The sequence below is a fragment of the Prunus persica genome, chromosome G8, assembly GCF_000346465.2.
Source record: "Prunus persica cultivar Lovell chromosome G8, Prunus_persica_NCBIv2, whole genome shotgun sequence".
Classification (NCBI taxonomy): Eukaryota; Viridiplantae; Streptophyta; class Magnoliopsida; order Rosales; family Rosaceae; genus Prunus; species Prunus persica.
Window position 1 is genome coordinate 8,437,480 of NC_034016.1, and position 71,425 is coordinate 8,508,904.

At 37.0% G+C, this 71,425-nt stretch overlaps 6 protein-coding genes across 8 annotated transcripts; 1 reads left to right on the forward strand and 5 right to left on the reverse strand.

The window, feature by feature from the left end:
- Positions 4,261-5,751, reverse strand: LOC18767453 (monoacylglycerol lipase ABHD6). The gene is made up of 4 exons (XM_007200335.2): positions 5,113-5,751; positions 4,934-5,026; positions 4,631-4,698; positions 4,261-4,511 (listed from the first exon to the last, which is right to left on the reverse strand). The coding sequence occupies exons 1-4, from the start codon at positions 5,749-5,751 to the stop codon at positions 4,328-4,330; spliced, it is 984 nt and encodes a 327-aa protein (XP_007200397.1). The 3' UTR covers positions 4,261-4,327.
- On the reverse strand, positions 6,514-14,270 carry LOC18766890 (outer envelope protein 64, mitochondrial). The gene is made up of 13 exons (XM_007200900.2): positions 13,404-14,270; positions 13,137-13,289; positions 12,897-13,021; positions 12,450-12,575; positions 12,182-12,364; positions 11,847-11,991; positions 11,459-11,627; positions 10,199-10,333; positions 9,906-10,106; positions 8,988-9,115; positions 8,857-8,908; positions 7,900-7,969; positions 6,514-6,897 (listed from the first exon to the last, which is right to left on the reverse strand). Exons 1-13 carry the CDS (start codon positions 13,655-13,657, stop codon positions 6,815-6,817), a joined length of 1,824 nt encoding a protein of 607 aa, XP_007200962.1. The 5' UTR covers positions 13,658-14,270; the 3' UTR covers positions 6,514-6,814.
- Positions 21,165-21,557, reverse strand: LOC18768090 (probable calcium-binding protein CML25). The gene has a single exon (XM_007200758.2). It carries the CDS (start codon positions 21,555-21,557, stop codon positions 21,165-21,167), a length of 393 nt encoding a protein of 130 aa, XP_007200820.2.
- Positions 36,665-41,931, reverse strand: LOC18766431 (probable protein phosphatase 2C 9). Of its 2 annotated transcripts, none has more exons than XM_007201813.2 (7): positions 41,801-41,931; positions 41,571-41,703; positions 41,241-41,331; positions 39,965-40,204; positions 39,303-39,579; positions 37,366-37,520; positions 36,665-37,205 (listed from the first exon to the last, which is right to left on the reverse strand). In XM_007201813.2, the coding sequence occupies exons 3-7, from the start codon at positions 41,277-41,279 to the stop codon at positions 37,065-37,067; spliced, it is 852 nt and encodes a 283-aa protein (XP_007201875.1). In that variant the 5' UTR covers positions 41,280-41,331; positions 41,571-41,703; positions 41,801-41,931; the 3' UTR covers positions 36,665-37,064. The 2 variants fall into 2 exon arrangements, with proteins under 2 accessions (XP_007201875.1, XP_007201874.1); XM_007201812.2 differs by having other exon boundaries at positions 36,665-37,170; positions 41,801-41,884.
- Positions 51,394-54,752, forward strand: LOC18767084 (tobamovirus multiplication protein 1). Of its 2 annotated transcripts, none has more exons than XM_020570590.1 (11): positions 51,394-51,751; positions 51,977-52,067; positions 52,187-52,239; positions 52,857-52,949; positions 53,051-53,122; positions 53,231-53,303; positions 53,479-53,524; positions 53,612-53,675; positions 53,955-54,008; positions 54,097-54,174; positions 54,461-54,752. In XM_020570590.1, the coding sequence occupies exons 1-11, from the start codon at positions 51,572-51,574 to the stop codon at positions 54,551-54,553; spliced, it is 897 nt and encodes a 298-aa protein (XP_020426179.1). In that variant the 5' UTR covers positions 51,394-51,571; the 3' UTR covers positions 54,554-54,752. The 2 variants fall into 2 exon arrangements, with proteins under 2 accessions (XP_020426179.1, XP_020426180.1); XM_020570591.1 differs by having other exon boundaries at positions 51,977-52,033.
- LOC18767629 (calmodulin-binding transcription activator 2) lies at positions 56,654-66,359 on the reverse strand. The gene is made up of 13 exons (XM_020569752.1): positions 66,133-66,359; positions 65,891-66,010; positions 65,499-65,614; positions 65,184-65,272; positions 64,932-64,974; positions 63,084-63,258; positions 62,773-62,883; positions 62,298-62,620; positions 61,235-61,771; positions 59,989-60,680; positions 58,896-59,472; positions 58,141-58,464; positions 56,654-57,134 (listed from the first exon to the last, which is right to left on the reverse strand). Exons 1-13 carry the CDS (start codon positions 66,170-66,172, stop codon positions 57,021-57,023), a joined length of 3,261 nt encoding a protein of 1,086 aa, XP_020425341.1. The 5' UTR covers positions 66,173-66,359; the 3' UTR covers positions 56,654-57,020.

Consider the following 71,425-nt stretch of genomic DNA (forward strand, 5'->3'; position numbering starts at 1 on the left):
TCCAAGTATCCATCAATTCTAATATCAGTATCCATTTTTTTTGGGGGGGGCGGGGGCGAGCGGGCAAGGGGCGGGGTACATGAGATGGTGTGTCATCACCAGGATCCAAAATCCACTTTCATAAACTAATATATAATAAAGATAATACTCTCAAAACCCAATTTCCAAAACAAATCGTTTCCATATAACAAAAATATATATAATAAAATAATACCCATTTTTCCTTTTTGAAAACTATATTAAAAAAAATATCGAAACTAAATAAGCCCATTTAATTTAATTAATATTCAAATTATTGTTCATATATTTAGGAAATATACAACTTTTGAAAATCCCACAAGACAAGATAATAAAATCCAAAATACCCTCTTTAAATTTCCCAAAACCATAGCCCTTTATAAATAATATTAATAGCACCACTAATAATAGTAATAATAATATGCATTCCCGAAATTCCCATAATCAGGTATTCCATCATAAAAATTCACTAGTTTGACTTAGATCATCCAATACTTCAACATCTGTTCTCAACTCAACTCAATTTTCACATACAAATGACATACAACTCAGCAAACCAAAATTCATAACCCCTATTATTCACTTTCCGAGACACCCTTTTTAAAACCCACATCGATATACAATGTGCCCACAATCCCAAACACATAGACATATATTTGAATGTAAACATATAATCGACATTTAATTAGATCCTTACCGCGCCCAAACCCCTCTATCAAGCCATGAGTGAATTATAATAACAATCATCATAATAAAGCGATATTAATAATATTAATGATAACAACAACAACAACAACAATAATAATAATACTAACAAAATCCCTAGAAATCCCATAATCATAACTTCCAAACGCGTACCCCTAAACTAAGAGCTACGTAAATAAATCCCTGATGCTTTCAAGCTAATGCATAGAAATTCTTTCTTTCTAGTTTAGTAATGAGGATTGGGGATTCGAACTTAAAATCTATTCCAAAAGATGGGACCTGTGGTCAATGATTTGGCCAAACTTTCCATTTTTGGTCAACAGGGCTTGCGGGGCCCATGACCTCTGATTTCCTATCCTAACGTTCCTACAGGTTCAACGAAGTTTACTAAATAGGTCCTTCAAGTTTGGACCACATCGAGTGGTCAAGTCACTCGCGATCGAACGATCGGACGGTTACCGTTTTACGCAAACGTTAAGTCATTGAATCGAAGCATCTAGAGCTCCCAATCACAATTCGTGAACTTACAGGGTCCTAGAGGTACCTAGATCAACATATTTAAAAATGGAGTCGATCCAACAGTCCGAACATATTGAACCCAGATAACGCATAATATGCGTAAATTTGATCGACCTCCAAACGATAACCAATTTCAAATCCGAGCATAGCGTCGTGCTCAGGATGACATGGGGATCATTTTTGGACCAAAGGGCCACCTAGAAATGGTCCACGTGCCGCCACACGCTCCAGCAAGGCGTCGGTGTCTTGAGAAATTTCAGTGATCTGAAAATTCTTGAAACACCTAACAATACCTATACCTATACCTATACCTATTCCATTGTTCAGGACACCAAATGGAGCAATTTTTGTTCTTAGACCATGGCCAAAAAGTGACGGGAACTTGCCGAAAACACGAGCCAAAAATGGGCCAAACTTTAAGCGATAAATCGAGTTCCAAAACTCAAACATCGATCCTATCAACCCAACCATGAGCTAGAACACATTGAGAGGATGAAAAGCATACCTAGATTGAAGAAATTGGCGACTGGAATCGCTGGAACCCGTGGTGAAAGTTTTGGGTCAAAATCGATCGATTTTCTCGCTATTCCGGTGACGGCGGCTGGGGCTGCAGAGGGGTGGGGTGGGAAGAGGGGAGTTGGCCGGTCGTTTTGGGACCAGTCCCGGCTCAGATGATGGCCGGACGTGGCGGCAGTGGCCTAAAATTCGGTTTGATGAACAATAACAGGGGGGCTATCACGTGCAGAGGGGAGAGGGGGAGAGAGAGAGAGCAAGAAGAAAATGTGATTTTTAAAAACCCATTTCAAAATATTTAGGATTATGCCACTAGGCTTCTGTTGATCGTAACTTCTTCATTACAACTCCGATTTGAGCCCACTACATGTCTAAGGACTCATCTCAACGCGATCTATGTCATGGTACCAATCAATTTCCCAAAACCCTACTGGATTTAAAAGTGACCAAATTAACCCTATCCCCAAGGGTAAAATTGTAATTTCATAATTTATTAAATTAATTAAATTAAACGAATACTTAAATTTGGGTCGAGATGTTACATTTGAAGTAACGCAATTATTATGCATTTAGGCTTTTCCTTTGTAACAAAATAAATGTTAGGTTTAATTTCAATTTACTACATTGGCCTTTTCACCAAATGGCATGTAACCAAAAAAAAAAAAAAATATAGAGGAAGAAAAGGGTAGAGAAACCCTAAGAAATGAGTTTGCCATGCATGAGGGTGTGAGATTCAGATCTGGTCGTAGGATCTTTTAGGAAATGTTTACTAATAAAGAATCGAGATAAGCATGAATCAGAATAAAAAATAAACAGAAACATAGTTCCAATAATGAGAACTCATGGACCATATTCTTCTCCAATTTGAGTTTTGCTTACATCCCGAATGAACCATCAGAGCCATTGTTAACTGTTGGTCGTTAAGATGTATTCTCGAACATGAATCGGGTCAGCATTCCAATTAAACTGTTTACTGACTGTCAAGAATCAAATGAAAAATAAAACTGTTTCCCATTAAAACCGTTTACTATTTTGAAGAATCGGAATCAAAACCAATTTGATTACCAAAATACCCTTCTACAAAACAAATTTTATTTTTTCAACTACTTATACAAGTTTTCAAATTACCAAAAAAAAAATAATAATAAACCAACTTTTGTTACGTAATAAGAAACCAACTTTATATATATATTGTGTTACAAATAGAATTTGATATTTGTAAAAATATAATATATTGTTATATGTTTAATTATTTTCTTCCAATATAAAAATAAGTTAAAAATCCAACTTATTTATTGCATGCAATTCTATAGCAAAAAAAAAAAAAAAAACATGAAATGTCATGTGACAAAATGGGTGCACACTAGCTGCTATTATTGTGCCTAAAAAACATAGTTGTTGTCTTTCTGTAAAGGGGTATTGGGTTTTTTCATATATATAAAAAATATGACGGCAATTGGGAAATGGAAAATCTTATTCCGATTCACCCTTGCCCAATCCCACCTCCAATCTCAAGGATCAAATTTCCTCCATATCATAAACAAAAGAGTAATCCGGAATGAGACTCATTCTTTCCATTTCCATTCCCATTCCCACTCTTTCCAATCACTAGTTGTATGTGGATTCTAAATTCAAAGATCCAAATCACCTCGTGTTGGTCGAAGAAAGCTAAGCTAAGGCTCATCGATGACTTGGGTGTGAAAACACATGTACGATGCTTCATAAATGCCTAAAGGGGGGCGGGGGGTGGTTAGTGAATGTGCAAATTTAAAATTATGCACAACATAAGAAAATAAATAGACGTGCCAAGATTGATAAAATTAATTATTTAATATGACCTGTGCATCAAAATAAAAATTAAGTGATCACACAAAATTTTAACATAGTAAAGCCCCACCTCTAGGGAAATGTTCATGGGACACCTTAGTCCAAAAATATTCCAATATAGAATGATGTGATTACAAGTACTCACACATTTATCCTAAATACATTCTAGAGAAAGGTTTACCGAAGCCAAAGCACACTGTTGGTATGAAGTTATGTTCGCATTCCCTAGACCTTAATATAGGTTTAGAAGTATCATCTATTGTTTGCGTAAAATACATATATATATAGTCCCATTTTATTGAGGGATCCCTTAAATAAATTATTTGAGGGACTCCCTCTAGGGTACCTTATAAATTTGTTTTTAACGATTCAAACCATCTATTTTTTAGGTCTCCATTCATAGATCATCTTTGCAAAAAAAAAAAAGACAAATTGAAAACCGTTAGACATCTAATTGTGTACTATAAAAAAAATCAATGAACACGGTGCTTCAAGAAAGTACTAAAATTTCAATAATTTATTTGAGTGGTCAAATGATATCGGATTTAAGTGATTTTTTGTAGAGATGATCTTTGAATGAATATCTACAAAATAGATTGTTTGGATTAGTGAAATACAATACGGTGTAGGCCCTACAAATGTGTCCCTCAAATAAACTTATTTGAGAGATCCCTCAATAGAAGCTCTTTGTATATATACATATATATTCTTGTCAAAATCACCTTATAGTAAATCAGAAGTTTACTTATGAAGAGACTTTGTTGATGTGAAACTGAAAGTGATCTTTCCATGTTGTTGGTGAGGACGGAGATGAGGGTGAGTCATAAAAGAAGGCTTTCAGGTGCTTCACAAACTCCTTGGGCTTTTCCAGGTTCACAGCATGTCCTGCGTTCTTGATAATCACCAGTTGAGCACTTTTCCCTACATGCCTAAGACAAACAAAATATATATGCACCAACGAAGAAATATTATCATTCAATATTATTTGTTTCAAGCTAATTAATATAAAGTCAAATTAACAATTTCTTTCTCATTTGCATTTACGTACCTCTTTAATCTGTACCCTAGCTCCACCGGAAATATCTGGTCCTGTTGTCCCCATATTATCAATGTGGGCTGTTTAAAATGGAACAGTACCGTAATCATTGTTAATAAGGAAAATTATGTGAGAGAGAGAGAGAGAGAGAGAGAGAGAGAGAGAGAGAGAGAGAGAGAGAACCCTTTAGCGACAAAAAAACCCTAATGAAAACGTCATAAGTCATAAGGTAGACATGCATAAGGACTTTAAAGCAATGAAATTGAACTCTGAAATAGTTTCATGTGTAGGCAAGAATGGGAGAGACCATATCACCTGTGTGATCTTGGGAAGATTAAACATTTTTCGCTCCGTGAGTATTGCCCGGATCAAGTCTCTCTTTTCTTCTACATAATCTGTACACATCACCTGTCAAAATACAGAAAATTAGTTATACTTAAGCATTTGCAGAGGGGAAATGGAGGAGGAGAGAGAGAGAGAGAGATTTGAAGTACATGAATGAAATCCGTGAGAAAAAAAGAGGGCACGGTCTTTGCAGGCTTGAAAAATGAAAAGCGCATCAATTCCTTAAGCTTCTCTGGAGTCTGAGGCAACAAAATGCTTGCAGCCTCATCCAAGTTCGACACCCTAAACAACCCTTCCTCCATATCCTTCGCCTCCAAGCACACCCCGGCACAGCACAGCGCAACCCTCTCTACCATCCCCGGGCACTGTAAGGCCACGTTGTACGCCACAAACCCACCATAGCTTATCCCCACCATGCTCATCTTTCCAACCCCGTGGGCCTCCATCAACCTTATTACACATTGCGCTTGGAACGACTCTGAGCGTTCCAAGCACGATGTGTAGGAGTGGCCGAAAAAGAGGAGGTCGGGCACGTACACGTTGAAATGGGGGGTAAAGTGTCGTAGATGCTCCCCGTATTGCCACATAGCATTGGCTCCGAAGCCGTGGAGGAGGAGGAGGGTCGGTTTGTAGGGTTTGTGGGATTTGGGCACCCAGCAATTCATGATGGTGCCATCACCTAGATTGGTTAAAACCGAGCGAAGGCCGGCGTTGGCGAAAGAATGCCGGTAAAACCAATCTATGGAAGCCGTAAGGCTGATGAATTTAGGAAGCTTAAGAGGAAACATATATATTTGACAGATTTTGAAAATTGAAGAATTAACGTAACGAAAATAAATTAATTTCAAAATTCACGAAAAACTTGCATGCATACGTACGTAGATGATGGGGATGACATTGATCATAATGAATCTCTGCATGCATACGGTTATATACATATGCATATAACTAACTAACTAACTAACTAATGCTCTAGAATGAATGCTTTTTGGTCATGAGAGAACTAAATTAAGCTGAACGCCCAGAGAGGCCAAACAGATTCTTCAAAACAAACGTGAATTTGGGCTATATAGATTATTTCGAGTATAAATGCATCCATGAAAGGAAAGGAAAAAGGAGACGTCATGACTGTAAAGTAGAAAAACTCCCGAAGTTTGTTTGGTCGAAAGATGTTGAAGCTGTAGATCCATTGGGTGTTTGTGTGTACGCAATTTTATCCGTTTGTTTTGTTCTTTCTTTGGATAATTAAAATTTAAAACTACTATTTATGTGTTTGAACCATGTAATCCAGAGCTAATTGAACACTCATGAGTAGTATTTTTGTGTTTTTTATTTGTTATTTTTTACGTATAGGCGCACGTAACGTGAATCCGGAAAATTGAGATTTTATTAACTCTACATAAGAATATATCAAGGAAGTCCAAAACGGTGAGACATTGAAAATCCAAGAATGTCATAAATAAACTTAAATGGTTAAAAAAAATTAAAAAAAGAGAATTGGTCGACAGAGAAATAGTTACAATTCTCTGCTGGGGAATAAACAAAAGAAATTTCACAAAATTAAAAGATGGAAATCTATTTCTTTTTCCTTTTATAATGTTTTGCGTGTGGGACAAATAAAGTACGGCAGCTCTCAATTTCTCAAAAAGAGATCATATAAGCAAGCATCCATCACTTATATAGAGAGGCCTCTCAACGGTAGTCCAAAGCATGATTAATTACAAGAGAAACTAAATATGCACATAAGACTGACCAAAAAACTTGTTGCAGCCGCTAAACAAAACATCAGCCTCTTTCTCTCAATTTTCTTTGATACGAGTATTACACCGTATAATTGTTGTTTGCAGGGAATCAGCTCATCAGTTCCCTTAGTCTTTTTTCAGCAAGATTGGCAACCTTATTTTGAGGTTCAAGAACAAGGGCATGCTTGAAATCTGCAAACGCCAAAGGAGACAAATTGAGAAAGAAGCTAAACCAACCATAATTGTAAGTTTCTTTCTCCTTTCTTTTTTTTTTTTTTTGGTCAGCCACCGGAGTAGTATGTTGCACATGTAAGGCTAAGACAGGCAAACCTAAAATCTTGAACCATATCAGACATGGCATGACACAGCATGGCTAGTACAATGGAATATGAATAAGAATTATATGTGCTAGAGAAGTGAGAGACAGTTCATCTTGTGCTAGGTTTATTTAATACTCTTGGGATTATTTTTCGTTTAACGTCATTAAGGTTTCAAATTTTTTATGTTTAAAGCATTGTAACTTCTCTTCCTTTTTAATAGAAAAAATATAGCATCGCTTTCACAGTTTGTTCTTCTATTGGATTTTCATCCATTCATTTCTTTCCAATATGGATTGTAAAGCAACATGAGATACTGTCTTGCTACTAAGATTAGATGAGACATTCGAAAAGACATCACTGATAATACCTTCACTTCTCAAACCTAACTCACGCTGTTCATTTCAACCACTCCTCGAATCAAGAGGGATTGGAACCCAAATGCTTCATCAACATGTAATTGTTTCTATAATCTTGATGAAGATGATAAAAGGTCAAAGGTCCAAGGTGTTCCAAGTTCTGTAGCAATATATCCGATTGCTGGCCAGACTTTCAAAATCAAAACAAAAAGTTCTAAAACAATCTTTCTATGCAAAAACTAATCTTGTTCATAACTACTTATTGAAACAAAAATCAAGAGAAGTGCAGATGACTGAAGGCAACTACCCCACAGCGTCATGAAACTCACTAGAATGGATCTAGCAATCCATGACTCAATGAAGTGGGAAGACTACATGACTGCATAAAGTAGTTCACCTTAATAATCATACAATTGAGCTCATGTGATGATAACCAGATACGTGAAACATCAGTGCGGGATTTCCAAACATTGAAGCAGCACAGCACATACAAAAGAATATGAAATCAGAGTTCTAACCTTGAGCAGCATCCTTATAACAAAGAAGTGATTCTCTGGCTGTTCCACGTCTCATATATGCCTTCACATTCTGCACAAATGTCGAACAAAGAACAAAGGATCACAAATAGTAAAAAAGAAGATGCCGTACAGGCTCAACGACACAATTTACATTCACATGTTCCAACTATATAGGCAGCACAAATTTTGTATGTATCTGTTTGAACTAAAACGCAACGCTCATGAAGTAGAGATATTCAATAAATGGTCAGATCAGATAACCCAAACTATGGCTTGTATATACCACAATGGTAGGTCAGTAACTAAATCGGTAACGTTAAGAATCAAATTTAATCACCAATAACGCTACAGGCACCAACTTGTTTACCAACTTTTGGATACCAACACATGTGGCACATGACATGGCAACCCATTAAATGGGTTTCTTTTTTTTTTTTTTTTCTTTTTTCAGTGTGAAATTCTTTTAGTTATATAACAAATTATGTAATTAAAATAGATGAGATGGCAGATGACATGGGTTGCCATGTCATGTGCCACGTGTTGGTATCCAAAAGTTGGTAAATAAGTTGGTGCCCGTAGCGTTATTGTTTAATCACCTAGCTTGAATCTGGTATTTTTCAATCATTCTATTTAACGGATGCTCCAGGCAACAGTAAGAGTTGAAGAGTAAAGAACCACAATCAAATCCCAGAAACAAATAAAACAATAATAATTGTTGCTCATCCAGTTTTGTACCTTACTCCACTATAGAAATACTGTTGAAAAAAAGAAGAGGAAGTTTCTAAATGACTTAGCCGTAAGCATCAGGAAGAGGTGTATTGAATTCCAAACTACCCTTTTACTAACTGAATTATTGATTACATTAAGCATAACATGAACATGTTTGTAGTGCTTCGACCAATAGTTATAAAAACAATGAGTGTAAAAGATCTGCGTACTACAAAATGGCTTTATTACCTTTTTGTCAAGTGATATTGCCTTACTGCAATCCTCTTCAGCTTGCTGGAAGCTGCATGATTGAAATTGATAAGTGCATAGATGGAAACGCCAACAGAAAGATAAGTTGACAGACAGGTGAGAATTCATACCACCCTAATTCCAAGTAAGCAGCTGCCCGGTTGCAATAATAAGTTGCGCTCGTCATGTTTAATTTTATAGCTTCAGTATAGTACTTGACAGCCTTATTCCATTGCTTTCCCTTAAATGCAGCATTTCCCTGGAAGAAGATTCATGAGTAAACATAGAAATTAAAAGAAAATAATAATGCTAATTGATACAATGGTTCTACAAATTTTTTTTTCTGGTAGAAAATGAAAATTCAACAGAACTGGCCAAAATATTCTACAAATATAGAAATCAATAGGAGCCAAAAGGGGAAAAAAACTGAACACCCCCTGAAGTTTGACCCATTGTATCACTTTCATTCTTAAATCTTTTTCTTTTTTTTTTGGGGTGCCAAATTGCTCCTTAAACTTCACTTTTGTGTGTGAAACATCCCTGCCTGATCAATTCAGTCATAATTTCCATCAAAGCAGTCATGTGTAAGGCACATGACCACATTTTCAAAGAAATAATCATTCCTTTACGCCCTAACATTAATTATATATATGAATATTAAAATAACCTAATTATAAGAAAATAAGAAATAAATAAATAATCTATCCTACCTCTCTCTCTCTCTCCTTCCTATCTCTTCCTTCCACTAAGAATCAGATTAAGATTCATCATTCACTAGGAAAATACAGAGTATAATAGAGCTCAAGACTAGGAAAAGGAAAGCATTAGCCAAGCTTATTTTATGTCAATTGCAAAAGTAGTGATGTGGAAAATAGAAGGTACCACTAACAGGAGAGGACAAAATTTTTAACTCAATTTATTAGCATATAAACGTGGCAAGTACCAGTTATGCGGAGAATGCAATGGAAAACTCAGGGTAAAGATGACAAAAAATATTGCAGAACACTAAGCATTGAAAGCTTTAGATAAGATCTTAAGGGTGAAGAAACCTTCTCTTTTAAGAGTTCTGAAACATCCAGGTTATCATTGGTATCTGGCAATGGCGATGAATGGGATGCAATGCTGACTTTCTCCTGAATTGAAGAGTACATATCCAAGACTGTATCGAGGAGAAATTTATCAACACTATGGAATGCGATGAATGAAATAGAGATGGGACTTTCTTTGTGCTTTCCTACTGGAATTGTAACCTGGAAATGTGCAAATATAATCATGAATAAATCAAAGCTACAGAAAGTCAAAGAGAAAGATGAAGGCTGAAACTTTTAAAGTACTTAGTTACCTGACAGCACCCAGACATGCTGGCAATGCTTGATAATGCTAATGTTCTATCGTTGAACTCAGATGACTGTCTTTTCTTTGTATTTAGCTTTAATGGAGGATCTGCAACTGTGGGAATCACTAATATTCCATCATCCTGGGCAAGAGAAGGTACAAAAATAGAGTTATATAAAAGGAGGTATTGTACATATAAACCATCAGGTAGAAAGAAATTGAACATGAATAACAACAAAGTAAAGTCAACTCAATCTTTTCATAAAATAATTTTGTTCAATTAGCCCATATGATCAGCGACACAACACAATTTGACATGCAGAAATGCAGGAGTGTGTTGGAGCTGCAGATTGTTATTCCTCTCTTCTGGTTTCAGGATGGAGGAGGATATAAGAGAGCTCAGGTTGCTGGAGCTCAACATGCCACTAAAAGCAGACAGGAAGACTACAGCTAACTAACTAAATCATTATTTAAAACCTCTATATTGTCATCCATGATAAAACAAAAGAACAACTTACTTCTATATATTATAAGGATGGAGAAATTGTCACGTTACTAAAGTGTTAAACAGGGAACCGGGTTTTAACCATAGGTATCTCCAATTCTCCAACCCAGGCAATATAGGATAGAGACTAAGAGTATCCAAGATACATTCTAAAATTACCAAAAAAAACATTTATACCTTCTCTTTATTCAGCCAGACTTAATATTTCTCATCCCTAAAACCTAGACCAATACTTTCAACAATCAACTTATCAGAGATAATTTTCCAGCTCACTCCAAATACACTACATTGAATGCCTAGGAGTTGTATTATTGACCCTTGCCCTTTGAGAAATTTTGCTTTAAATGTTCAACCCATTGCTAGGTGATGGAACATGATTTTATAAGCTCCTGCCTTTCAGTTATGACCAAAAAGAGTACCTTCCATTTTGTTATGGGCAAAAAAAGTACCTTCATTTCAGTTTAAATTTCTCATTAAACAAAAACTACTCCAACAATGATGAGCAACCCCTGTAAGTCGAACATATTTACAGAAAATGAAAACAAACAACAGCACCAAAGAATATCTCTATGCACAGAGAGACAGTACAACAAGAAAAACAAAAGCATATTGTGCAGTTTACAATTTAATGACATTTAAAACGTTTCTAAGCTTACAAAAGCTTCTTTCTTGGGCGTCGCTTCATTAGAACTTAACACCAACGAAGTGGATAAATCTATAAAATATTAAATGAATAAAACAATTTGACGGGAGTTGGGATACCTTTAAGAGACTTTGAAGAGCAGCTCTCATCTCAGTCCTTACTTTATATAGGGTTTTCATGTTTTCATGTGTAGAGTCAATTGCTGCACGAACATGATCTGATGCATCAGGTCCTAGCCTTGGTTTCGCTGATTTAACCCATTCTTCATGATTGGTTTTGAATTCACATCTGAAACGAATTTGTAGATGCCAATGAAGTTAGTACTAACAATTTCAAGTCCTCAACTAAACTGCAACTATCCTCCTGATTCAAGAACAGAAAGTGCTGAGAGAGAGAGAGAGAGAGAGAGAGCTAACAAATCAAATTCCATTTACAATAAAGAACTGGAAATTTATGAAATTTGGAGAATTTGAAAATAAATAATTGACTTGAATAATCTTACAATACCTTTGTAACAAAAGCATCACAGAAGAGAGAGCTTTCAAAGTAAATATTTCATTTTGATGTTTTACGGATTCTTCACGAAATCCTTTTAAACCGGGTACATTTGAAGCAACATACTGACTAAAATTCATATGCTTCGGAGGTTGGTCTGCAGAAACAATAAAAGAAGCAACTTCAACACCATTATGCTTGGTTTTATTTTTTATGAACAACTCTATCACGTTATGACAACAGAGATATCTCATGGTAGACTTTAACATTGATATTTAAAAAGTAAAAGAAATGGTAATGACTATAAAGCCCTATAGATACAACAAATCTCAAGTCAGGCAACTTACACCCAGATAGATGTTCAATTGCTTTGGTGACAACCTGTACTGTCTTCTCTGTAGGAACTTTAGAAAGCTGAAAGAGGTCATCAGCAAAAATAAGGCGCCTTGGCCTTTTAGTTTCCACTGACTTTAGTTGAAGCAAAACATGTCCAACATGGTGCAGAATAGATGGATCTCTGGTAAAAATTCCTAAAGGACCAGCACATAACAAAATGAGAAAATGAAAGAATAAAAAGAAAAATTATAAGCAAGCAAGAAGAAGTTCCCAGCATACCAACAGTGTCTAAACTCTGTGAATTTGGCGAGACTCCAATCATAGATACAGCCCCATGTGACGGTCGGAACCCAATGACGCCACAAAATGATGCTGGAATTCTCACACATCCAGTCGTATCAATACCTATAAAAGCATGAGAACTTCAAATGATCAGTTTGTATAGTTAACAAGCCAAAGCACAAGGGTAAGTGCTATGTGCATGATTACATATTGAGTCCAATTTGAGTCCCTGAGCATGTCCTTGATGTCTAAAACCTTTTCTTTGATTGTGACTTGAGACAGATCACTGAAAGAGTGTGAATTTAAATATGCAAGATACGCCATGTAATCGAACCAACAGTAAAACGAAGTAGAAATTTAGCAAAAACAGCAAATGGGTGGTACAAACAGCAAACTAAATTGGGCAAGTAACATATTCTCCAAAATTAACAAAAAGGAACTTACCAAGAGCAAAGTCAACGAGACCAGCCGCAACAGCCACAGCAGAACCACTGGAAGAACCTCCCGGGATATGCGACTGTAATTGCGGATTCACAGGCGTTCCATAATGCACATTCTCACCAGTAATCCTGTTACAAATCAAAATTTCATTGCTCTTAGTTCCATTTCTTTCTTTCTAAATTTATTTTCTTCATTTAATTTTTAGGTTTTTATCAATATGAACATAAATTCGTCTAACATTACCCAAAGTTGAGTTCGTCCATGACTGTTTTTCCAACGCAAGTAGCCCCATTCTTCAAGAGGGCCGTCACCACCAACGCCGTCTTCGTAGCCGCTTCATGCGTTCCCGCCCAATCCGGGCTCCCAAACCCCGTCACATACCCTTTCACATCAAATCTAGATACAACAAATAATCAACCAAATCAAAATCAGCACAAAATACAAAGTAAATAAACCGATATTGAAAACAAACAAAAACAGAGAGAGAGAGAGAGAGAGAGCGGGAACGACATGTCGCTGATGGCGAAGGTGAGGGAAGCAAGGGGTTGTCTGGCGGCGGGAGGAGGGGGCTGAGGAAAGGGAAGAAGGTCGAAGCGAGGCTCCAGAAATGGTTCTCTGAGCATGATTTGGGCTCTGCTTCGTCGTCTTCGCCGTTGAGTCTCGGCCACGATCACGATCCCGGCGACGCTAAGACCGATGACGATCCAGGTCCTTGGGTTGGAGGACACATTGGCCTTAACAACGTCCAAGGGCTGCTTCCACATGGTGCCAATGGAATTGTGGAGGACCGAAGCTTCAGAATTCTTCTGAGCGAAAACAAGGGTTTTGGCAGGGTTTTAGATTTATTTGCCTCTTTATTTTGTTTGTTTTGTTTTATATTTTTTTTATATTTTTATTTATTTGTTGTTTGATCAATAAGTTAATGGCCGCGCGAATATTCTTTCCGAGAAAATGTCAGCTCAAATAAGGGAGTAATTTTTGTATGTTTTGGATAGGGACTATTCACTAGGAAATATTTATGCTGATAAATTTTATTTTATTTTTCTATGAACATTTCTGTTAGCAGTTTAGAAGAATTTAAGGTTCGTTTGGTACGTTGGACTGTACTGATTAATTTCTGTCGGATAATATTAAGAGTGTTTCTATTTAAATCCCGCACTTCTCTTTGTTCACTCCATATTTTTAGTGCACCACAACTTCTAATTCAAATTTTCTCAATTTCTAAGAAAACCCCACTATCTTCTCAAATTATCCCTAAATACACACTGAGCATGAAAAATAAAAAACTCATAACCTCACACCTCACACCCCACACCCCGCTATCTTGTCCTTCACCACTCTAAGTTCACCTCACACCTCACACCCCGCATCCCTCTGTCATGTACCAGTATTATAAAAGAAAGGAAACACACACAATTTGAATAAAGCATCCTCTCCTTTGGTATGAGAGAAACTTTGCACTACACCAAACACATTGCCATAAGAAGATTACAAAGACACAGGCCCTCAACTTCTCCACCTTTGCGTGCCCAGTTCTTCAATCACAACAAGGCCCATGTCTTCCAACCCAAAACCTCCAAACCAAAAGGCTGGCAAATGCCAACCTCTTACAACTACGCGATTTAATGGCTGATCATAATGTGGTCTCTTACAATGCAATGATTGAAGGTTACTGAAGACAAGATAAGATGTCTGAAGGGCTGGATCTTTTCAATGAGATGAGGCTTAGATTGCTCCATGCGAGTCTCTTGACAATCGTCAACCTTCTTGGTGTCTCAGCTGATTTATTTACATTGGAATTAAGCAAGCAAATTCATGCCCTGGTCACCAAATATGGGTACTGTTTGGACGTAATTGCTAACAATGCTCTCATAGATGTTTTATTCTAAGTGTGTGGGGTGTGTGTATAGATGTACTAGGGTTAAGTATTAAGTTTGACCTTTTTTTATCTTTTTATACAATAATAAAACTTAAGAGCTTAATGATTTAATTGTGTTGGCGAGTCCTTACTTAGTTAGGATTTTGGTTTCTTATTTCATTAGAATTTTGGTTACTTACCAATTATTATTTAGTCCTATTGTAATAGAGATTTACTTCCTATTGTAATTTAGATATATTTCCTATTTTATTTAGGGTTAACACATCTTTATACTTGTATAAATACCTCTATATTGGAGAAGAATAATAATATGAGAAAATATGAGCGTATATGAGCATAATTGAATATTTGCCCTACTTTGTTTGACATGGTATCAGAGCCAGGTTTTTCTTGTGACCTGTGCTTGCATTCTCCTTATAATTTGAGTGCTCTCCTCCCCTCCTCTTCAAGTGGGGGAGGGGGAGTGAAAAAGATTTATTTCAAGATATTGCCTGTTTCTTGACTCCGACGACCCCTTCTCTTTAGGGGGAGAAGGGGAGTGAAGAGAAGTTGTGTCTGCGTGAATTAGGTAAAGTATATATGGAGGAATTCTCCTTCACTTTGGTTGCTGTTATCATTGCCATTGTTGTGGTCGATGTTGCCGCCGTTGATGTTGCCTTTGCTTGCTTCGCTTTCCATTGATGTGGTCATTGTCGTTGTTGTTGTTGTGGCCTTGCCCTTTGCCTTTGCTTCCGCCTTACTTACTACCATGCTCACAAAGGTTTCTGTGTTCTACCTTATCTACTGTCGTGCTCATAGTGTTCTGCCTTACCTATTGTCATGCTCACAGGGTTTCTGTGTTCTGCCTTATCTACTGCCGTGCTCATAGGTTTCTATATTCTGCCTTATCTACTGCCATGCTCAAAGGGTTTCTGTGTTTTGTCTTATCTACTGTCGTGCTTACAGGATTTCTGTATTCTGTTATGTGCCCTACTTTTTCGGATTTGCTCTTGTGTTTTCTGACAGGACCCGACCCAATTTCCGCTCTGAAATTCGAGCCAAGTCCTGTGCGTGTCCGACACCTGGAGAATGTCGGGCACAAAAGACCTTCTTACCCTTCTCGTACAAAATTCTTTTAAAATTTCCCTTAGACTTCTACCGAAAATTCGGCAGAGTCTCCCCTGTAATTTGACCAAACCCAGATTTTTCCACCTGTTCAACAAACAAATAAATCTACACCAACTGCCAGAAGAGAATAACTAAGTATTCACCAGCTCCAGTTTTCCACTAAAACTAGATATCAGAGCATTTTCTACAAAACTCTACCTTACTTGGTGGCGCGGATGCTATGAATGGCCCGGTGGTGGATCCTGCTTACTTCTACGGCCTGGGGGCGAAAAACAAGTTTGAAAATGTGAGTGGACAAAAATAATGTTCTTGAAATCAGTTTACAATCATAATAACCCCCATAGTAAAAATAATTTGATAAGTAAAGCTAAAGTTCACCTGTGTTTAATCTAAAGTATTCTTCTAAATATAAATATGTAACAGTATGTATATAGATTCGTAAAGCTGAACAATTATATGAAGAGATAAAACATGCACGTTTATTGAGAAAACTGATATAAGATGATTGAAAAACAATAGCTGCATAAAAGTGCTCAAATTGCTTTAAAACTACTACCTGAGTGTACCCCTGAAAATCCGTCAATTCCCCTGGCAGGTCTCGGGCGTCACGCAGGCTACCCGAGCCGCAAACTGGCAAAATCAGGGGACTATGGTCAGCCTGATCCGCCGGCAGGTCCCGATGACACCAAGTCGACTCGAGCCGCTCTGGCAAGATACAGGGGACCGCAGTCAGCCTGATCCGCAATCCTGGCAGGTCTCGGGGACACAGAGTCAGCCGAGCCGCAATCCTGGCAGGTCTCGGGACACCAAGTCTGCCGAGCCGCAAATCCTGACAGGTCCCGGGGACACAGAGTCAGCCGAGCCGCAAATCCTGGCACTCACAGTCCGAGCGTCCCCGAAACTCGTGAGGCAATGTCAAGTGCACTGACAGAACTGTAAACAGACTGGATGTCCGTAGACATCGGTCCGTCTGAGGGTAATCACCAAAAACAAGCGGGTACATGGTGGTTCTAATTTAGAAAAATCTGATAATTCACTGTATTTGGCAAGTCTGAAACTAAGCTGCTATTTTCTCTGATATAAATCTCAACTCTGCTTTCTGTCACGTTCTACCATGTTCAACTAAGTAGCATAGAAATAAAGATATTTTTACGGCACAAATCATGCTCGGAAAACATTCGGTAAAACTTATTCAAAATCAAATAATGAAATTTACTCATATAAACTCATTTATAAAAAGCATTTATATAACTCATTTATATAAAATCATTTATGAAAGAAAGTCCACTCACTGCTGGTCCGAGCTAGCTGGATCCTTTGAAGGTCCCTCCTGTGGTTCTGCCGGTCCTCTGGTGCCTGATTACCCATAAAGATTAAATTAATAAAACTGCTCAATAAAAGAATTAAATTAAACATCCTGCCCCAGGCTCCTAGAAATGCGTGTACTCATTTTAAAGTCACTCCTATGCCCACTTAACCTTCCAGACAAAGAGAACGGCTTAAAAGATCCGAAGCTGTTCTAAGCGATAAACTGTCAGACCGGCCGATCCGAACCCCGTGGGGTCCACAATCTCCGATGGCCAATCTGAGATTCTCTAAAGGTTCCTTACAGAGAAAGACCCATGTCCTGCGAGTTTGGTCCGAAACGGATGGTTGGATTAGCCAAAATCGTGTTATCGCTTAAAATCCAAACCCTAGCCCCAGGGTTCGCGATTTCGGAGTATTCGGGACTCCGATTCGCAATCCGTCGAATCCTACACGATCCTGAAATCATGTAGTACGACATATCTAAATTTGGGTGCGATCCAATGGCTCGACGACACTGCACCCAAGGATCGCGCAATATAGAAAATCCGTTCAGGGCTCAAACGGATTCCAAATCGAGATCCGCGAAATCCTACGCGCTTGTGACAACACGAGGATCTCAAAACTGCCCAGAGTTACTCCACCACCCTCGCCCAGGCGCCCCAGCACGCGCCGGCAGCGATGGGTGTCTAAAGCGATTTTGGCTGGCCGGAAAAACTTCAAACCACGGCTCCGAACTCCTACCCTAGGTAGAACACCATATTTGGAGCCACTTTGTTCTTGGACCTACCCCAAAAAGTGACTGGAAGTGGCCGAAAACAGAGGCCGAAAATTGGCTGAAACTTCAAGTTCAAAAATCCGTTGGCTACACCACAAATCGATCTAGTCCGACCCAACAGGCAGCTAAAACAGCTCGAGAGGTTCAAGATCCATACCTGGGTCGACTGAAATGGTGGCCGGAGGAGGGAGATCGGAGGCCTTGAAGTTTCGGTGAGTTCCCGTCTTTCTTTCGCAGTTTCCGGCCAGCACAGGTCGTCGGCGGGCAGGGGATCGGTCGGGAAAGGTAGGGGACTCGACGGCGGTTCCATCGCCACCGGTCCCGTGGCCGGTGGTTCCTTGAGGCGGCGCCAGCAAGCTCTGGAAGGCGGCGGGCAGTTTTTGCGCGAGAGGAGAGAGCTGGCTGGGTTTTATAGATCCAACTTTGAGATATTTACGGTTATGCCACTGAGACTCTTTTGACCATAACTCCTTCGTTACAACTCCGGTTCGGGCCCACTACGTGTCTATGAACTCATTTCACCGTGCTCTACGCAATAGCGCAAGCGGAATTGTCAAATTCCTTCTCGATCAAAAAGTCACCTTTTCTTAATAAAATATTACGAGGGCAAAATTGTCTTTTCGCAAAATAAAATATTCCTTCATTATGAATTTTTGGTTTGGGATATTACATTTTCACTGCGAACTTTGCATTAGTTTGTTACTTGTTTCACTGGTGGTTGACGAAAATACCTTCTCTACAATTGGTGCTTCTCAAGTATGGGGTTCTGTGACTCGCTTGTCAAGTTGAGCGTGCGAAATATATTTACCCAACTTAAGGAGGAGTGTTGGAGAGTCCTTAGTTAGTATTTTGGTTCCTAATTCATTAGAATTTTAGTTACTTACCAATTATTATTTAGTCCTATTGTAATAGAGATTTACTTCCTATTGTAATTTAGATATATTTTCTATTTTATTTAGGGTTAACACATCTTTGTACTTGTATAAATACCTCCATATTGGAGAAGAATAATAATATGAGAAAATATGAGCGTATATGAGCATAATTGAATATTTGCCCTACTTTGTTTGACAAATTGTTGGGGTGAACAAAGAAAATATGGGGTTTAAATAGAAAAACTCTAATATTAATCTATTTTGGAGACTACTAACTATTTATCCATAATATTATAAAGGCGTTTGGTGTTGTTCCCACTAAATAGTCTGACTAAGGGCCAGTTTGAAATTACTGTCACTTTTTAAAAAAGCAGCTTCTGCTATGCTTTGAAAATAATCAGCTGTAAAGGAGTTTCATGTTTGATAAACAATATTTTTAAAGTGTTGTTAGTATAAAAAGCAGTGTTAAAATCGTTTGGTAAATTTTAATATAAAACTGTTGTAACTGTGAATAATGACTAAATAAACATAATGTCAAAAGTATTATGTACGCTAATCATGTGGTGGTGGTGGTGATGGTAGTGATGGTGGTGGTGGTGAAGGTGGTGGTAGGGGTGGTGGTGTTAGTGGTAGTGGTGATGGTGATGGTGATGGTGGTGGTGGTGATGGTGGTGGTGGTGGGGGTGGGGGTTATGGAGGTGCAGGTGCAGGTGGAGGTGAAGGTGAAGGTGGTGATGGTAGTGGAGGTGGAATTGAAGGTGGTGGGTGGAGATGGTGGTGGAGGTGGAAGAGGTGGTTGATAAGCCTATATTTTATATATATTTTATGTCTCCTTTACTTATTTATTTGTTAACTTCCTTGGCTTAAATTGGTTGTTTTAATTGGTTTTGTGAGATTTGTGAAGGAATTGTGGAAATAGGAGAAAGTGTTCTAAAAAGGGCAAGAAGATGAAGATTGAAGATTAATCAAGTCAATAAGCCAAGTCATTCCTTTTGTCACAAGGAATATTGTCAATTTTCCTAGTTCAAGATGGTTCAAGTCTTATCAAGTCAAACAAGGAGAATTAAAGAAGACCCTATTTTAGAAGGAATCCTACTTTTATAACAATTGTAATTATACCTTAGATTGGATTTCTAGGAGTCTTATAAATAGAAAGTTTAGGTCATTGTCAAAGCACCCCCGATCATTCTCCATCCTCCATTATCCATCATCCTACATATTCATACTTATAGCCGAAATATCCAAAGGAGAATACGAAGAAAGCTTGCGCAACTTTGGCATTCTACTTGGAGAATTCATTGTCTTCCATGTCTTCATCAACCATCATGATTCTCAATAAGTCCTTCATGAACTAATTTCTTTTACTAGGGCTACGACGTAGCTTAGCTATGAATACTCAAATTCTTTGATATTGTTAATTTTATTTATCTGTACATGTTGAGTGCTTATTACCATTCTTAATGCGTTCAATTAATTGGCCACTAATTGCATGATTGGGAGAATTAGGTTGAGACCGGAAGGAGATTCCTAATAAAAAGCTTATTGTAACAAGTACCATAAATTACATAGCCAACTCGGAAGACTAGGTTATGGTTTGTGTAATCTTTATTGTTTTCCACAAATCTTAATGGGTTCTTAGCTATCTAAATCCATAACTAGGAATAGAGTGGGTTGATGGTAAGGAATACAACTAATATAACTCGGAAGAGAGTATTTGTGAGGTAAGGGAACACGATTATCAACATGTAGGTAATTAGAATTAACAAGCTAGAAGGATTTGGGTGGGATTAGCTAGGTGAAATCGGTGCCCTAGTGCTTTATCATCTTTGTTTTCATCTTTTATATTATTTACTTGATCTCAATTTATTTTACTGGCTTAATTAGATTTTAATCATCATAATTCTCTTTTCGTTTAATTCAAATATAATTAGAAATAAATCACTCTAGTATTTAATAGATTACTTGATTCATGTTGGAACGATACTCTACTTACTACTATATTAATTTGAGCAATATTGTCCACTTGCAATTAATCATATCAGTGGTGGCGGTTTAGGGTTTAGGGTTAGGTTAAATTGAAATTCAAATGACATGAAATCTTTTTGGTAAGATTCATATGACAATTTTTTTTTTCATTTGCTTTTGCCAAGATCTATAAGATAAGATTATATGAACTAACCCATTATCATAATTGTAGTATCTCATACATAATTATATTGACCAAACACATCAATAGGATTAATCTCAAAGGGAATTGACTATTAGTTTGAAGTTCTCAACACTAGCAGCCCCATCTCCATCTATATCAACACGGAAGCAATAATCCCCTAGTAGTCTTCAAGAGATGACCCCAAACCAAAATCATCCTCCATAACCTCATAAAGCTCCTCAGCAATCACAACCTCATCCCCATCAACATCCAAGGCTTCAAAAGCATTCTTGAGGACATCTTCAAGCTTCCTAAATTCCATGTTCTTCGTGTTCATGCCCAAGAACTCCTCTATGCTCAGAAACCCATCTCTGTTTGTGTCTCTTTGTTGCCTCATTGCCCTCACATCTTGCTCACTTGTCTTGTACCCAAGTGACCCCAAAATCTCTCCAAGCTCCGCATCATTGATTTTTCCACCATTTTCTGCATCAAAGGCTTTGAATGCTTCCACCAAGCCTAGGACTTGGCTCAGTGTCTCAGTTTCTGCAAAGAGAGAGCTTATTTGAGCCATGTAATTAGGTTTATGATCAAGTTGGTATGTGCGAATTGTATTTAGATTTTGCAATTTTTATTGGTACATCCCCAACTATATATAAATGCTGCAAGGGGGGATTCCTATGATTTTTATTGGGGTTTTGATAAAGATTTGGAAAGGAACAAAAGGTGATTCTTATGAAGAAAAAAAAAATCACTTGAATTTTGGAAAACTAAATTATGAACCAAACTCATCCACTCCCCAGCTTAATTGAGCGTCTAAAAATTGAAGCTTGAATTTTGGAAAACTGAATAGAAGCTTAATCAAAGATACAAGAACTCTCCTTGTAAAGCTGAAAGTAGAAAGCAAAACGGCGAAACTAGAAAGCATAAATGCTTCTTCTTCCTCCCAAAAGACAGAAAAACCCAAGCTTTGTGGTTGCTCTCTAAAACATCGAGTTTCAATTCAATGCAAAACATAGACAAATAAATAATTCCACGATGCAATTATATTCATAACCAAATTTCCACAAAATTTTAATAAAAGAGGAAATATATAAAGAAAGAGAAGAGGAAGATAGAAGAAGAGAGAAGAAGCATATTAGAGACAATATGAGAGAGAGATGGATACCTGGAGAAAGAGTGAAGAGAATAACATGTGGAGAAGATAGCAGAGAAGAACCCTAGGGAGAAGAACACGAAAATAGGGTCAAATTTTTTACGTGAACGTGTGTGTTCTTTCCCTAGCCATATAATTAAGCGTGTATTATCTAAATCGGGGTGTGTGAGTTGTATTAGTTAGTTAGGTAAGGAGAGTATTAAAATCCCAACCTGCTTAAAATAGTCAGGTAATTAAATAATATAAGTATACACCAAACAACTGACATGGATTATACTCCTATACAAAGTCTAATACGATGTACCAAATGAGCCCTTAAAGCACCTCTACTGCAAGCCCCCAGCCCCGGCAATAGACCCCCCCAGGGGCGATTTGGTCCTCCATCGCGCAAAAGACAACTCGAGTAAGGCATGGGACCCACCAGTCCATGGGTAATTCTTGATTGGGCTCAAGCCCGAAGGCGCTGACGTCAGCAAGCCAAAATCTTTTTTTTTTTTTTTTTTACAGTTGACGTGTGAAATTCACGTGCCAACAGTAAAAAGAAAAAAAAAATTGATTTCAGCTGCTGACGTCACGTTTGCCGCCAGCGCTAAAAGGCCCCAACAGAAGACACCACGTGTCTCTTCCCAGACCCTCCGATCAAATTTTGTCCAGAAATCCAACGGTCTTGATTTTTTTGGCTTAAAAAATTGCAAAAACAATTATAAAAAAATCAAAATTTTTTTTAAAAAAAAACAAAAAATTCTGGATTTTTTCCCTATAAATACCTAACAATTTTATTCACTTTCCACACCAAATCTTCGTACAAACTCTTCTCCTTCCAATATGTCTTACTTTCTACTCACATTTTTCTACTACTTTCCTTTTGTATCGAAAAACAAATGGCCTCTTCTATCGAAGCCAGAGGCGCGTGGACAACTCAGGAAGATGTTGTGTTGTGTGAGGGATGGGTGAATGTTAATCATTGCCCAGTCACGGGCAATGAGATGAAGTTCTGTCATATGTGGAGAAAAATTCATGGAGAATTTTGTGAAAGATCAGGTTCGTCTCAGACGGAAATAGACTTGGCTAATAGGTAAATTTTTTTGAATAAAGAGTTAGGGAAATGGAGAGATGCTTTGGCAAAAGTTAGGGACAACATTCCAAGCTGTCAAAATCTTGCCGATGAGGTAAAATATTTATAAATGTCGTTTTATTCAATTTAATGTAACTTTTTTTTCCTTGCATATTCTTTTTTTTTCTTGCATTTCCAATTTGTTTATATTTTCTTGCATAATAATTTTGTTTTTCTTGCATTTCCAATTTGTTTAAATTTTCTTGCATAATCTTTTTTTTCTTGCATTTCCAAATTATTTATATTTTCTTGCATTTACAATTATTTATTTTAATAGATCATACAAGCACAAATGTGGTTCGATGCCATGGGCCAAAGCAAAAAAAGTTTTATGAATCACCAATGTTGGGACATTGTGAAGAATTGTTCGAGATTCAAAATAATTTTCACAGGTCCGACGGTTGTGTTGAATGAGATGTCGCTCCACAATTTGCCGGCAACCGATTCACCATTGGACTCTCCAATGGATCAAGATTCACCAGTCCAACATCAGTCGAGACTTATTGGGAGAAAGGCGGCAAAGGCCAAGAAAGGAAGCACTTCGAACAATGAATGTGCATAATTTTTGGAGCAAATTGCTAAGAACGGCGCACTGAGAATTGAGAGAGACTTGAAAAGAGAAGAAGCGGACAATGCACGACATGAAGTATTTGCAATTCAAATGCAGTAGGCACAAGAACAAGACATGGAGGACAGAGAGATGAAAAGCATGGCTATGGATACGAGCCATACCCATATGTCTCCTGAAACAAAGTCCTATTGGAAGCTAAAATGAAGGGATGTTATGAGAAGAAAGCTTTTCCATGATGATGGACCTAGCAACACGGATTGGTTAAATGATCAAAACCATTAGGTTGTATTGAAAGAGTTGCCATATGTATTAATGTGTTGTATTGTTTCCCTTTTATTCAATATGTATTAATTTGTTGTATTGTTTCCCTTTTATTCAATAAAGAAAGCATTAAAAAATGTAGCTATTTATTAAAAACATTTCATACATCAAAACTTCGCATAATTAACAAACCACACACAAAACAAATCATAATTAAAAACAAAGCATAATTCCAAACAAACCACACACAAAACAAAGCATAATTAAAAACAAAGCATTAAACTTCACTTCATCCACTGTGATTGCCTTTCATCTCCCACAAGTGCTCGATCAAGTCAACTTGACGTCTCTCGTGAACATAGGAAGATTGCATTTCCTGATAACGATCAATCATGGGGTTGTTGTATCGACCATCCCAAATTAACGGTTTTTGCTTCATTGGTTGTCCAGTCAATGTCGTGTTCATGGGATTGGGTTCGAACACCTCTGGAGCATCATAATCATATTCATCCTCCACAATCATGTTATGAAGGATGATACAAGTCATCATAATGCTTCGCAGAACCTCCTCATCAAGCATCCGAGCAGCACCCCTGATAATTGCCTAAGGAGCTTGCAAGATACGGAAACATCTTTCCACGTCTTTCCTATAACTTTCTTGAAGGGCAGCAAATCTTTTTTCCTTCTCGGATTGGGGATTCGGAATTTTTTTCATGAATGTCATCCACCTCGGATAAATTCCATCGGCGAGGTAGTACGCACCTGAGTATACGGTATTGTTGATTCGGTATGTGATCTAAGGGGAATGACCTCTCAAGACATCGTTGAATACTGGGGATTGACCAAGCACATTGAGGTCATTCTGTGATCCGGCAACTCTGAAAAGGCATGCCAAACCCAAGTGTCGAATGAAGCTACAGCCTCCAGAATTATACTTTTTTGGCCCTTTGGATTCCCATAATCTCTCTGCCAAGTACTTGGGAAATTCTTCAACTGGCAGTGCATGCAATCGATGCTTTCATTCATGCTTGGGAAATCTCGAGCCTCTGCTTTTTGTAGAAGCCTTCAGAGGTCCCTAGCTGTAGGTTTGCTGAGGTACTCCCTCTTGTAGAGATTTTCTATTGCATCACAAAATATGACCAAGCACTCTAGGATAGTGAATTTTCCTATCAAAACAATCTCATCCACCTGCTCTGCAGATGCCCCAAATGCAAGCATCCGCAAAGCACTATAAGTTTTTGCTCTGGAAGAAGACCCAAAACCCCAAAACCCCAACAACATCATACTTCTGAATGAAGTATGTGTCGTAATTGCAAATATCATGCATGATTCTTTGTAACAAATGAGGTTGCATTCTATGTCTTTCTCGAAAATGAGAAACAAAATATAACGAATTTGGGATAAAGTAATCTTCCAAGAGATTCTTACCCCAAGACTTCCTATGTCTGTCCACGTTCAAGGCACAACGACAGTGGTGTTGCCTTGATTCATTGAGCATACACACCGCTACAACCAGTTCTTCCTCCTCTTCATCGGCCTCACGATCTTCTTCAGCACGTCCGCGCTTGATTTCTTCCTCTTCTCGCTCTTTCCTTTCCAACACCCTCCTCAGGTTAGACATTGAAAGTAGAATGTGTTTTGCAAAATCTGAGAAATAAAAGAATAGAGAAGATATGGTGTGAGAGGTATGAATTGAAGGTGTAGTTTTATAGAGGGATTGAGAAGATAGAGATGACACGTGGTGCAATTTTAGAGGGTGAAAATCTTATATGAAATCTGAGATTATAATTTTTTTAATAAATATCCAAAAATCTTATCTGACATGGAACACGTGGCGCAATTTTAGAGGGTGAAAATTTTATCTAAAATCTGAGATTAGATTTTTTTAATAAATATCCAAAAATCTTATCTAAAATAAGATACGTGGCAACCGAGAATCTCATCCGAAAATCTTATCTGAAATTTGATGGACACGTGGCAACCAAAAATCTTATCTGAAAATTTAATTCGAAAATGTTATCTGAAATTTTAGGTAAGAATTTTATAATAAATAGTTACACATGGCAACTGAAAATATTATCTAAAAACCGTATCAAAATTAATGTTTTAAGTATAAAAAATAGAAAATAAATTAAAGTGAATAGTATTTTCCCTTGCCCTTGCCTTTTGGGGTGGAACCAAAAAAGGCAAGGCTGCCACTATTCACGTGAATAATATCAAACTTTGCCTTGCCTTTGCCTTGCCCTTCCCCTTTGGAGTGGAGGTGCTCTTAGCGGGAGCAATTGGCACATAAACATGATTCTTTTAAAACATTTATATTATAAGAATGTTTAAAAGAATTTATGGCCCGTTTACTTACAAGTAATGGAAGAAGTAAGGAATTGGGGAATTTAGGAATCAGGGAAGTAATGAATTAGTATGAGAAGAATCATTCCCATTAAGTTGTTTACAAACCATATGGAATCAGCACAAGAATGGAGTTGATTCCCATTGTCATTGTGTACTAATTCTCATAAATCATAACCTAAACTAATTGGATGGTGTTAAAGCCAGATGATAAATCATGGATTTTGAAAAATTAAGGTGACATTTCTCTTAAATTTTTCTTTAAGGTGACAAATTGAAATTGAGGTATAAGTTCATGTGATATATCTACAAAAATCTCATTTAGAAATTCTAACTTTTGTCTAAATTCCAAGTTTATTTTCCCTATCCAAACACACCGTAGAAGAAGTATATTTAGTCAATCATCTATTATGTTGACACCAAAAATTGGAAGGAAATGCATTCCCTAGTGGGTTTGAGTGATTTAACAAACTCTGTGACTTAGTGTGGAGTAATTAATGAAAGAAAATTAAATTCACCCTAATAATTTATTTATAAACTCTACAAAACAATGATTATATAAAAATAAAAGAAACGCCATTGAGTGAAAAAAGCATATAATAAAATCCAAGGTCTCTCTACTTAAAGCATCCACAATGGGCTTCCTAAATCACATCCTTAGCTAAAATTTAGGAGGAATTGAAAAAACCCACCTCTAACCATGCTTCCTATCCGGCTCCTAAAATAAGGAGAGCTCTAGGAGGTCCTAAATCTGAGGAGAGAGAAAGGACTCCTAATGAGTCCCTGTAGGGAGCATGGTTGGAGTATAAATTTTATAGAGAGCTCTTAAAATAGCTTTCTAGTATTTTTAGCTAAATTTTAACTAAAAAATAGGGAGCATGATTGTGAATGCTCTTAGTATGCAGATTTGAAATTGAGTACTAAATTAGGAAATTGGCGGCTTTACCCCTGGCTCACCTAATTTATTCACTAATATCCTTATTTTGAAACCCAATCACAAATGTCCCTTATAAAAACTCCTTATTGACAGCTATTGCCCATCTTTCACTTTTGTTTAGTCGTTCTGAGCTCTCTTAAATCCTCTTACACAATTTCTCGACCTCCATGCCTAGAGATGGCATCTCAGGTAGACAAATTGGCTTTTCTCCTACACATTTGGGTTTTCTTTTCCTTATTTCAATTTCATATAAGAGTTTGAATTTTTGGTGCTTGATGTGAGTTCAAGTCCTTCCAAGTCAAATTTGGGTGAGATTGTACAGACATTTGTTGAAACATAATTGTGGGTTTAATTTAAAATTTTACTCTCTTTGTTTACAATTAATATTTTCAGCTTGTGTAGAGAATGTTATTTCAGTGGGATTATACAAAAACTTTTTGAACTAAAATTTTGAGATTGTGCAACAAATATTTCTCAGTTTGTCTTAAGGAATATTATGCTTGAAGCTTGTCCAATCTACAATGATTTTGAAGATTTTCTTTTGCTTATTGAATCTGATTACTGAGTTAGGTTTTTATTTTGACAAAAAAAAATTGAAGAAACACAGTTATTTGGTTCAATGGTCTGAATTTGTTTGTTCTGTTTTGGGATATGATTTTTTGAATGAACTACATAAATTGATTATGTCTTGAGGTGGAGATATCTCCAAAAGTGACTGTGGAGTTTGTAAGTTTTATGAGAATGCCAATATTTTAACATAAGTTTGATATTGTAAAGTTGGCATATGTTGGATTTTAGTTTTCTCTATTTTTCATAATTCAATCTTGGATCTATTTTTGATGCAGTCTATAGTCCTCAAGGTGGGTATCATGCCAAGATTGTGTTGGTGCCGTGAAAAGGGTTCTTGGAAAACTTGAAGGTTTGACAACTCTTGCATTTATCCAGTTCCATTGTCTTGCTCTTCTTCTTCTCTGAGATTGTGCTTCTTTAACTGTTTGAACAATGCCAAATGCACTATTGATGTTCCTTATTTGTATTATTATTCGCCTGCCAAGAGACACATTCACTTCACCCATGTTTATAATAACTTTTATATTGCAATTTAGTAGTACGAAATCGTGTGCATGAATGTGAACTTTAATTTTGCAATGGTACTATCTTGTGAAAGTTTGCTATATGAAGAATTGAGTCATTTAAAAAAGCCAACAATCTATATGAAGATAGGATTCTTGAAGGTCGTCCTTCACTGGAGAAATCAAAGATAGATTTCTCAGAGGTATATATAACTCAGCAAACTTCAAGCTCAGCTCTTAAAAGATGTATATCATAATTTTTTTTTCTTCTATTAAAAAATGTATATCATACTGTAGTTTTACATTTATCCACTCTATTTGTTGTAGTGCATGTAAATGTATGTGTATGATACTTGTAGTGCATGTAAATATGTCTGAACTTGTTTTGGTATTGGTTTCTGAATCTGTTTTGGTATTGGTTTTGGTTATGAATTTTGGAATTGGTTTCTATTTTGAAATTGGTTTCAGTTGTGATTGAACGTTATGTTTTTGTTTCCATTGTGATTAAATTATTTGCTTCTAATATGCATTTTTGATCTGTTTTATACATATGGAAGATTGTCCTGTTTCAAGTGGCAACGTTCTCTTGGGGATAAAATTGCTAACTTTCAGCTTAAATTCGGTTATAAGAGAAGATGTCTTCGAATTTTGCTAATGTGTTAAAATTTCCGACCAAGAGATGTAATTTTTTTATTTTTTGCCTCTTTCTTATGTATATCTTAAGATGTAATGAGATAACATTGTTAGTTCAACAATTTATGAAAGTCAAGTTAGAAATAAATTTGTCAATCTCTAGTTTCCATGGTTTTATCGTTCCCCTTGCAAAGAAGAAAAAAATACAAATGTAACCAAATCAGTGATTTAATTGGCAAATGCCATGACCAATATGTATTGCATATGTATTGCACATGTATAGCCCTTTATTGCTTGTGTATTGCCCCTGTATATCTTCTTCTTCTTTTTTTAAGTCTGTTGGAATAAATTTATAGGGGGATTATGAAGTTTTTGTATTGCCATTGTATAACCTTTTATTGCTAGTGTATTGCTACTGTATTGCCCCCGTATATCTTTTTTTTTCTTGAAGTATGTTGGAATAAATTTATAGGGGGAGTATGGAGTTTGTGTATTGCCATTGTATAGCCTTTTATTGCTTGTGTATTGCTACTATATTGCCCCAGTATATATATATATATATATTTTTCAAGTCTGTGTTGGAATAAATTTATAGGAGCATGTGTATTGCCATTGTATAGCCCTTTATTGCTTTTGTATTGCTACTGTATTTCCCTTGTATATCTTTTTTTTTTTCAAGTCTGTGTTGGAATAAATTTATAAGAATATGTGTATTGCCATTATATAGCCCTTTATTGCTTGTATCTTGCTAGTGTATTGCCTTCGTATATCCCTTTTTTTTTCTTTTTTTTTTTTAAGTCTGTATTGCATGAATGAAGATAGGGATGGGGATGAGAATGGCATACCCACCCCCGATTCGACCCACTGAATCAGAAAATTTGAATACACAATATAGGTCCAAAAATGACAAATTTTAACAACAATGTAGCACATAGAATACGCAATACATACCAAATTATGAAAATTTAACAGAATTCACAATCCACAGAACACCAAACCCAATACAAATACAATTCAAATTCACACTCCATAACAAACCAACACAATTCATATTGTATGTCCAACATTAGGTAGTGGAACATTATTTTTACCGGTGCTTTTATTATGGCTTGTGCCACTGCACCTTGAGCATTTTCTCCTTAGGATATCCTTTCCTTGCGATGGAATCCTTAGCTTCTTTCGTCGGCCTGGCATGACCTTTGCATTGGGATGACACAAAACTTTACTTTGGACATCTTCAGGAATAACCCACAGCTCTTGAGGCTGTACCGAGTAGATGGTATCCGAATAAGCATACAACCATGTATTTCGAGTGTAATAACGAGAAGCCATGGAGTATACATTTAGTTTCAAGAAACGGCAAACTGCAACTACATGCTTGTAAGGTAGTTGCTCAAGCTGAAACTTCCTACAACTGCAAGTGTTATTCGTCAAATGTACGTGGCCGTCCATATCACCGTCCACGACATTATACTCTACGTGATTCAATTTCACGACATTCATCCTTGAAGCACATTCCAACCTACGTCTCAGCTTCTTCTCGCCAAAGTCAGGGCACAATGTTGATGTACATTTCAAAGCAAAATCACGACGTTTACTGAACCATTTCACAAGCAGATTGATGATTTCATCAATCAAATGCACCACTGGTAGCATCCTTGCGAATCAAAGGACTAAGTTGATTGACTCCGCAATATTTGTTGTCATTACATTGTATCGACGTCCATCCATGTGAGCTCTAGACCACTTGTATAATCCTGTACTTTCAAGATATTGAGCAACCTCATCATTTCCCTTGATCTTGCGAAAATGACGATCAAATTCAGCGATACCATAAGATTTCGCAGCTTGTTCAAAGTATAGCAATAATTTATCACATTTTTTCAATTTGAAAGTGTGTTTCATGTTCCCCTTCATAGGGTAAAAGCATATGCCATGTTGCGCCGTTGGAAAGACATTGTGCCACACATTCTCTATGCTAATATTCCGATCAGAAATAATCACAAGATTTGGACACTCACCAATGGCTTCATGAAGCTTACTGAAAAACCAATGTCATGATGCACCCGTCTCTAAATCCCCAATTCCAAAAGCAAGTGGATATATATTTCGATTTCCGTCAAATGCATTGGCAACAAAGAGGACACCCTTATACTTACATTTTAAATGTGTGGCATCCACAGCAATGATTGGCCGCATTGAAGATTGAAACCCTCTAATACATGCCCCAACAGCCATAAAAAAATACAAAAAGTGATTGTTCTCATCGGTGTGGATGTATGTCCTTGTGCCATAATTCACACGCTCTAATTCGTGACAACAAGCTGGAAGGAGAGAATATGCCTCCTCTACTGAACCTCTAGTGGACATTATAGCTAACTCTCTCGATCTCCAAGCTTTGCAATAATTAATGGTGACACCAAAGTTTTGTTTCACATCTCTGATTTATCACTTCGTGTGTATATTGTGCGAGAATCTTTCAACTTCCGCTTCACTGCATTACCAACGAGTTTAGCACTTGTGTGACGATGCTTGTCATGTATAAAACTCATATCACATTCATGGACCGGATTATATTTCACAATCATGAAGTTCTTTTCTCCATAACTAGATGCACGAAGCCGCCATGGGCATGGACCTTGAGAACAAACCACAACCAATCGACTCTTGCAAGACTACTTCACCTTAAATTCAAAGTGACCTCTCACTGCCGCAAACTGTAACTTGTTGGACAGGGCTTCCTTACTTGAGAAAATTTTCCCAACTTCCAATTTTGGATCTCAATTATTCCGTGAATACGCACTTTCAATATCTTTTTCTTCATCATTTACAATACCCAAATTGTGCACGTTTTGTTCACCCATTTGCCTCCAATTATGTCGAATAGAAAGTTCAAAATAGGAGGGGCTGAGTGCATTTCCAAGCCATTCATTTCCGTACCATTATCACCACTATGCACCCCTTCCACCCTTGTAAAATCAATCATGTCTAAATATTCTGTTCCAAAATCACCATGTACATCACCATTGCTTTCAACTATGGCATTTGAAGAACAGGCCATCCGACTCATATCCGTCGTGATATGCATACGATCAGCTACGACATTTTCACTCCTCTGTCTTCTATGCTCACCAGTAAAGGAGCCACTTTTGAAGGAGTTACGTCACAAATGTACTTAATAAAAAATTTAACATCATCATTGTCCTCAATCCTTGACCAAAAAAAAAAAATCATTGTCCTCAATCTTGATATGCTTACACTCATTCGAGGATATTAAAACTGAGAACTTTAAACAAAGCTTGTCTTCCATGTTGTTTGTATTAACAATTTTATGCACCCGTTCCAAAAGCTCACCAAACGTGATGTTTCGCGAAACTATTATGCCTTTTGAGTCACCCCCTTCATATGTGCACATCTTCTTTGAGGTTACCCATTTTCCATTGTAGCAAACCCAAATTGCAATTGTGTCCATTTCTGACCATCATAAAATCTATCAATAAAAAATCCATTTTGTTAACACATTCTGACCATCATCATAAACCCATTTTGTTAACACATGTTAAGCTACTAATAAAAAATCTATCAACTAGTGTATAAACCATATAGATAAAACATCAATTAAACATTAATAACCAACAATTTTAAAACATCAGTATTATGCAAAGTGAAACGGTTCAGCTAGCATAGCTGTGTTTCATGCTCCAGCAAGGAAGACATGTGTCAAGAACTCTTAAAGTTAAATCCAACCCAAAGCCATTAACCCAGGGTATCCTATTACTAACTAACTACTTACAAATTGCCAAACCTTGACTGTCCAAGGTTGTTTCATATCGAATATCATCCAAAAGAGTGAATACATTACTTTCAAGGAGATCTGCATGTCCAAGTCTCAATCACAAAACAGTGCATACATCATTTCAAAGATAAATCATAAGCACAAAACAGTGTATCCAAGTCCAAGAGCTTAACAACCATATGAAATATTTGGTAAGTTTCATTCAATCAAAGAAACAACAAGCCACAACAGAATCCCATTAATATATCATTCAAAACAGTGAATGCAATCACCCAATAATCTCAATCAATCAAAAAAACCCAAAAAAAAAAAGATTAACAAAAACAAAACCAATATCAGAACTCACCACAGTGAAGATCAACGAGGAAGGTGCCGTGGCTTTGTGGTGGAAGTTGACAATGGAGGTGGCAAGTCAAGACTGTGGCTTCATTGTTGAGGCCGACAACGGAGGTGGTGAGTCGCCCCTTGGCTAGGGTCCGGTCCAAATTTAGGGCTCAACTTTTAGGTTGAAATCAGCTCCTAGTTAGAAGATATAACTAAGATGAGATAGAGTTAGGGGAGATTCTATGGTTGAGGTGGATTTTGTGAGGTTTGGCAGAAGGAAGAAGAGGAAAAGGAAGAGCAACAACTGAGGAAAAAAAAAATGAAGTGAAGGATGGGCAATAGGCTGTCAATAAGGAGTTTTTATAAGGGGTATTTGTGATTGAGTTTCAAAATAAGGATATTAGTGAATAAATTAGGTGAGCCAGGGGTAAAGCCGCCAATTTCCCTACTAAATTTCAGTTTTAGGTGATGTGGCATATGTCACATCATTAAAATACAAATAGTGGCATCATCTTAGTTCAAGATTGAAAATACCTTTGGTTAATTTACAAAATAAAAATATTCAATATAAATGGGGCAAAACAATCAAATGCAGTCAATAACAAAACTGGAAAAAAAAAATTAGAAAAGAAAAAATAGAAAAGATCGTGTTGCCAGAAATAAGAAAAGAAAAGTACACGTTATAGACTTGCAGTTCTATTTCCACATAACTGCTGCAGTTCGAAATTTCAAAAGAATAATCAAAACTTCTTCAACAATCTTCACAAATGAGTTCTTCATTATATTTTTTTCTTTATTTTTTTATAGCTCTTTCAGTTTCTTCTCCTAAATCTTCTCTCTCGAAATTGCTTTTTTTTTTTTTTTTTTTCCGAATGCAATTTCTTTCATTATTTATGATACAATTTTTTGAACGGTTTCAAATATTTGATTAAAGTGAGTGGTTGCGGTTCAGTTTGTAGGAAATAACTTTCTTTGTTAATCTCTTCACTTGTGTTGATTGGGTTCTTAACTATATTTGAATTCCCACCTTTATTCCATTATAAAGTTGCACGTGGATGAAATGTAGAGTTGTAGAGTTTTGTTAGTATCGGGGGGAGCGTGTCATTAATAAGATCTTCACACACTGTACTCTTTTTCCTTCGTCCAAGTTTTTGTCCTATTGGATTTTTCCTTGCAAGGTTTTAACGAGGCAGTGTCACACTCGTTTCAGTATTCTATACGCATAATTTTTTGTTATATACGGTTATACACTATTTTTCCCTTTGATCAGTTTTTGTCCCACTAAGTTTTAGTGGCAAGATTTTTAATGAGGCATACTCCATGTATGGTGGACATCTAAGGGGGAGTGTTATAAATACACAAAATGTGGATGACCACCATTATATCCATTACCTCCACCTTTTGATATATTGTAACCTATGTAATTAGTAGCCTTTAACTCATAATTTGTGAGTTCGCTTCCTATCATTGTAAGCCTATAAATAGGTGATTATGAAAGAAGAAGATAACAAGTTTTTTTTATATGCTAATTTATATTGTCTTCCTCTACTCCTCATTTCTCTCTACAAATTCCCTTAGTTTTATCACAATTGTGGAGTTATAGAGAATTTTTTGTACCAAAAAAGAAGAATTTTTTTTGTTTGGGTAAATACCACGAGGTGTCCCCACACTTGAAGGGTGGGACTAATCCCATCTTGGGATTTGGCTTGTCCCTAGCCACAAAATGCTCCCAACTAGTTTATAACCCCTGCCAGTTAGGCACCAAGTTGTCTGCCAGTTAGAAGTGGCAGTTTGCCAACCGAACCACACCTTGTGGTTGCAAAAAAAGAACTATTTCACTTCACTATGTAAGGAGTTTAGAGCACTTCCAGCCATTTGCCATAGTAAATGGTAAGGGCAAGTAAGGGCAATTACTGTTAACGTGAATAGTATCTGCCCTAGCAATATTTTTGTTGCTTTTCCACTTATGGCCATGGCATCTGAAGGACAATTACTATTTACATAGGATTAATTTTATTTATACGTATGAGATTAATAAAAACTTAAAAAAAAACATTGCTAGGTATGTATAAAAAAATATTATGTCTTTTTTGGTAATTTTTCAGAATTGTTTTTGATTTAAAAGAAAATTATTCTCTTTCCTGGCGTCACAACCTCAGGCAACAACTCGGGCTGTTCTTGCCTTCGGGCCTGCCCAGTTTTGGTGGAGCCCACCATTTACCCGGGCTGGATTTCATTGCTAAAATGGATTTTGAGAACGTAGGGGGCCTTTTGCCTGAGCTAGATTATAAAATTCTCACCTAAAAATTCATATAAGATTTTTGGATAAAATTTTCAAATTAAATTTCCGGATAAGATTTTCAATTGCCACGTGTCCAGATATATTATAAAATTCACATCACTCATCATAGAATTGAAATACCTACTCACTCATCATACAATTGAAATACTCCCGGTTCTCATAGTCCGACACAATCGAGTACAAGGACGACTCAATCATTGGCGGAGATGGTTCCACCGGATCACGTGGGGGAGTATTTTCCTTAGGAGGACGTAATAGTGCCATTATTTCCTACACGGAACGCACCACTGGAACCGACTGCGGGCATTGTGCACTTGAGGAGCCATGTGTAAAAGTTTTCCACTTTTTTGTTTTGCCTTGAATAATCTATTTTAAAAAATGAAATTGGAAATTCAAGATATATATAAGGACATTAAATTGAATAAACGGCAATTAATTTTTTTTACCTCATCGCCAAGATTTTGACCTCTTCGAACGTTTGTCCACGACCCTCTGGCTTCAATGGAAGAGGTCATTTGTATTTTTGCACAAATGGAATTTTGTAGTTTAAAATTTGGTGTGGAAAGTGAAAAATATTGGAAGGAGATGAATTTGTCTGAAGATTTGGGGTGGAAAGTAAATAATATTGGTAATGATTTATAGAAAAAATTTCCATTATTTTTTTTAGCCGGAAATTGGACAGCCGTTGTATTGGACAAGATATTTTGATCGTAGGCTCCAGGAGAAGCCACATGGCTTGTAGCCGTTGGGCTATGTGGGCTGATGGGTCAGCAGCTGATTTTCAAATTCTTTTGACGTCAGCGGCTAATTTTCAAATTTTTTTACTGTTGGCATGTGGGAGCCTTCGGGCAACAACCCAATCCATTTTTGCCTGCGGGCTTGCCCGGACTGGTGAGTCCCATGCCTTGCCCGGGCTGGGTTTTCTGCGCTGAAGGTGTAAATCGGGCCTGGGGGGGACTTTTGCCAGGGCCAGGCTATGGCGCTAGACTTGCTATTATGGCATCTGATAGAAAGAGCTCAAGAGAAAACAACGTTGTTAACAGCATCACGCGGGCAACATAAGAAAATACAGAGAGAGCTCAAGAGAGAGAGCAGTGAGCCAGTTATTATATTTAAAGCAAGATAAAGGGACAAAAATGTACAAGTAAAAGTAAAGATAACAAGAATATAACATCAAATAACAGAATGGATTTATTCTCATTAGGGGCATTCCAAATCTATAATAGGATGCTTCTCTATTACATGCACATATAAATCAACCGATGATTCAACATTAACCCAAAGCCACAATGCAAAATACAGTATTACAGTGATGTATGTATCTACAAGTCCAAGAGATGAAGAGATATTATATTAATCACACAACCTGATTGCAAGAAAGTAAAATTTTACAGAGGAAGCCAAGGGAGAAATACACAGACTATATATTGACAAGGATTCCACACTTGCGCTCGTTTCATGAGATTTCAACGCTGGAGTTGGATCATAACATATGTCCTTGCATCCTGAGCCAAAAGAAACCCTGATATACAAATCCCAGAATCCAAGTGAGTCGTTTCGCTTCTATTTCACCCCTTGAGACGAACCACGATGCAGGATATGTCATCCTTGCTGTCTCTGTTTAATGCCTCAGCTACTAATTGTTTGGCTGCCTTATGCGGGTCTTTTGTCTTTCTGGCAATATCAACTGCCTCTTGATTAGACATGACCTGAATAAGCCGGAAAAAATGGGAAATAGACAAACATGTTTAAAAGAAAATTGCTGCGAGCATGTCATTCGATTAGAAACTAATGGAATTGACAGCAAAGAGAGAGACATATAGCATGGATGAATAACAGTTGGGAAGGAGTAGGGCAGAGAGAGATTACCTTCCATAGACCGTCACTTGCAAGGATGAGAACATCAGTTTCTGATCCAACATCAGAACTTCGGACATCTGGATCGGACCTCAAGTGTGTCTTGAGATTCTTGTCTCCGAAAGCTCGAGATACAGCCAGCTGACCATTCACCCTTGCAACATCTCCTAATATAATATCCAACATACATCAGTTACATTGAGTAAAGAAGGAAACGCATATCAAACAGCGGTCAATGATAAAAGATCCAGCATACAGGTTTTGAGCTTCTGTACAAATTCAAAAGGGCAGTATATAGCTGCGAGCATGTCTTTTGTGCATAGTGGAGATAAACTCTATACTTTCACTATATTAAATTGCTAATGAAAAGAATAAAATAATTACAAACAACAGAAAAATCCCCATATAAGAACACTCACCAGATTCAAGTGATATATACCCACGTTTATAAATTTTACATAACCTCCCCCAGTTCGAAATACCAGATACAATAATTTCAAGAAAATAGAACCAGAAATTTCTTTCTGCTAACAGCCTATCATTGACCAACCTCAAGTAAATCAGCTGAGTACCTAAAAATTCAGGTATCTAAGAATATGAACATCAAGAACTACGATACATATCTAGATAATGCAGTTATTCCATCTACAGAAACATTGTTTTAGACAGAAAAAAGAACCCCAAAAAATTCCGGTACGCAGCACCAGTATTTCATTTGCAGACAATCTTATCGGTATAACAAGCACAACATTGTGCCAAGACTGAAGAAAAGGCACTAGGCTAATTCCAACTATATATTTCTAAAAAGGAAAACTGATAATTTAAGTACAATCCAACATCCTTTGGAACACAAAATTACAAGAGATTCAGCCATCAAAAAAGGAAAATTCTGATTTTTCTATTTGTGTTGTATGGCTCGGGGTATACAGGTCTATGACTATGTATCCAAGGGGAATTGAGCATGAGACCGCTTCCTGAGGTGCTTACCTCGGCCTGACCTACCACTGGACTAGCCCTAGGGTTAAAAGAGAAAATTCTCATCGAAATGATGCACAACAAAAAAATAAAAGAACCAAACTACGTACCCCCCCTCTAGCCATTTTTCGGTCTCTTTAAGAAAAAGTCCCATGTGCCGTTGCCCAATTTTATCATTTTTGAAGGAAGAGTGAAATGCTTCAGTTCCTAAACTCTTCACGGGATGAGGCTGATGTCTTACAGATGTTCGTAACAAAAGCCTATGTGTGCTCAAGTGTGTTCGTGCAAGAAAGTTCACATAGAAAACTCTTTGGGATACACAAGGACAAATGCAAAGAGGAAAACCTTAATGGTGTTCAATTAAATTTTAAATATAAATTAATAAGCCACAGTCATAGTAATAACAGGTTTCTTAGCCATTAGATTGTCAAGAAAAGACCTCATGAAAGTCAATCTGGGCCCAACTAGATGCATGGGGGAAAAATACGAGGTACTAGGATTATAGGATTCAAAAAAAGGGACCGGCCCGTATTTTGAAGTAGAAAGCACTTTCTTTGTTAGATAAATATGTTGCAATTTCCAAGTCCTATCTATTAAACATTTGAATGTACCTGATAACATAGATGTGTTGTCTCAAAATCTACATAATTGAATGTTCTAAGTAGACACCCTCATAATTTATTTATTTTTCAAACAGTATGAGGGTGTCAATAGTTAGGCAATGAGGTTTACTTTGAACCTTCGAGTTAATTTCATTATCAAATACGTGTCCTAATTACTATTCATGTAAAAATGTAGTGACGTACACAATCTAAAACCTAAAAATAGAGGCTAGATCAATCAGCAGGGACCATAAGTTCTTTAACATGCACATATATACACATGCGAACACATATGCTTCAGAATTCAGGATCTGTGAGTTGTTAAAGAACCTGGTTGGCCAAAAAAAAAAACAAAAAGAGGTGTTAAAGAACCTGGCATGTTTGAGACAAAGCCACCTCTGTCCTCAATGCTGCCACGCTCGGTGTTGGGTTCATGATCAATGCTCATCTGTACTGCCTGCCCTCTCCTTGAAAGAACTGCTCGTGAGTCTCCAACATTGGCAATCCATAACTTGTGGCCATTTATGAGAATTGCGGTAACTGCAGTAGATCCACCTCGTCCCAAGTCAGGACTATGCGATAGAATTGCCTGGTCTGTTCTCTCGTAGGCTTTCGAAATGGACCTGTTGGGATCAGTCCAAAACTCCTCCTAAAATTGAAATAGCATGATTAAGTAATAAAACTTCCAAATCAATGTATGTAAATGCGCTACGAATTCCTACTGCAAAATCAAATTATTTTGTACCCATATATTCATATATCATATGACCATCTTTGCACGTTTTCTTTTTACATAGATTCCTTCTTAGGGAAAAAAATTATTTTAACTATAACTTCAACAAAACCAAGTTAAAATAGAACTTCTTAAAGGTAAAATTTAATTTTATTGCAAATTTCTATGACCAATGAAAGAAATCAATTCAATTTCCATGTGAAACAGAATGATAAATCTCCCTTGTGGTGTCAAAATGCCACTTTTAGGTTATAATTTTAATATAAAACCAATAATACTTCATCTTGGATCAACAACTCACATCCTTTAAGATATTCGGAAACAAATGCTTCTGAAGATAGGCAGGCACACTGTCTCCCAAGTGCCCATCATAGATCGCAAACAGTCCAAGTTCATGGCCCTGGGAGTGCACAAATTTTGCAACATGAAAATCTTCCATTGGATGATTTGCTTTTCCTTTTACTAGGCTAAAGCCATACTTGACTGGGCCCTGATGGCTCCTACCCTTGCCGGAGCTACATGAAGATCGCCCTCCTACAACCTAAAATCAGAGGAACTTTTAACTTCCAACTAAATCCTGCAGAACCAATAAAGTACGCATATGGGAATAATAGAAAAGGTAAAACTTGTAGAAGTCAAGATCATAGTAACCTCTGAGCTGCAGATTGAACAATATTATTTGAAGAAACAGACTTTGAGACAATCCACGAGATAATCCAGCTAAAAGTTACATTCTGGCAAAGATGTGCAATTTAAACCAATGAACTAAGCTAAATATCGCAATATTGCTTCTGCAGTTCAACTTAAGTGGTAAATTTAAAGGTAGATTTGGTTTTACATTCAGGGAAATTTCTACTGAGATAAGTAATAAATCTGTTATGGTCTACCACCAGAACCAACCATCAATAATTTTTTTAAATAAAGTGCCGTCTAGTTTCACTTTTTGTAAACCAGCTTGTATATTTGAATCTTCACAAATATGGATAGAATAATGTAAAAGTACATTCTTCATTGTGTTTTTGAAGTCTGTTCCCAAACCTTTCTTTTCCCCCAAAATATGGCGTCTTCACCAGCAATGGACCAAAAGTTATTTATAATTCATTTCAATCTCTTTATTTTGATTTCTAAAAAGGAACAACTACGGGAAAGAACTGCTTAAAATGGATTAAAGAAGTATTTTTGTGAAACATTAAACATTATCCTTTCCTTTCACCCCATTTGAGAAAAGCAAATAATAAATAAAGTTTACCAAAATAATTCAGGAAAGGTAACGCATACTCATTCTCGAAATTTTTGAAAATCTGCACCATTTTGAAACAGACATAGATATGGCCTGAACTAAAGCAGTGATTTATATACAATATCAAAATATTAAGTCCCTCAAGTTCATCATAGAATTGCCATACAACGGTAGATCAAAAGACCACTGGAGGTTAAACAATATACCAAATAACAAATCCCCAAAGTATCTTACAATATAAACAAAACTAAGCACCCCTTGCAGAAAGTAAATATGTGTGCAATTACTAGAGAGAAAAAAAAAAAACATAAAGGAGAAAAAGCTAAGATATCCTCACCTGAGAATAGACAGAACTGAAGCAACACAAGTTATCCATATAATTCAATCCCACCTCAACTTGTTCCTCTATCACTCAACATCTACCTCTTCTGCAAGCCAAAACAGAAAACAGAAAAAGGAAAAGAAACTTAATCCTTCAAAAAGAAATCTCAGCTGATAAAAATTTCAACTTTTCTGGAAATTCCACAAAATACAAGATGAAAACCATAATTACTGATCAATTTAAAACAGACCCATCATCCAAAACAACCAAAGGACCCCATGACAATCCAAAAACCACATAAGTTATACAGAATTATGAAATTGGAAAACTCAAAATTCTCCTTACCGATCCACCAATCTCCTAGCTTTCCCAGAAAATGAAAGAGAAAAAGCTGCACAAGACTTGAAATTTGGATGCTTGACCCTCTCTTAGAGAGAGAGAGAGAGAGAGAGAGAGAGAAAACTCTATGAAGCCACCACTTCAACACAAGAAAAAAAAAATCAATCTACTATTGAAAAAAAATATATTATATATAAGTAAGTATAAATAGGAAGCACTGGTTGAAGGTGTGTAACCGTTGTAAGTCTTCATGAGGAGTCTTTGAAGGGCAAATGATGGCTGCCAAAAGGTAGAGCTTGCCCTTATTGACTTTGCAGGGTTTTATTATTTATTTATTTATTGTTTTAATTTTTTGGTTTGCTTTGTTTACTTGGTTTTGTTTTGTTTTGGTTTGGTTTGGTTGGGTTACTGTGACTGTTTGTTTGATTATTACAACAATTTACAACTGTTTTTTTGAGGTTTCATGGATTTGTTGTTCTATCTTTCTTCTCATTATTTGCCAAGAGGGGTATTGGTTCGGTCGTCATCTCCCTGTGTTATGTGGGGACCTTTTCTTCCAAAAGTCAGCCCATCTTTCCTTCCTTTTCTGTTTGGAACCTCGAATTGTCCGTATCATTTTCTACGCGTCTTTAATTGGAACATCTCAACTCTAAAAATAAGATAAATGAAGGATTAATAATGGCATGTAAATATATTTGTTTTACTTTGAACACCTTGATAGATGCACAATTGTAACAAGGATTTTTAACATGAAAGAGTCCCTGAATGATGTTCCTCCCCTCCAACTCATCATCATGTATGAACTTTTGATGTGAAGATGTGGGCTCTCGTCAATTTTGACCAATATTTGAATTGTTTAAGTATGTATGTTGTGGCTTGCTCCCCTAAACCCATGCTCTACAAATCCCTTCGTTGATTTCCTTGGACCTTCTTGTTTTGGTGGCTGTTTCTTGTTTCTAGGGTTTTTGTATTTTGGGCATGAATTATTTATGTTTTGAATTGGGCCTTTATTTTATTTGATGGAGCCCTTACTTCTATTTTTTTTTAACTTTGTATTGGACTTTTATGTAATTTTATTTAGTAATAATATGTCATTCCCTTAATTTAAAAAATAAAAAAATAAATGAGTTTTTAGCACTAAACGAAATTATGATGGGTTAATCCAACGATATGAAGCCCATTTAAATGCTATTGGCTTTCATCAGCAAGCAAGCCTTGATTATGGTGAAACTTTTATCCCAGTGGAAAATCACTTTACTATCAGACTTATTTCGCCCTTATATATGCAATGTCATTGACCCATTCGTCAATTGGAAAGCATTTTCATGGGTATATGGATGAAGATGTACATATGCGCTACCTTGTTGGCTTTGAAGACCTTCATTTTCCCCACTCATGTATGCAAATTGAAACGGTCTCTTTATAGACTTAAACAAGCCCCATCAACCTGGTTCCATTGTTTCCATTCATTTGGAGCAATTGGCCTTTACAACTGTTGACTTTCAATTCTCTTCGGCCCACCTAGTCAATTATTCGAATAAAATAATCGAATGAGTCGAACGAAAGTGTAACAAAGGTGTTCTTCTTGGTGTGAATATGTGTGGTGTGCCAATACCACAGTCACAAAGTGGTCTTTGGGTATAAATGGATGATGCCTATTCTTTCAACCGATTGTGGCCGAGTTAGGAACATATTCTCGTCCATGAGGTTATATACGTAGGTAACCCTATAAAACGGATGTGTTTGGCGTTGGTGTCACTCAGCTTGATAGCTCAATGACTCTAGATAACTTAGGAAACTCAAGAAGCTTAAGAAATCTATTTCGGGATGGATTGAATGGGGCTCAAAGAACTTGGAACTTTTTCAAAGTTCTCGTTGATATCACTACATGGAATTGTAAGAAAAACACTAAAACTTCGAAACTGCATGATAAAAAGTTAAGATGTGCATTGAGCAGCCTTTGGGCTTGATTTGTTGAGTTGGTGTTGGCCCCCTGCTTCGTTCTGCTTCTTCTTATCTATGGATTTTGTGATTTGTTGACTGAGGGAATATGTGCTCAGTGGACCTCCAATCCCACATCACTACTTCCTGCCTACACTTTTGTTTGTGATTGGTCAGGATTGATGGATTGGGCGGGGAAAAAGGTAACCTTTGGTCTAGTTTTGACAACTTGGGATGTGGGAAACTAATCTCGTTCGGCTTCGTTGTTTGTCCTCTCGGTGAGACAAACATTTCTCAACCTTGAAGAGTTCGATCAGACTCTCTTCATCATTTAGGCCATCTCCAATCGATGAGGTCAAACTTAAAATATTTCAAATTTTAGCCCAATTTATCTCCCAATCCAAGAAAAGTAAATGGCCAAAATTTGGAGAAAATCCAAACTTAGGGCAAAATACCAGTCCAACTATTGCCTAGACTGGAAAACTTTTTTGTGGAGCCCACTCAAGGTTGATGCAACCCATGTGCAAAAGTTGTCACGCGCTCGTTGCACAACACTTTTTTTTATTTTCTTTTTTAATTCCAACAATAACCCAAATCAACAATTCATATTAAATCCAAGCCATTTTAATGGTAAAAAAAAAAATCAACGCTGAAATTTAAATCCAACGGTTAAAATAATATTTTAAATTAATCTAAATCATAACCAACCCCAAAACTCACTCAAAACTTTATAAATACCCACCTATTTCGCAAATAAAATTATATTTATGAAATTTCAAATTTTTTAGGTCAAAATGTTCAAAAAATTAAATTATGAAGTAATTTAAAAAGATTTAAAAAAGAAAATGTATTATTGCTCTTCATCTGCCCCTGTTAATTCATATAACTGGTCAAGCTGACCTGCACGTCTCATACCATGCTTATATCACTAGGTCTCAAATGCCCATTTATATGAACTAAGCCCCATTTCAATGGTCCCATTGTTCCCCTTTTGTTAGTCATCTTGCCTAACTCCCTCTCTTTAGTGCCGCATCACCCAATAAAAACTATGTGCATTGTGGGATCCCTAAAATCTGGTACTTACCAAGAGTTAGATTCAACTACACAAAAGATCATTTCCATTACCCTCTTTGTAAAAGGTCCCCAAGAAACCCCCTACCTTGAACAAAGCTTTTGCTAGAATTGTAAGACGACTCTCTAATTTCTACCGCATTCACACTCAATCTCTCTTTCTAGTTTGCCCGAAGTCAAAGGTAAGAATGCTTAAGATCAAATTTTCAGTCATTGATCAAATTGATCAAATTTTCAGTCATTGTTCTGGGTTGATACAAGGAAGTGGTGAAAGATGATGTAGGTTTTTTCTGTGGTTTGATGCAGAAATGTGTGAGCATTCAAAGTCTTTGATACGTAGTTTGCTGAGGAAGATTGATAGGGTGGAAAAGGAAAATGCAAAGATTCGAGCAAAGTCAAGAATATTGTGGGCTACTATGTTGCTTTCCTGGTTGGTGGTGTTTGCCATGAAGATGAATTAGGAGGAATTAAGAGTAATATGTTTTGTAATTTGGTGGGTGTAATGTGATTGAGAAGCATAGGCTATTTGAGATCAGTGGGTGTAATGTAATGTAATTTGGTGGGAAAACAATGTAATTTGTTTTGAGTTTTATCAGTAAGTAATAGTTCATTGTAATTTGTTTTGAGTTTTGAGTTTTCTTTGTACTGTGATATGAATGGAAACCAGTAGTAGATCTAGGATCATATCTTGTTCATTGGATATCAAACGGTGACATACTGATAAGCATCACCCCAAAAACAGGTTACAACCATATTTTGTTCATTGGATACCCAAAACAGGTTACAAAAACAAGTTACTCATAAGCATATCTTGTTCATACCATATCAAATCGTTACATCTCAATACCTGATCAATATAGGCACCATACTAAAAACAGGTTCCAACCATCACATTATATATCAAATGGTCAATTACATCTAAGTACATGACTCAAAAACCTTGACAGACATCAAACCCTAATAAAAGCAACCATCACAGACATCAAAGTGTTACAAAACCAACAACCCTATTGCAACCATGAAGACATTAAAGTCTTAAAAACTAACCAAGTGCAGAATCTATAATTCCACAACATTCAGACCATTCTTCCATGAAGCTGTAATTCAAAAAGAGTTTATCCTAATTCAAAAACAGGTTGTTGCAAAAGTTCAACACCATCACATCGCAGGATGAAAAAAATGATCTTTGACAAAATGGCTCTTCTGTTGATCTTTTATCCTCCTCCTACATTGTTGTACTTGAGATAGTTTGACAGATTGAGATGAATCACATGTTTGAGAAGCCTGAGCTGCTTGAGATGGTTGGGATGGAGAAGCCTGAGATGGTTGGGATTGAGAAACATAGGCTACTCGAGATGCCTGGGATTAAGAAGGCCCTTGGGAACCACTTGCTTGTTTCCTTTACCTTAGTTGCATACTTTATTGTCCGGTACTTTGCTCTTTACCATCTCTCCTTCTTATCTAAAATAAATAATAATTAGGTAGGCATGATATGAATATCTGAATGCTGAATACATAGTTCAAACCGTGGCACTTACTAGAAGTTTTTCCTTGGCAACTTTCCTCTTCCTAGTAGGCTTTATATTAGGATTTCTAGGTTCCTAATAAGCAAAGTCATAAAGTCAAAAACCATATCAAATAAATTTTAAAGTAAAGTAATTTTGGATAATGACACATACCTTACAACTAATTCAATTATGTCATTCTCCACTTCAATTGCCACACTTTAAGGGAGTGCTATACCTAGGAAGCTTATATGGATTAGCAGGTTGTTTAGGCTCATCAAAAGCTTGTTTCCTTATCTTCTTAGGCCTTCCAGGCTGCTTGTGGTATTTTGGAGGGAGAAATAAAGGTAAATTAATCTTCATCCACTTATCTTGGCTAGTCATAGGCATAATCATTGGTTCATATGCTCTCAAATAAGCCTCTTTCTTGTACACTTCATCACAAAAGTCCTCTGGATTCCAATGAAACCAACTTGGTACAGCACAAGCATGCAAACATGGTATTCTATTCATATCCCAAGCATGACATGAACAAGAGTGGGCATTCAAATCAACAACAAAGTTGCGGGCACTATGGTGCATTACTTCAAACCTATTATGTCTAGCAGCCTTAGGAATGCTCCATTGAGCTTTTCCTTTGTGTTTCTCTAATATCTTTCTAATTCTTGGCCCAACTTGTCCATGCCATTTCTCACACAAAACCCTTCTTCCAGCCATCAACAACATTATATACAACCGAATTCTTTCTAGCATAGCCAAAATAGGCTTGTCTCTAGCATCCATTATGCTACGGTTGAATGCCTCACATAGGTTGTTCATAAGCAAGTCACACTTGGAATCACTCTTGAAATATGTCATACTCCAATGTCTAGGATCTTTCTCTACAAGCCAATCATGTGCAGGTTTAGACAACTCCAACATCTTTCTCATCTCTGCATCAAACCATGGCACTGTTGTGGCTTAGCAATTGCTTCCATTTGATGTTTCAAAGCAAGACCTCCATGCTCCAAATGGAAGTTTCCATACAGATGTTTCAAATAATGTCTATGCTTTGCATGAGGGAATAGAGCATCCACAACATCTATTAAACCTTTTTTCTTGTCAGTCATAAATACATAACCATGGTTATTCCTAATATTCAGATCACCACTCAATAATTCTAAAAACCACAGCCACGTTGAATTGCTCTCAATCTCTACATATACATAGGCAAGTGGAAACATTCCGTTGTTTGCATCAACTCCCATTTGAAAAAGCACTTGCCCAGCGTGAGGCCTTTTGACATGACACCCATCCAAGTAAACCATAGGCCTACAACCATCTAAAATCCCCTTCTGCAAGACATATGTAAATCCTCTGAAACCGTGACCTATCACCTTTCATTTCAAATTTAATGATAACTGTACTTCCCACATTTCTCGTTCTTAACTCATGATAATAATCAAACAATACTTCATATTGTTTACTGAAAGACCCCTCTACAATGTCAACTGTCATGGCTCTTGCTCTGTACACTATTGCTCTAGATGGTTTGTAATCATAGTCTTGGTGAACTTGCTCTGTAAAAGAAGAAGCAGTCCAATTTGGATTGAGCCTTAACTGCCCATCATATCTTTCAGCCAACCAGCTAGCAGTGGCATGTATATTTTTACTCCCCTTACTACAAACATGTGTAGGATTAAAGGTTTTCACCTACAGGTAAGTGCTACCACTAACACTTGAAGTATGGATAACAAAAGGACATCCCTCTTCACATACTACTCTTATTTTGTTATAGTCATTATTCATAAATATCAACTTCCTTCCATGATTAATGAAGTATATCCTCACAGCTTTTCTAAACATCTCTACAGTAGCAAACTTTAAACCCACTTTGAGTCATGAGTTTACCATATCAATTTCAGGTTTGAAATCTTCACCTTTTGGCATTCTATTCCTCTTCCTTCTTAGTTCACCTAGTACTTCATCTTTACTTGAAGAGCTACTTGGGCAGGTAAGTGTAGGTGACTCTTCTCCACTGTCTGACTCATCATTTTCCTCTGCATTAGAATCAATGTCAGTACAAGTATGATCCACATAACCTTTAAACTACTTAGCATACTTCTTTAATAAGTCAATCTCTTCATCACTCTATGCATAGTCACTGTCTTCAAATTCTAGATCACTTCTATCATCATCATCAGAACAAGAATATTCTGGATCACTGCTATTATTCCCCATTTGACTTGAAGTCAGACTCACTACTTTCAAGTACAAAACTATCACCCTGCTATTGCTTTTAGGTATATATCGTGCTCATACAAGATAAAAAGTACTATCTGATACTATTTGAATGAGTCTACCAGTTCCAAACTCTTCACCATAAAAACTCACATCATACCCATTGTCATATCCCAAATCTTTAGCCATTCCAAATAACTCTAATATGGACATATAGTCAACCTCACAATATTCAAACCAACTGACTTCACAACCCAACTACGATCATTCACTGTCACTTGACCCATTTTTAACTAGTTTACCTCCATGGAAAAAATTGAATGTAGCGGGGTCTCGAAAAATAAGTAATTTCTGCTGGGCCTTTATTCTTTTTTTAGGTTCATTAGGGTGTTTTCAATAAAACCTTCTTGTAAAAGGATTTTAACAATATTTTCAGTGGTGTTAGTAGATGGTATGAGAACCAACAAAGGTAACAAAGTGAATACAAGGACCACACAAGGGCCACACAATGACCACACAAGGACCACACAAGGACCAGCATAGAGTAAAAGAGTATACAAAACAAAAAACAAAAAAACTCCAATAAAAGTTCAATGCATATGCCAACAACAAGAAAAACGAGTGAGAATAGGTCCCCTTACACATGGGTTGACAACCTCCAGATTCTTTAAGCACCACTATCTTTGCACTCTCTAGCCTTAAAGTCCAACGCCAAACAGTGATTTCTTCTTCAGATTCTCCAAAATCTGAACCCCACCTCAGATTTTCATAAACCCTAGCATTCTTCTCCCAATTTCCCCTTCTCTCCCAAATACCCCCTTTTCTCAAACTGAATAACCCTTCCTCTCCATTGTTAAGTGATTGAAAAGAAGTGGATGCCACATCATGTAACAGAACGTCATTTAATACTGACAGAATAGGTAACGTGAGACAATTATTAAAAGTGTAGGTGGTATATTAAGATGTTTCAAAAAACAGGTGGTAATCTAAGATTACTTTGAAAGCACATGGGACATATACATAAATAAGCCACATAGATATATAATCAATTAATATATATATATATACAGTCCCCTTCTATTAAGGGATCCCTTAAATAATTTTATTTGAGGGACGCCCTTTAGGGTACCCTACAATTCTTTTCCCAATAATCCAAACCATCTAATTTTTAGGTATTCATTCATAGATCATCCTTATAAAAAATTAGACAAATCGGAAACCGTTTCGACATCCAATTCTGTCTTACAAAATCAATGAACACGGTGCTTTAAGAAAAGTACTAAAATTTCAATAACTCAATTGAGTGGTCACATGATATCGGATTCAAGTGATTTTTTGTAGAGATGATCTTTGAATGAGTATCTACAAAAGAGACGGTTTGGATTAGTGAAATACAATTCGGAGTGGGGCCTACAAGGGGTGTCCCTCAAATAAGCTTATTTGAGGGATCCCTCAATGGAAGCTCTCTGTATATATATATATATATATATATATAAGTTATAGAATATTTAATCTCCCATATAAATGTATATACGAATGTGAACTAGGTGAACCAAGAAAACAACTAAATATTATTTATATATATATAATTACTATAGTTTAATACTTACCAAAGTAACTACTTAAAAATAAAAAGTTTAACCTTCTTAAATAACCTTTAAGAATATTGATTTTCAGAGTATTTGCTTATATTTGCCATGGCAATGGGTGGAAAAGCAAAATAAAAGGGGTAGGGCAGTCACTATTCACCTAAATAATGTCTGCCCTTCCTTGCCCTTATTCTTTATCATGGCATCATGGGTCAAAGTGCTCTTAAGCTTATTAAAAATACCCATGTGGGTTGGGCCTCTGTCGGGTCCTCGACCCTATTAGGGAGATTTCGAGGAAAAACTTGGGGCTGATACAAGGATCCCCAAATTATAAAATTTTTTGGTCAAAACGAGATGCAGATAATATTGTTATCTACATCCTTGAACCTGGCCCGATAAGGGCTATATTTACTTTTAAGTAATGTATGTATATCTATATATATAAAGCAAAAGGCAGAGAATGGTGAAACATTCAAAATACCAGAAAATGCCCTTGGTTAATGCAAACATTAAGAATTAAAATTATTAATTAAATGAGGATAATATGGTAAATTCACAATTTTTCATATTAAAAAAATTAAAATTAAAAGAAAATTCAGATAATGGATCCTATTTTTATGGAACACAACTATCCATTATCTTTTTTAATTCTAAAATAAATTTAAATTTTTTTAAAAAAAAACCTCTCACAGGCGTAGAAGCGCGTGCAGAGAGGCTAGTATAATATAACAATGTATGGTTATAATATGATATAATCAATAAATATATAATTTAATATTTATATAGTTTTGTACATTGAATTGAGATGATTATGAGTAGTTGTGTTGAATTTAATAGGTTAATTAAATGTGATTGATGGTTTAAGGTGAAATTAGTGTTATAATGTAGGATAGATATAAATACTTTTTTAAAAACTTGGGATTCGCTGGTTTGGGAGAAACCTCCCTCTCTCAACGGAGACGGGGACTGGGATTCCTAGAAAATCCTTATCGGAAATAGGGGCAAGAATGAGGAGTGGGACGGAGATGGTATTGCCATACCCGGCCTCAAACTAGTCGACTGGCATCCCTAAGAGGGATTGAGGAAGGGGAAAAACAAATGAGAAAGGGAGTCTGATGAAAGAAATGACAATACAAATGACAGTCTAGATGATAGGAGAGAGAGAGAGAGAGAGAGAGAGAGAGAGAGAGAGAGAGAGAGAGAGTTTTTATTTATATTTTATATAATTGATAGTCTAAATTACTCTAAATTACTTTAATATACGAGAAGAAGGGATCGAACTTATGTACAATGGAACATGCACACCATCTTAACTAACTAGTTTAACTCACATTTGCGAGCCTTGCTATAATTTTAAGGATTTTAAGGACACTCTAACGCTGACGTGGCGTATTGAAAGATGATGGATTATTTGGGCGGTTAAGATTTTTATGAAATGCAGACTTTGTTAATGCACAGAATGTCTGACCCAGTGAGGAGGAGTGAGGTATGTTGGTTGCGCAATCAACGAATATACACGACGAGGTTGATCCACACGTGGTCCAGCACTCACTACGTGTCCTGGCTCTGCCTTGTCCACGTGTCACTTCCTTTGGCTCCGTCATTTTGCCAACTTTCTCTGCTTCTCCAAACAGAAACACAGGACACAGAGAGAGCTCTAGCTTTCCTCTTCCTTTTGTGAATGAATATTTTCATTTTTGCAGAGCTTTCCCAGGTTTTGATGAGGAAGAGCTTCTTGTTTAGTTACAGCGAAGGCGCAGATGATTGGTGGAATGAGATTGGTGGATCAAAACAATGGCAAAGTGGCCCAACGTACTATATCCTGTCTGCCTCTTATGCCTTGGTCTCTCTTGTTGCTCTGGTAGTACCCTACAATATTTTATTCCCCATTTCTCATTTCTGTTAAGTTTTTTCAGTTTTTTTAGGTAGACCCATTTTCTATCTATCATTAAAAAAAAGCATCTTCAGTGAGTTTTTTTTGTTGGGTTTGCTTGTTTTAATCTCAGTTATTTTTATGAGAAAATTATATATAATCTAGGTTTGGAGAAGATGAAGATGATGAGGCTTGTTTGCTATATATTTTCAGGTACAACTTGTGCGCATTCAATTAAGAGTGCCAGAATATGGGTGGACAATACAAAAGGTTTTCCATTTGATGAACTTTCTAGTGAATGGATGTAAGGGTTGTGTTGCATTTTTTCATACTCTTGCACTCTGTCTGCACCCATTTCTTATTGTATAAGCTTTTAATTAAAGCCAAAAATAATAATTTTTGTGTGTGTGTGTGTGTGTGCAGTGAGGGCTGTCCTATTTGGTCTCTACAAGAGTGTTCTTCTTATTAAGCCTAAGGTATGTGTAATTTCCAGCCTCCTGAATTATGCTGTCCTATTCTGGGATTTCATATGTAGTGGTTTTGGCAAAACAGTGTTTTATGGATTAAGTAATAAGTTTTGTGTATTGGGTTTGCTTGCCAAGGGCTGTATACAAATTATATAATGATGCAAGAATGCCATGCCATTGCAGGATAAGAACATTGATTCTTGCAAATAACATTTTCTGATATGGCTCATAGGATAAGAACAGGATAAGAACAGTGTCACTTTTTAGTCGGAATAGAAATATAGAAGAATCATAGGAGTAGTGTTAGAATGATATATAAAACTTAAAAGAAAATCCCAAGTATTATTAGGTAGTCTAAGGATGTGTATTGTGTCTCTCTGGAAGACTTAATGAGATAATAGCTTGTTCCATGCGTAACAAAATACAACGATTTGGAAATTCTCTGTCCTGTATTTTGAAGTGCAATGTAAAAGTGGAAATATGTTTCTGTCTCTCCTGAACTTTGAAAGTAGACTTGCAGCTTGCAGAGTTCGAGTTATTGTAACTTTTGAAATCAATTTGCTTCAGTGCTTTGTGTTATCTGATTATAGAATATTTTTTAATTGTGCTGCCTAAATGTATTGCAGGCTCTTGAAATGCTGCTTATGGATCTTCCGGGTCTTTTATTTTTTTCCACATATACATTACTTGTCTTATTTTGGGCTGAGATCTATCACCAGGTATACCTACTTTTCTTTTTCTTTTTTTCTGAATCTCATATGACTAATGAGTAGTTGCGTGCTTTAATTCATATCGTCTGATTATTTTAATGTATTTTTAGGCAAGAAGCCTTCCGACCGATAAACTTAGGCCTGCTTATTATATTATAAATGGATTTATATACTTCACACAGGTAAGGAAAAATGACTTATAGAGCATGATTAGGCACTTACAGCTGAATTTCATTTTGATACTACACTTGGGGTATCACTGTTGCCTGGTCATTGTGTTATGATGATAGGTGTGCATCTGGATTTTCATAAGAGTAAGCCGAAGTCCTGTTGCCGTAGAAGCTGCTAGAATCTTCTTTTCAGGTCAAAAGGCAATACTATACTAATATCTTGCTCACTTTTGCATTTCTTTTCTCTAATTTTAAGTTTTTGTCAACATTTGTGCAGTTGGAATAAGTAGTTCATAAACATTGTTAGAAAAACTACTATGTAGATGGAAAAGCTAAACTTGACATTTATTATCAACATTTGTTTGTAGTTATTTCATTCGGTACTGCTCTGGGATTCTTGATATATGGTGGAAGGTAAGGATTTATGGTTCACCTACAGAAAGTGCCCGAATTTTTTCTTCATGAAACAAGTGTTTATTTTTGTGTTGTTTATGACTTTAGGTTGTTTATCATGCTGAGGCACTTCCCCATTGAGTCAAGAGGCCGTCAAAAAAAGCTGGAGGAGGTTTGTGCTTATGTTTGAGTTACATTATGGCCTGAAACCGATGGAAGATATTAGATATTATTATAGGCATAAACGGTGTGATGAATTTTCTTACTTTATTTGATCAAGCAATGAAAAGAAACATGATCTAATGTGTTTATGCACCTTTCTCGGTAGGGTTACATGATCTGCTCCAGGATCATAACCATGACAATTGTAATCCACAGTACGATTCTGAAAGTAAAGAACTAGTGCAATTTATGTAGAAAATCACAGTGCCCGACTTATTTTACATGGCAGGTTGGATGGGTCACAGGCATTTGCTGCACTTGTTTCTTGATAAGATGCTTGATGGTGAGTTCCTTTCAATTGTGAAGCACTTGCACGTATAACCAAAAAAGTTATTGATTTTTGAAGACATATTTCTTGAGTTGTATTGCAGCTCGCAGTTTCTGCATTCGACAAAGATGCAGATGTCGATGTCGTGAATCATCCTATCCTAAACCTTATTTATTACATGGCAAGTTTTGAATCCTTAACTTCCATATTTTATATCTTGCTGCTCTGCCAGTAGAGTTCCATGTACCCTATTTTGTCTAGCTACTGCAGTCCCCTCCCTCACTGGGATGGGCCAATGCATGTTACCTAGATCAGTCAGTCTCACGGTTTGGCAGAACTTTCCAGGAGAATATCTCCGAGTGAAAGAGGACTTCATGCAAAATAGATGGACTAATTATGTCTTTGACTGCGTAGTATAGAACTACTCTTTTCTATGTTGTAAACTTTTTTCATTTATTTTGGCACAGTTAGCGGAGATTGTTCCATCTGCTTTGGTGCTTTTCATCCTGCGAAAGGTGCCGCCTAGGCGTGTTTCTGATCAGTACCAACCCATAAAATGAAAGCTCTATTCATCTTTTGAGCCTATGTTGAAACCGAATTGTTAGATGATTCTGTGGTTTGCTTGAGTTGGATTTCATGTATATTCTTTACTTGGTATTTCTTTTGTATATTTTTCTTTTAACAATGGGGACAGTGACTATGGACGCTTTCTAGAATAACATTTCAAAATTATTGAACACACACTGCTTCATTTCTTCATTGCAGCTTTTTTACTAGTTTCAAAATTAAATTCTATTTACAATGTTTTTCTATTATTAGTTCATGACGAGTAAATTTGAGCAAAACAGAAAAATTGACATTAATGCTTTACAAGAAATGAACAGGAAAAAAAAAAAAAGGCATACCCTAGATGTAGAGTCTCGGGATGCAGGACTTTGTGAGAATAGTAAGGGGTTTGTAGTTTAAGTAGTTAAAAGCAATTATTCCTGCATGTGAGATTCTATATTCGACTTTCCTCTTCTCTAATATCGCTAACTGCACACTTGGTTAAACACTATTAGTATGATGTTTGTTTGTGCAAATAATGTCACGGGAGAATATTCGTCCAAGATTCCTTCGTCTTCTCCGTCTATCTTTCTCCCTGCAAAACAGATCGGAGTAAAAGACCACACCCGGGGGGTGTTGGCCAAAGGCCCTCCGATGCCTAAGTTAGGTAGGGTAATTCAAGGAAAACTGGGTGGCCGGAGCCGTGTGTGGTGGCCGGAGCCTTGTGTAAGAGAGAGAAAGAGAGGAGGTGGCTAGGGTTTTTGAGAAATAATTTCTGCAGAGCTTTAGTAAGAATTTAGGCGTACCTCAACCATTGTGTGTGGCTATGCTTTTATAGTAGTCTCGGAGGCTAGGGTTTCAGAGGAATAATTCCATAAATTGAAGGGAATTATTCCTCCCCTTTTTGGAATTGATTTGATTAATTAGGGATTTGATTAATTATGGTAAATCAAATCCCTAATTGTGGTAGGTATCAAATCAAATCCTGATTCAATTAGGCAATTCCTCATTTATTTGGGGATCGTGGTAATTAACCAAATCAATTCTCAACCTAATTGGGTAATTCCCAATTAAATTGAGTAACTCCCAATTAGGTTGATTAATTCCCAATTGGGTCAAATAATCCCCAAATGGTAGGAATTATTTGACCTAGGGTTTGATTTAATTAGGTTCCCACAATGTTCCATATCAGAAAATAATTCAAGTCATTTTATATGATTTCACAATTTAAATGCGACTCACTTTTCTTGTTTTCATGATTATTTACTAAAACTTAAATTCCTCCAAGTCTCGCTTTTTGTTTTTTTTTAATAAAGCGCAGAAATACTTGGTGGTTCCATCTAACAATAAGATTGAACTTTAAAAATAAAAAAAATTATATATAAAATATAAAAAACTTCATATATTATGAGCAAAATAACGAGATATTGGAGGAGACTATTAGGAGTAGGCGGGAGAAAAGTAAGAGACAGATTTGAGAGAATGAATTTGAATATCAAGAGTAAATGCAGGAACGTCGTATTTTAAAGACTTAATTCAGGAATCTATCTTTGAATTAGTCTAAATTAGGGTGGTTCGATGTACGCAAACCGAAAATCACAAGTGAGTGGATTTTAAGGCCTTCGATGTATGCAAACCTCAACTAGGGTGCTGTTGTATAGTAGTCAATTAGTCTAAATTTGTACACCCTACAGCATTACACGTATTTGGAAAAATTCAAGAAAATTTAAAATTAATTAATTTTAGGTTGCTGGAAATTAAAATTTCAAAACCTTTTATGTGAATTAATAACCAAAACACACAAGATTTGTCCGCCATTTGGGTAAAGCTCTGAGGTTCAGCTAGATTTACTCCCTAGTTCGAGTCCCAAAAGTTGCAACACCTAGTGGCCAATAACAAGCTCAGTTTCGCGAGTGAAGATTAGTCGAGGTGCGCGCAATTTGGCCCGGACACCTCATAATACTTACCCAAAAAAAACACACACACACACACAAGAATCATGAGTTTATTCACAAATAATTAAACTCGGATGCGTTAACTAACAACTTGACTGGTAAGGCAGTCCACATCAATTTCTAACTTGCATCCAGTTCGTGGACCATTCAGCACTAGGATTCTGTAAGTTAGAGTCATATGCTCTTAAGCACTTCCAAATCTTTTACTTCGACAATACTTTACAGATTTTGAAATAAACTGGAGCAAAGCTCGAGGTACAAGTAAATTAGTAGTTACAACGTTTTTCACAGTATACAACAACAATCAAAATATTCCACTTCCTAAATAAATTCAACCACAATAAAAACTGTGTAACCTGGAGTAAATTTCGATTGTCCTAACTATGCTTCTGCAGAACTGGGTATCTCATAGATGACTTTCTACATCAATTGGATCAGACATATACACAGACAAGCTACAACCTTCAAATCCCTGTTAAGGATGCCAGACATATATAATTTACAGACAGGGCAACTCAGAGCAGGCTCAATCAAATGCTATAGACATGAAAGTGTCGTCATCCAACAATTTGTCAATATCAATCAGATCATCACCACCTTCGACCTTTAGTTCTGATCCATCCATAGCCATATCACTTACCTGCCAGCAGATCATGACATGCAAAACATGTTACCAAAGTAAGTGGCAATTGCAGGCAATGGTTATCGATATTTAGTACTAACAGTTCCATTAGTTGTCCAATAGTAACTGACACACTGGGTGAGGACGGACTTACATTTTCTATACTAAGATTCACAGAAAGGGCAAGGTAGAAAAGTGAAGATCTTCAATCTTGTTTAAGTTCCAGAAATTTTCATGTGCCCTTTGTTAACCTTGGAACATAATGCATACCGAAAATGAAAAAATTCAATTGATTTGCAGCTGAGGACAGTGTTCCAAGGCTTATAATTAATATGGAAAACAAGACCATACTTGGGCCTTTTTAGATATCTGAGCTAAAATTCTCAAAAATCGTATAATGAAGTCCTTGAGGAGACACTGGTCAGCAACAGATCACGATATTTGAGATTTCATGGTTTTCACACATAGGAATTTCGGAAACTTGAAATAAAACTGAACTTTTAGAATAGGAGTCCCTCAAAAAAGCTTTGAAAAAAAGATGATCTCAATAATTACGGCATTCATATGCAAGATCCTGGTGTCTGTTTGGTTACACTTCTTTTCATTTTTGGTTTCTGTTTCAAATTAAAGATAGAGAAGGGAATGAGAGGAAAGTGAGAAGAATGATGAAAAATGTGAGGGAGGCAGCAGAAAGTATATATAGAATGATCCATAAAGAGAAACTAAAAGTTTAACCAAATTTAAAAAAATTTAACTTTCAGCTTTCGTTTTATGTATTCTCTCTCATTTCCCCAAAATCTTTTTAACCAAGAAAATAAGACAAAAAGAAAATGTTATCAAGCAGGCCTGAATAATCAAATAAAAATGCAATCAATATCAACATAGAATCAGAAGTCAGTATTAGTAAATTATATCAAAGGGCTAAAAAAACTAAAAGAAGATGTACTTAACGAAAATGCGACATTTCTGTTTTTACAAACAGTAACTAAGATAATTAGACTATAAAGGTGAGATGTATCAATACCTTGGTTTCGCGGAACCCTTCCACAACATTTAGCAGTCTACGATATTGAGCTCGTCCCTCGGGATATTGAACCATAGACTTTACCCTAGTAAGCGCTTTTTGTAACCTTTCCTCAGTTTGTTTCCTTCCTTTCTTAAGAAAATCATAATCGTCGTCTTTTGGGGGCACACTTTGCGGGTTCGGAGCCTTGGCAACTGCATCCGGTCGGAATCCTCGCAAACCAGTCCCCTTACGTCTCCAACGCAATATAACTTTCTCCAGAATTCCAACTGACCAGGTGATTGCTTTATATTGTTTCCTTACTTGGTGTCCCCGTACATGAGCCTTTACCAAATGGAAATGGAAAATTAGCATTCAAGGCTGTACAAATCTTTCAGAGAAGCAATACCCAGAAAATTAATACAGTTTTGGAAAGTGGGTATCTAAAAAATATCTTATTGAATTCAAAATATAATATTTATTAAAGCAAAGATTGAGATGGCCAGAACAATCAAATCCTCAACTCTAAAACATGATTCCAAGATTCTCAGAAGTCACCAAGTCAACAACTCTTCACTATTTGTCTGATTTAACTGGCAAAAGAACTAACGACCAGAAGTAGAATTTTTATATACAAAACAAGCTTAAAATACTTCCACTGGGAACTTTATTTATATGAAACATTTGTTACCCAAAATCAGAGGCACTGGTAAAAGCTATCAATGATAAGACTGTTTTCTTTTAACTCAATCAACAAACAAAAAGTTGCAACAAACCTGGATTTTAACAATTCTTTGACGAATTATCAGGAACTCTTTTCTCTTCTTCCAACCACGAAACTTCTTCTGTATCTGAATTGCAGCAGTATGCCCATTGGCTTGTCCCACCTTGTGTGATTTGGAAGCTATGAGTGAAATCGCTCGCTCATCCGGCATTCCGAACTCATCAGTATCATACTCAGTTAACTGTCTCCTATCAAATGACTGCATCCTGAACATTTGATGTATGCGATCAGCAGCTTGTGTAGCATTAGTTACAGCAGTAAGTGAATCCTTCAGTGAAAGCGCATCTGGCATATCACTGTAGCTCCCAGGTGTGGCTATTCGTTCTGAAAAAGTTTTAACTGCTCTTATTCCAGATATTTCTGCAGCACCACCTTCCTTTGCATCATTCATTGTAAGGGAGTCAAGGTAACTGGTCAGCGAAGACTCTGCGAGGAAGCCTGAGATTCCTTTGTGCCTGTTAACAGAAGCCAGGTCTGCTGGTGCTCTACCCAAAGGAAATTCTGGAGACGGATCGGTCAGCGCTCCAGGAGCTGCACCAAGAGAGATAAGGATTGCAACCGTCTGCTCTCTGAATTTGGTATAGGTTCAAGGTAGGAAAACAAAAACACAGAACAGCAAAATATGAGCAGGTGTTGGAATAGGATGCAGATTAAGAGCACTAGATACTAATTCAAAAACAACACAAGCCCAAGTGAGCAATTCATTCCCTCAGTATGCTTTTGAGCTACCCTATTGTAATTTGCAAACAATTTATCAGGAAGGAAATATAAATGAAGTTTTACTTGAAGCTAAAAAAGTGCAGGTTAAAAGAAAAATTAGGTCCTTAGTGAGAGAGAGAGCGAGGAGGACTACTCAATGTTATACAAAACAAGTCATTGTTAAATGGCTTCCCTCAGCTCTTATAATTCAGATGAGATAGGGCTTTACAAAACTTGTGGTAACAAAGTTTGATGCTTAAATGGGCCACAAAATAGATTTTATTTTAAGCCATGTCCCTAAGCTACTCTATATATGCAACAAAGTTAGAGAATATTCAAGAGCTAGATTAAAATAAAATAAAAAAGGTAGGTCCTGATGTCCTTGCCTGCCATAGAATGCAGCCCAATGAAGGGCAGTCCATCCATTAACGTCGCGAAAATTGATACTAACTCCTGCAGTTACAATGGGTTTTATGGCCCAATCATATCCAAGAGCAGCTGCTAAATGTATCACGCCTTGGCCCTCACTATCTAATACACTAGGTCCTTTACCATCTTCTAGTGCTTTATGAAGGAGCCACGTGTACAACTTCTCTTTCATCAGCTTTATGAGATGTTCCATCCCTTCATGTTGGGGCAAATCATTCACTGCTGTTGGCTCTACCAGGGGTAAGTATTCCTCTTCCTCCTTCAGTGAAATGATTTTACTAATTAAGTTTTGTTTCTCCTTAACACCCTCAACTAGTTGACCTGAAGGGCTGACAGATCTCAGAGACAGTAACCTCTCAAGACGCAAGTGAAGATGGATTTCATTTGTAGTGCCATTGCAGATATTTGTGATATCTAAATCTTTAGTGGAGCCCACTTGATAATCAAACTCCCTTACTTCACTACAAGCTAACCTGTTGGAACAGGTTACATAGAAAGGGACTTGCCCAGCACTGTGAGGTGGAGCAAAACAAAAAAGAACTCCATTGGCTAAAACCTGTGCTGGAACCTCCACTTCCCCAAACATACAAGACCAATTATACTTTATTACCTGTTTTTGACTTACCAAGAATGTCCCAATAACCAGAACCTGTTTCACAATTAGCAAAATGAGATAACAAAAAAGAAATCGAGCACATATACATATAAAATGGCAACCATCAGATCTGCAACAGAATAGACATGCCAACAAATTTGGTAACCTTTTACCAAAGCATGGAGATAATATAATATTTCATAGTCAAATAGAAAATAACAGAAAGCACATTTTTTAAAGTTGGAAGACAGATACCAAAGAACAAACATAATAACCAACCAATTTAAGCAGACAGGGGAGAAGTAAAACCAAAATATGTCAAAAACTCTCAAGTAATCAAAATGATAAAATGACAGAAATTGAGTGGAAGATGATAGTATCACAAGATGTTCAAAAGCTGAGTACCACATACAAAAGAGTAGCTAATAGTTACAGAGTTGTTCAGAGAAATCATGCTTATGAAACAACAGCATCTTATATAATACATTTTCAGCAACGAAATTATTTTGGCACAAAAAGGATTTCTACAATAAATTTAGTAAGCATCTGACTAGATAATATTTACGTTGCCGAAAATCTCTCTTGTAAAATATGCCATAATTCAGTACCTCAATTTCAGAGTCAGTGTACGCCCATTTTGGTGAAAAATCAACTATACTGAAAAGCTGGTCCTGGGAGATAGAAGGGCTCAATGAGGAATCATCAGCTACATTTCCACATTCATCTGTGCTCCACGAAATACCAGATGAGGATTGCATCTGCAAATCATCAACCTCTCCGAGTTCCTTAGAAACCCACCTAGAGAAGCTGTCAACTTTCTTCAAACCCTCTTCTTGATCTAATAATTGCTGTCTCAAAGTGAAAGCATAGTTGATATTCCCATCTTTAGGAATGTCAGGCTCGGAACTTGATATGATTAAGCATTGAGATTCTGCATTTGTAAGCTGCGCTTGAAAGTTGTTCTGCACAAGCTGGTCATTTCGCTGATTGGGATGAGTAGTGACAAGCTCAGGAGCATTTCTCAGATTCACATCAACAGTGCCTTGCTCAAATAACCTGGTATCAAGATTACTTGGCAGTTGCAAATTCATTGACTGGTCAAGGGACCATTTGGGCAACTGCAATGCATTTTCTTCCAAAGGAATCTGGATAAACAATCTAATACTTAGAACATCAACATAATTCTTAATTTGAAGAAACTATATTATTAATATAAGATGCAAACATTAACACGAAGAAGAAAAAAACATGTAACCAATATATGTAGCATACCAGAGAATCCATGGATGAAATCATCCAAACGGAAAAATGAAATCAAAACAGTGAGGTAGAGTTGGTTACCAACTGAGATGTTCCTTATTAATACACCAGGGTTTTTACTGTATACTTATAGTTTGGATTTCATAAAATTCAATACCTCAGCTGTTTTGGATGTCTATATATAAAAATTTAGTGTGACACTAAGAGAACAGCACCCTACATGCACATAAAGTGAAAAATCCTCAAGTATCTGCAGTTCAATATGACATAAAAAAAAAAAAGCAGGACTAAAGCGCATGGAAGAAGTAATAGCACTGAATCTCAGAAATGATCTATAACAATAAGCCTAAATGATAAACAGCTAAGGAACATGCCAACAGTAGATAAAGAACCATAGAAGCTAGTAAATACCTGCCAATTTGTTCGGAATGCCAGAGGACTTCCGAACTCCTCCTTTAATGTGCTATTCCCTGCTAAAAACTCAGTTGAAGTTATATTTTGTTGTTCAGGGGGAATTCCAGAAGAAGCAATTTGGATGGAAGACTTTGATCCATGAGAAGTTACAGTATGAAGTCCCGTTGTGCACTGTTCCAAGATTTCTTCCCAGGATCCCACACCGAGTGTTTTTTGAGAATCAATCCCACAAGTAGAGTCATCAGTGTAACACTGTTGATCTCTCTCAAAATATGGCCTGTAATTTCCTCCATGAAATGATGACTGGCCATCATGATTGTCTGATAAGATTATAATAATCAAATCAGCATGTTGCTCGATATAAGAGGTCATTAGATGAAGCCATCCATGTATAAACATAAATTAACAAGCAACATCCCTCCCTCCCCTCCCCGAGGCAAAAGAATAAAAGTAAAAACATAAAGATCCTTACTCAAATGCGGATGCAGTGAGAGATTAATATCTGCTTTGTCTGTGAGAGGACCATTCCCCATCTGTTGTGAGTCGAAACTTGAGTGAAAAGAACTTGCTTGGTGACTATCACCTGCATCGGCTCACATGTGTTAAACAAAAACTCTCATGCATATTTAAGAAGTGAGTAGGCGTTGCACAGTCATTTTGGCATTTATTATGTACATCAAACTGAATTTTCTAAAATCAAGACAATAAATTATCAACACAAGATAAGACCAAAATGGCATGTAAAAGATAACCCTTTTTAACAAAGCTACAGAAATGGAATACCAGAATCAGCATCTTCACATGATGTGAGGTTGCTGCTTGGGCTTGTATAATCTGTATTTCCTGAAGGTGTTCTACAATTACTATTAGAAGGGCTAGAAGTCCAGGAGCTGCCCTTTTGCAGATCAGGTGTAACCTCATCAATCTCTCTAATGCCTCCAGCATTTGCCCTATTACCCTGAGAAAGAGAACAGATTTATAAGAAAGCATTAACAGTCAACAAGAAATATGCATAGGGCACAGTTACTTGGTTTGAGAAACTTAGGCATACTATAAAATTGTAAACGTGAATCTGACAAAATATATATTCAATGTCTTGAGGTCATAAATTGCAATTTTTGAGTGTACATGGCCAAAGTCAAATACCTTCTTCAGAACTGTTCTAGGAACTTTATCATACAAATGACATTCATGAGCTATTGACCCACCTTTATTTCCTTTGTACTCTTCCTCTATTTTCAATAAACCTTTAGTTCATACCAAAGTTTCATGATATTGGAACACGCAATTTCATGCTTTCTTAATAATGGGACAAATTACAACAATTGCTAGCTATTTGGAATTTTGGATCAAGACAACCCCAACGCAATTCCAACTTGACCTTATAAGTTCGTTTGGTTATTTTTTTAAGCCATATTGTACTGTTTCAGGGCTTGTGTTAAAAACCTATATCAATTTGGTTTTACTTCCTGAGCATTTGCTTATGTTATAAATGATGAGCTAGGACTAGGGCACATACTACATTTGACTCACCAAACCCCAGTAGAGAGAGAGAGAGAGAGAGAGAGAGAGAGAGAGAGAGGACTAGGGCACATACTACATTTGACTCACCAAACCCCAGAGAAGAGAGAGAGAGAGAGAGAGAGAGAGAGGAGGAATACCACACAGGTTATAATTCATGAGCTGGGAAAAAAAGGTTTTATATTTAGCTCACACAAGTACTTACAGACAGACGGACAAATGGAGAGTGTAAGATCAGTAATAGATAAAGAAATTAAGTAGACCTGACTTGAGAATAAATTCAACCAACCCCAGTGACCATATTTTTTTAATGGGAGACAGCTTTCATTGTAAAAGAACAAATTTACAAGAGTAGTGAACAACTTCTATGAAAATTATACACAAAACCTGCAACTAACAGCTCTTCCCTAAGATAGATACAACAAACACCAGAGAAATGTCAAAAAACAAAAACAAAAACAAAAAAAAAACAATACAGCGGCTGCTCTCGAATCTGATAAAATAACAGAAACAGCTCTCTAAACTCCAAAGCTAAAGAAGCCCAAAAACGAACCGCTCACTAGGAAAATTCTCAAAAATCCTCCTATTTCTTTCCACCCATATAACCCAAAAACTTTCCCTCATAGCACATCTCCTCAGAACTACACTCCTTTTCTTACCCACGAAAAATTTAAACTTCTGACATAACAGCATATTACAAAACACCGGAATGACCAACATAACCCGTTTCCCTCAGTAATCATAACCACAAAGAAAAAGCCATTGGGCATTGAAGCAACAAATCATCCATTCTTTCATCATTCTTCCTGCACATAACTCACCAAGGGGAAGAAAGGAAGATAGAAGGCCTTCTTTGAACTGTCACAAGTATTAATCTTCCCATGAGCAACCAAAAGTAACACTTGTAACTTAGCACCCACTCTGTTTAAACTTCAAACTAACAAAATATGATATAAATTTATGACTCACAAGTGCTTTAACTAGATGAAAGATGGTCTACATGAGAAAAAGTTATCAAGCCTTTCCAAAAACTGAATACGAGAAGGGTATCGAATTTTAAACAATTGCAACAATAACGAAAATAAACCGATTGAAGAACGAGTAGAATACCTTTACTTCCAAGTAATGGACAAAAACTATGTGCATCAAATCCCTGCACAATGACAAGCACATTAAAATTAAAAATAGAAACCTCGGGAAAGAGGTATCAGAAAACTGAAGACTTTAGAAACCAAACTTTATGACAATAAGGAATGCAATAACACAATATTGGACCTTTATGGAAATGCGTATGAACAGTCAACTCTGGAATATGAAAGGCACTGCACATATACATAAATAAAGTACATAACTCATACTTACTGTTCAAGCATCCAATAGCTGCGCCTTTGAAAATTTTCGTTCTCTTCTCCATGAGCATAGTAGCAGTGTAGAACATCAACACTGCCAACCTAAGATAACTTGAATAATGTTAGTTCTCAAACTCCAGGTTTTTTTAGTTCAACGAAGATTATTTTCATTTTTCTATTAAGAAAATATCCAAGAAATGTATCAGTTCAATTATCTACATGAGCATCCTTTAGGGGTATACTAAAATAATTGCTGACTATAACGCGGCTTTTATTACAAACCCAGAGACCCCAGATACAGGTAAAGATCTCTTTTTTGCAAGCTTACCTTTAGCTTCTCATGAGCCTCCTTCACAGTCTTTCCATCTTTTTTCTTCCTCCAATTATGTCCATCCTTTCTAAAGTATCTCAAAACCTTCCGATCAAAAAGAAACAGCGAACCACCTGGTATGGTGGAAGAAGTTTCATAAGTAAAGTTCTGTGTGTGTAAATACTACAACTGAAACGTAATTGCATTGTATGTTAAAAGGTTCAAAAAGAAAACATCCCAAATGATATTTACAGACCTTTTGGTACAGCAAAAGAGCTGATTTTTTTAAGAACCCAAAACAAATTGGCATCGGCTAATAGACTTTTGTAAAAGAGAAATAAGAATTAAGGAAGAAACAATACTTAGTCAATCATATAAATTAATATTTGCAATTAAGTCAATAACCATACTTGGTGGTCTGTTTGGAGGCTCTGATGAAATATGGAATTTCTGAAAATTACTAAGAATTTCACAGATTTCAGCTGGCCGCAACCACCGATGTTGGGCCTCCCCCAGCAATTGTTGAAAGTCTGCATACACGAAACCATACTATGAGAAATCTTGCCAGGAAATGATCTGATCGAGTATGAATATTTTAGTATTAAATTGAAGAAAACAATAATTTACAAGGAAAGGGAGATTGAAATCTGACCTAATCGAGGGCCCTGAGAGTACGATACGCGTTCCGCCATGGAAAGACTAGTCGAAGAAGGCAAGGAAGCTGAGCAGGAGTTGATAGAAATAGACAAGAAAGTTTTATTTAAGTCATCATTTTAAGGAGTCAGAGTCAACGGGGTAAGATGGATATAAGAAGGGAGACCCCTATTCAAATCAAAAATTAAATTATGCTTTCTTTTTTATTTATTTGTATCTTGTGAATACCATTATTAACAGAATGTATATATCCCTATCTTATACTATTATTAGCGTACAGTCCGATATTTTGGACCACAGGAGTTTAAGAGATTGTGGTCACCTACCTTTGGGTATTAATCCAATGGTTCAAAAAAGTTTCTTAAAAGGAGTGTAAGAGTGAGTAAACCGTATTTACATCTAACGGTGAGTGACCACAAATCTCTTGGACCCATGTAGTCCAAGAGATCAGGACTAACATAATGTATCTTGTGAATACTTTTGCGTCTTCTGAATTATTAACAGAATGTATCTATCGGTACACAAAATAATATTGTGGTGGTTCGATGGTGAGGATATTGTGGTTGTGGTTGTGGTTGATGGGTTCGATTACGGCTGGATACGGTTTGATTTGAACTGATTTTCTTTCTCATAAAATTGGAATTTGAATCGGAAATGAAGATTGGTTCAGTCTGGTCCAATTTTGACAAAAATCCACAGTTAAGACTAAACCAATCCGAACCTGCCCGGTTTCGGTTTGGTTTCCGATTCTCACGGTTTGGGCTTGTTGCAAAGCCCATTTTATTTTTTTTGGGTATTTAACCTTCAGCTTCAAGACCATCTGATTTTTAAAAATTTTAGGCTTAAACATCACAATTGGCCCAATTTCCATATTGAAACAACCACTATTCTTTGACAAAAATAATAAAACAATCCAATATTAAATTTAAAATTACAACCCAACAACAAAATACACATAATAAAACAAATTAAATAACAATCAAATTTAAAATTATAACCCCATTCTTTTGTTCTTTTGTTGCTGCATCTCAGAACACCAAGTGAACCTATCAGATCCATGTATTGCCCTCAATAACCTAAATTTGTAGAAAATAAAAATTAAACTCTGGAAACCCAGAAGTGAAAATAGATCAAGAAATGCAACAGCAAAAGAAAAATATTAGAAAACTAGACCATTTTCATGATCGAAGACAATCAAATGAGTTATCTGCTTGCCCATTTTGATAACAACATACACTGCTTCTCATGTCTTTAACAGCAAGGTCCACTCCTCTTTGGATGTGAATTCTCAGAAGACCCATCATGTTCTCCATTGGATCCAGATTTATGTTTTTTTTTTCACAAATTAAGACGCACCAAAAATCCCAGGAGTAGGAGGAGGATGATAGGTTTTATTGAAGATTGCAATTTGGGGGCCTCTGTCTAAATCTCAGTGCCTGAGTGAAGTTGGTTACCAAACCACAACCTTTTATATTGAACCCAATAGCTAGAAGCTCCACCAATCTATTTCTACCAAGAACACACAAAAAAACCCATAATGAATCACCTAAAGAGGGAAGTGTTAAGGTAAGAAAGGAGAAGCTTGTAAGAGATTTGGCTAAGAAGGGGAGAAATAAGGAACAATGTTCTTCCGGCAGCTTGACAGATGTTCTGTCTGCCAGAAGAGGAAAGTGTAGAAGAAGGGTGAATAGTGCACGAGATTGCTGGATGTCGTAGGTAAGAGAAGAAGCTTTCTCTCTGAATCTGAGTTAGTTTTGTTGGGTGGAAGAGACCTCCTTTTATAGCTGCGAGAAACCTTCATTCCCTAAGAAACCCTAATGGTTTCCACCCCATTTGGCCAAGCTTTTCCCTTCCTTTCTCTTCTCTTCTCTTGACTTTTCCTATCTTAATGAAATTTCCTCTGCCTATTTGCACAAATCAGAAATTTTGTGAGCTCAAGGCTCCCTTTCTGCAGCTGCTTTAGTGGGAGACTTCCATCCTTGGCTTTTTTTCTTCTTCTTTTATTTCTCCTTCTTTGGCTAGATCTGGTGAAGGAAAGCAAATTGATATACATGCTGGTTTGAAGAGTACTCCTCCTGACAGCTTGCATGCTAATATCACTTGGTTCCTTACATATTTCTTGCTTTGAAACTTGCTCTTCCCATGTGCTGGAACATCCCAGCAGCTTTATTCAATGAACCTTCAAACCTCCCTTTTGTGGCTTCTGTTCCAGCCAGGTGCTTAGAGCCTTGTAGCTCATTTATGGCAATTGTATGGGCTAAGGTTCACTAAGTAAATGGGCTATTTTTATTAAATGTTGGGCCTTTTGGTTGGGCTCTTCTTTGATTGGGCTATTTTTTCCTCTTTTGTGCTTACCCATGTGTTTGGGCCTAAGAAATAGGCTTGAGTCTCGAGGCTCCCAAGCAACCCGAGACTTCCATTTCTCTGCCCATCAATGGGCCTCATGTCAATTTATTACTATCCACACCACAACCCACTTAAGCAAGCCCGGGGCATTTGAGTGGCTTGGGCCCACTTAGGCTTGTGGTGTGGTTGGGTGTGAAATAAAGATTTCGTGCTTGGCATGGCATGTCGCTTGACATGTTTTAATTTTATCGCCCTTGGGAAGGGCTGCCATGTTTAATTTTGGCATGGGCTTGTAAAGCCGGTATATTCTAGCATGATGAATTATTTATTTAGCATGGCACGTGAACTGCAATTCGCATGTGGCAAGTTTTCATGTACTCCGTTTTACGCCTTTTCTTAATAGAGTGTCGTTTTGGGTTGATAATTTATTCTGGCCGAACCATTGATTTTTTGGGTCTCAACATTAGCCCCCTTAATTATAAGGGCCATGGACAGGTGCAGGAATGGGCCGAATAATTAAACCCAACCCAAAAATCTTATTTGTATTTGTGTGGAATTTCTCCTCTTCCCGCGTGCACAATGACTGCGCGTCATGATTGGTCCCATCGGTTATTTGCAGTTTCCCAACGCCAACTGCCTTATGCTCTCTCCTTCTTCTTTTTTATTATATTGTTATTATTTTTTTCTTTTTCATTTCTTTCTCTTTTCACGCACCAGACCAAAACTCCTCTCCAACTCTCCTCTCTTCGTTCTCCTTTGCTCTTCCACGAACTCGGACCAAGTGAAAGAGTGAAATCAGGCAGAAATCACCTGCCTCCAGCCGCTGGGAAAGAGCCCAAGTCAGACTCGACCCCGTCGTCCCATCTTCATTCGAAAGGAGCCCGTTTGCCACTGCTGGAAGGGGTTTCTTTTGTGTGGGTTTCCCCTCCAAATCCCCTTTTTTTTTTCTCTTCTTGGTGCGTTCAAGGCCATCCCTTGGGAGATTTAGCGAGGTATGCCTTTTCTCCTATTTTTCCTTGGATTTATTGGGGAATTTGTTGAGTTCCTCATACCCATGGATATTGCTTTTCGTTTTGGCAGCCAAGTACCAAAACCCTTTTGACCCATCTTGTTACTGCTGCAACCGGAGTGCTCACGGCGTGGGTACTAGCAAGGAAGGGCTCGTGCTATTTTTTGAGTTTCTTTCTTCTTTGCTTTGTTCCTTTGTATCAGCTGCTGGAAGAGGGTGCCGAATCTTGTGAGAGAAAACCATCGGTACAGGCTGCTCCCTCTTCCCTTTTCTCACCTTGTATCTTGCCTTGACTTCTTCTGTACTTATGAAAGAACTGATCTTTGCGTAATGTGCCCTCCCCCCACCTCTTTTTTTTTTTTTTTTTTCTGTGCAAGTATAAACTTCTCTGGCATAAGCAGAGGTAGGTGTTGGAAGCTCTAATATTTTTGCTGCTGGAACCTTGAGCTCTCCAATCTCCTAGCTTGAATATTCAGAACTCTGACATAGCCTTTGGTAAGCAATTCTGTCAACATGGGCATTTTAGAATAGGTGTAGACTGGTGCTTGGCCTAGGCTTACTCTCCTTGTGAACTCATGCGTGATAGATTGTGGATTTTTTTTTGTTGCTTGCGACAAAATAGAAATTGACAAAACGCATGTTTTGTGTACTGCCTGATGATTTTTATTTTGAGAAGGGACTTGCTTGTCATGCTTGTTGATCACAGAGTGAGACTTTCACTTTCAAACTTTAAATTGCACGTTCGCTTGGATGAGTTCAACTAGCCGAGCTTGATATGTATCTTGCGTGTGCTAATTTTATTTTGCTTTCTTTCCACCTTTTCGTGTGCAGGTATTTATTGTTTTGCCAAGAGTTGTCATGACATCCATTGGTCCGTCATCCATTATTAGGGATCATCTCTACTCCACAGATGACAGATTAAAGAGAGAGAGAGAGAGGCCTCCTCCTTTGCTTAAGGGCGCAGATGAAGACATAATTATTGATAGAGAGCCGGTGCCAGAAGAGACTCCAGTAATCGATCCTGCATCCATAACGAGGTGCTGTATAGAGAGAGGTCAATTTTCGGCAGTCCCTTTGTTCTTCCAATATCCATGTGGCACCAACAAGGGTTGGTCAGAGTAAGTTAACCGTGAGTTGAAGAACCCGTCTGCTTGTGACATCTTAAACGGGGCAGGGGTGCTGGATGCCATCTTTATTTCCAAAGCTTGCGACATCCATATTGAAGCCAAGATGCTCCGGCATGTGGTTAGGCGATGGAGCACCGAGACGCATACCTTCATTTGTTCGTGGGGGGGGGGGCTAGTTTACCCCCACACTTGAGGATATGGCCAACATTTTTCATCTCCCACTTTTGCGGCAGCCAAGATCCTTTCCGCATCGTGCTGGCTCCAGAGGATGAACTAAAGCTTGAGGCCTTACGGAAGGGTGCCCCGACCTCTCCTAGTACTTTTCTACGATTCAGCAATTAGATTCAGTTTTTTGGGGATAGTAACCAGGATGAGCCGTGTCGTCTTGCTGCGTTTGTATCATTATGGCTTGGGTGATTCCTCTTTTGTGATTTCTCCCAAGACTGCTTGCACGAGATGGTGTTTCCGTTGGCCTTAGCTATAGCACATGACAGCATGATTCCTCTATCCCCCATGTTCTTGGGGCACCTATATCGTTTACTTGACTAGGTTCAGTTTCTTGAGAAAGCAGCTGCAGGAACCATGGCTATGGAAACTTTCATGAATTCCAGCTTTATGCAAGTCTTCTTATGGGAGCGCTTCAAAAGGATAGAGGTGTCTCCACTTTCCTATCCAAAGGCTAAGTCACATGTTGGTTCTAACGAGGGTTCCTACGTGCCAGAGAGTCTCCCTTTGATCTGTAGATGGTCCCGGCGAATGCAAAGAAAGGGCCAAAATTTTCTAGAGTTGCTGGATGATATTGAGAAATT

Bases quoted from the DNA above. Each gene is read 5' to 3' on its own strand.
- LOC18767084 (XM_020570590.1), top strand. From the start codon at position 51,572: ATGAATATTTTCATTTTTGCAGAGCTTTCCCAGGTTTTGATGAGGAAG. The intron at 51,752-51,976 runs GTAGTACCCTAC...ATATATTTTCAG, and splicing joins TGGTCTCTCTTGTTGCTCTG to GTACAACTTGTGCGCATTCA. The intron at 53,676-53,954 runs GTTTGTGCTTAT...TTTACATGGCAG, and splicing joins GTCAAAAAAAGCTGGAGGAG to GTTGGATGGGTCACAGGCAT.
- LOC18766890 (XM_007200900.2), bottom strand. From the start codon at position 13,657: ATGTGGAAGCAGCCCTTGGACGTTGTTAAGGCCAATGTGTCCTCCAAC. The intron at 13,022-13,136 runs GTAATGTTAGAC...GATTTGTAACAG, and splicing joins ATGGACGAACTCAACTTTGG to GATTACTGGTGAGAATGTGC. The intron at 12,576-12,896 runs GTAAGTTCCTTT...ATGCTTTTATAG, and splicing joins TCTCGTTGACTTTGCTCTTG to GTATTGATACGACTGGATGT.
- LOC18768090 (XM_007200758.2), bottom strand. From the start codon at position 21,557: ATGGCTCAAATAAGCTCTCTCTTTGCAGAAACTGAGACACTGAGCCAA.
- LOC18767629 (XM_020569752.1), bottom strand. From the start codon at position 66,172: ATGGCGGAACGCGTATCGTACTCTCAGGGCCCTCGATTAG. The intron at 65,615-65,890 runs GTATGGTTATTG...CCACCATACCAG, and splicing joins GCCTCCAAACAGACCACCAA to GTGGTTCGCTGTTTCTTTTT. The intron at 61,772-62,297 runs GTATTTACTAGC...TTGTTTATCCAG, and splicing joins CATTCCGAACAAATTGGCAG to ATTCCTTTGGAAGAAAATGC.
- LOC18767453 (XM_007200335.2), bottom strand. From the start codon at position 5,751: ATGTTTCCTCTTAAGCTTCCTAAATTCATCAGCCTTACGGCTTCCATA. The intron at 5,027-5,112 runs GTACTTCAAATC...GTATTTTGACAG, and splicing joins TTCTCACGGATTTCATTCAT to GTGATGTGTACAGATTATGT. The intron at 4,512-4,630 runs GTACGTAAATGC...TGTTTGTCTTAG, and splicing joins CTAGGGTACAGATTAAAGAG to GCATGTAGGGAAAAGTGCTC.
- LOC18766431 (XM_007201813.2), bottom strand. From the start codon at position 41,279: ATGGATAACTTGTGTTGCTTCAGTTCTGTCTATTCTCAG. The intron at 40,205-41,240 runs GTGAGGATATCT...CTCTGATTTTAG, and splicing joins TCAGTTCTGTCTATTCTCAG to GTTGTAGGAGGGCGATCTTC. The intron at 37,206-37,365 runs GTAATCTCTCTC...CGGCTTATTCAG, and splicing joins CAAGTGACGGTCTATGGAAG to GTCATGTCTAATCAAGAGGC.